The 72,089-nt window shown below is 32.2% G+C and overlaps 1 protein-coding gene across 19 annotated transcripts; it reads left to right on the forward strand.

Annotated features, from left to right (window-relative positions):
- Positions 1-15,741: 15,741 nt before the first annotated feature.
- LOC143237875 (zinc finger CCCH domain-containing protein 15 homolog) lies at positions 15,742-31,747 on the forward strand. 19 transcript variants are annotated; one of them, XR_013020302.1, is made up of 7 exons: positions 15,743-16,350; positions 19,441-20,604; positions 21,501-21,658; positions 28,823-28,900; positions 29,341-29,499; positions 30,303-30,424; positions 31,083-31,747. XR_013020302.1 is itself a non-coding variant. In XM_076477574.1 (7 exons), the coding sequence occupies exons 3-5, from the start codon at positions 20,599-20,601 to the stop codon at positions 29,485-29,487; spliced, it is 177 nt and encodes a 58-aa protein (XP_076333689.1). In that variant the 5' UTR covers positions 16,108-16,350; positions 19,441-19,568; positions 20,467-20,598; the 3' UTR covers positions 29,488-29,499; positions 30,303-30,424; positions 31,083-31,747. The 19 variants fall into 19 exon arrangements, 6 of the variants coding, with proteins under 6 accessions (XP_076333687.1, XP_076333686.1, XP_076333688.1 ...); XR_013020304.1 differs by having other exon boundaries at positions 29,395-29,499; XR_013020300.1 differs by lacking the exon at positions 21,501-21,658 and having other exon boundaries at positions 15,748-16,350; positions 19,441-20,127; positions 20,467-20,604.
- Positions 31,748-72,089: the final 40,342 nt, after the last annotated feature.

A 72,089-nucleotide genomic window follows, 5' to 3' on the forward strand; every position in this document is an offset into this window, starting at 1 on the left:
ATATCTACACATGAATCATGCAACCTTCAGTAGGAAAACATGTGACTGGTAGCTACACTTATAGCATTGATAACAATTCTACAGCAAATATTCATTCTTTTCAAGTCTCTAAGTTCTTTCATCTTGGAACTATATATATATATACACACACACACATATATATATATTAGGGTGCATCAAAAAACAAAAAGTTGTGACACTCAGTCGCTCGCTTATAATTTGATTCCATTTAATGAAAAAAATCAATCCAATACATTAATATTTAGGGGTTGCGCAATGCGCACAAAATAACAACGTGCTTCCGGAACCAAACGAAAAGTTGGCATTAGTGAAAGGCTAGCTTCGGCTTCAAACAGAACCCAGATCAGTGACCGAAAAGCCGCGCAAATTTTGCTTCCTTTTGCAGCTCATATTGGACATAATATCGAGGATCTTGCCATTAGCCCAAGTTCCATCAGGAGGAAACGAATTACTAACCGTACTCTTCCAGCAGCTGAATTGAAGGAAAGTTTTTCTCCAAACGTTCCTTTGACATTACATTGGGATGGTAAGCTGATGCCTGACTTGGTTGGCAGAGAGAAGATCGAACCTTTGGCAATTTTAGTTTCAGGTGAAGGTGCAGAGAAGATTCTTTCAGTGCCCAAGATTGATAGTGGGGATGTAAATTCAGTAGCTTCTGAGATCGGATCAGTTTTAGTAGAATGGAATGTAAAAGACAGAATTAAATCGCTTTGCTTTGACACCACGGCGACCAATACAGGATCCAAATCTGGCGTCTGTCTGAGGATTGAAATGTTACTTGAACGTGAGCTCTTGCACCTTGCCTGCAGACATCACATTTTGGAGATTATTCTGAGCGCTGTATTCTTTACTCTCGTGATAGAGACATCAAAAAGTCCAGATATTACTTTGTTTTTAAACTTTAGAGATTGTTGGCCTAAAATTAATAAAACTAAGTACATAACAGCAGTAGAAGCAATGCCACTCCGAATACATCCTTGGAAGGATGATATTATTCAATTTTGTCAGAATCTCCTTCAATCTCATCAACCACGGGACGATTATAAAGAGCTCTTGGAATTAGCTGTCATTTTTCTTGAATCTCTTCCGCACGGACGTTCTTCAGTTTCTTTCCGTACTTCTGGTGCTGTACATCGTGCACGATGGATGGCTCGAGCAATATATTCTCTAAAAATTTGGATGTTCCAAGAGGAGTTTGGTAGACTGCAACCACGGCCTGCTTCATGTCGTGTTTCATTTGACGCACATTTCTGCAGCAAACTTGGCGATTTGTGTGTCTTTATAACTAAACATTACTTGCTCTCATGGTTTAGAGCTAAGGATGCTTTCGTGGCAGCTCGAAGGGACCTTACACTACTCAAGAAACTTTCATTGCATGAAAATCATATGATTAAGGAAGTTGGTACAAAGGCAATTAATCGGCATTTATTGTATTTATCTGACGTTGCAGTTGGGCTTGCGCTCTTTGATGATGGTGTAACGAATAGCGACAAACTCAAGATGGTCTCAAATATGAATACCGTGAAAGGATCTCCTAGGCCAACTCCACGTTTAACAGTTGATGCTGCAAGCAATGCTGTTTCCAGAAAACTTCCAGATTTTTTTACCTCGGCAAATAAGAAAATTTTCCACCATCTGGATATTAGTAGCGCATTTTTATCATTACCACCGAAAGAGTGGAGCGCCTCCGAAGAGTACAAACAAGGAAAGGACAGAGTAAAGAAACTTTTTGTGACAAATGACGCACCTGAAAGAGGAGTAGCTTTAATTCAACAGTTTACGGCAAAGGGCCGCACCAAGAACGAAGATCAATTTCAGTATATGATTCAGGTGGCAAAAGAACATCGGCGAACATAATGCGAAGGGGGCAGGCAAGATAAAACTTCAATGAAATAAATTTTTCTTTCAAGTTTTTATGTTTTTGCTAATAAATATTAAATAATTTCTTTAAATAATTTAATTACCATTAACAATGTAATGTAGGGTAAATTTAAGGAAAATAGTGAACTTTGCGAGGGATGCGCGACCCCTAATTACTTCGCGATTGAAATGAAACTTTGTCTATGTTCTTTTCTCATGCAGTAGCACAACTGAGCAACTGAGCAAAAAAATGGGACATTTTAATTTTTATCCTTTATCCGCTGACGCACCCTAATATATATATACTCGTATAGTTGTTACTTACACAGACGGGCTCTTTTATTATTGTAGGCATAACAGACATATCAGAGGCGTAGGATGGCGTTTTGATGTATAAAATAATAGAAGCATAATTAAAGTTATACCAATAAAATGGCCTGGTTTAATTATATGGTTGCGTGGTTTGGTTTTGTTCGATCAACAATTCCTTTTTAGTACAAATGGTAGGAAAGGCAGAAGCAAATGAGTTGAAATTAAAATAAATAAATAAACTCCGTATCGCTGTATCTGTTAACTAATGTGAAACTTTTCCAGTAATCTGTATTGACAAACCTATCCTAAAACATTTAATTTTTTCCAGTATTCTATATCTCGGTAAAATACTGATACACCACATTATGTCTTTTAACGTGGTCGATTCAGCCAACAGCAATAAAAATCGTATTCACGTATCATATTTATTGTACTCAGGTGTATAACAATAAGGAGTGTTAAAATATACATTTATGTCTCAATGTTTTAATCACAGCTCACAATTGTAAACACATATAGTTATTTTAAATTGGTGAAATACAAAATACAAGAACAGAAAGACATAAACAATTGACTGCCAAATCCCTTACTGTTCGGTTCGACAAGAGTAGTTTTCTGTAAATGTTGTACTTACTTTAGAGCCGTGGGTGAATTATAATAATGACAGACGTATAACTGACCGATAAAAATACGTATACATGAGAATGATGTTGACTAATAACTGCCTTCCCTCCAGTTTGTCACTGCAAAATTAGAAACAACTTGAGCAAATAGGGTATGCCTAGGTTTGTGTGTTGGCCAAGTGGTTAGGGCACTCAACTTGTAATCTGACGGTCACGGATTCGAATCCGTGTCACACCGAAACTTGCTCACCCTTTCAGTAGTGGAGGGCGTTATAAATTTACGGTTAATCCCACTATTTATTGGTATAAGAATTGCCCAAGAGTTGGCGGTGGATGGTGATGACTAGCTCCCTTTCCTCTATTTTTACACTACAAAATTAGGGACGGCTAGCTCAGATAGCCCTCGAGTAGCTTTGTGCGAAATTCAAACCAAACATAATCGTTGAACATGTAATTATTTGTGGAAAAACAAGCACATGCAGTCTATTTAAATTATAGTTTAACGAATTTATCTGAATAGTGTTTCAACCACTGATTTAAAGTATGAAAGTATTGGAAGCTGAAGCAGTAATGTGTTCTTGTAGAGAAATGTTTCTTTGGTTGGCACCAATGAGATTAATGAAAACATCAGTACACGTGCGGTTGATTGGGATTTCTTCAAATAAGCTGATGCCTTTTTCGGAAGAAACAGTTTCTCATAAAGTTCCGTCATTGTTTACTAAATACATCAAAATATGAGCCAGGGTCGCGCGGAGATCAAATTATGTAGTAAGTCTTCTTTCATTAGTTTTTAGGTTTTTCGTAATTAGTGAATGTTTTTTAGGGACGGTACAAAAGACAAACAATTTTCTTTCTTTAATCTTGCCCAGAAGAGTTCTTATTTTGACAAACCTTATACCTTTATTCCATTATTCATGGAAATATTTCGTTTTCTTAAAGCACCATAACAATGATAAATTCCTTTCACAGAGACACATCGAAATCAAATATCTCGTCTTTACAATTTTAAATTGATTGAATGTGATTAGTTTATGATATCTAGACTCTCGAGAAATTGGTTTATAGATAGTTAGTTTCATCAAAATACAAATTCTAACATTTTCGAAGTAAGTTTATATTAACTTTTAGCTTAACTTGGTTAACATTTATAAATAACTGGCCCGGCATGGCCTGGTGGGTAGGGAGCTCGACTTGTAATTTGAGGGTGGCGGGTTGGAATCCCCGTCACACTAACATGCTCACCCTTTCAGCCATGGGGGCGTTATAATGTTTCGATCAATCCCACTATTTGTTAGTAAAAGGGTAGCCCAAAAGTTGTAGGTGGGTGGTGATGACTAGTTCCCTTCCCTCTTGCTTTACACTGTTAAATTCGGGACGGATAGCACAGATAGCCCTCGTGTAGCTTTGCGTGAAATTCAAACCAAACTAAATTTAGATCGATTGATAAGATTTTCACGTCACGATTTTAAGCATTATAAAATGTAACCAAACTTCAACTGAAACGATACATTTATTTATAAAGTACATTTTATAAAATTCTGTACGTGATGGGTTGAAAACAAAATAAAGGATATTTTCAGATTCGGTATACAGGAATTACTTTTGAACTTGTAGATATTTCAATACAGTAAAACCATTTGAAACTCATTACATCTGTTTCCCCCCCCCTCCTTATAACGTCGAATGAAACGTGCTACATGAAGGAGTCTAAACTATCACTCGACTCTTCAAGTACTTCATTGTGAATATACTAAGTACTACTGCTCTAGATTCCAGTAGACTTTTGCGATATTGTTGTGTAATTTTTGACCAAATTATATTAAACAGAAGTCCTTAATTGTGTTAATATAGTTTTCGATACCTTTCATTCCTTAAATTCTAGGCTAATTTAGGATTTCTAGTTATTGCTATAACTACTTAAAAACGCTACAAGCATTTGTCAAGTTTGTTTGTTTATTTTGAATTTCGCGCAAAGCTACACGAGGGCTATCTGTCCCTAATTCAATAGTGTAAAATTAGACGGAAGACAGATAGTAATCACCACCTTGGGCTACTTTTTTACCAGAGAAAAATGGGATTGACCGATGCATTATAGCGGCTGAAAGGGCGAGCATGTTTGGTGTGATGGGGATTTGAGCCCGAGACCCTCAGATTACGAGTCGAATGCCTTAACCACATGGCCATGCCCGAGCATTGTGAAAAGTTAGATGTATATTAGTGAACATATGTTAAGGTATCCAAAGGTAAAATCATATCCATTATAATAAGAGGTAAGATGCAGTGTTAAGTTTGAGGCAACTAGATATAGTTCAAGTAAACGATAACTTATTGCGGAGGACTCCAGAAACTGGATTTAACTAGTCTGTATAAAAATGGATCTTTAAAGCTTTAAAATTTTACTTTTTATGAAGCATCATTATTATCGTGTTTGTATTCTTCTTGCACTTTAGTTCAAATCGATATTGATGAATTTCGCAGCCCCATCTCGATGTTAAACTGCTTCCAAACAAATATTAAAATATTGGAATTTTAAATGCAAAGGCACCCAAAGATTAAGGACATCTTGTGGAGCCCAGTAATACGACCGAATACTTATAACTCTAATAGTCTGTTATTAATGCTCTTGGTGAGCAGACACAGATAGTCCGTTTTGAAGTTTTCTGATAAAAAAGAACAACAAAAAAACGTAGAGTGAAATTCTCGATAATTGCAGCAACTAAATTAAAATATACATCACGCAATTTATCATTCTCAAAAGTATAGTTGTTAGAACCAACGTTTTTTTATTTCAATTTCTTTTTTAGTTTGATTATTTTTGAAATTCTCAATTTTCTAATAACGCTTGTTAGTAATTGTTTACATTTTGTTCTGTTTAGTACTAGAGAAATATGATACTTTCTACAGAGTTTTTCCCCGAAGTAAAGTTGTAAATATTTCGATATGCATAAGATAAACATTCCCTTCCCTTTTTACTTATTAGAAATCAATTTATAAAGTCAATTAGTTTGCTCAAAATTAGGATATTTCAATAAAAGTGTTGTTCGAAAACGTATTTGAATTGATATCCACTAAATTGATATTGCCCAGTTATCGGTAGTTTCATTGTATTAATTTCCAAGAGGTAATTTCTATATAATGACAACTAACATCAACCTATCCTGATTCTTGTTATTTTTAGAAAGAAACAAAGGCGAATGTTTTTACCAATAAGAAGGACATTCAAAATAGTAATGCTTCAAATAAAATAACAAACAAAATCACGAGTCTTGAAGGATCACATACAAAATATTTTACACCAATACAGCCTCATAAATATCAACTAATTATCTCATATATATCAGAAACTCTGTTAACTGAAAGGAAGGAGGTACCTTCACATTGTAGACGTTACAACAAATTTAAGAAATATAAATCAATGAGACCACCTTACTTCAAAGAACTGCGGGATTTGTTTCACGAAAGGAAATAATCAGAATCAGAGTGTTCCGAGGAATAGAATAGATAGAAAAATTGAGAAACGTAAGCTCCTGACACATATTTAGATCCACAAGAAGGTTTTGACTTGTGTTTAACTAAATTAGAAAACCAGGTGCAAAACACCAATAGAAGAACTTCTATGATCGGACAATTTTCTTCACTAATAAGAGAGAGTGGAGCTCGATTTATGTTTCCTTGTCCCGAATTTTCACAAACTTCACATCAATAAAAGATTTAAAATAAAATCTATGTAAATAGAAAATAAAAAGTTATAGAGTATTTAAAAATTGCCTGTTTTATCGCGTTAAAAATCCATGTTTGTTTCAAAGAAAATGATTATTTATTACAAAAGCTTTATAAATTATAATTTCACTGTAGACACAAAAATTGGGGAAAGAATGATTCCAAATTAGTTATTAATATTTTTTGGATATATACAAAACTGTTTAGTTTAAGAGTTATTATTCAATTTATTTGGTGAGTTAATATTTAATGATTTTAAAAAATCATAGCAAGCGTGTTGAAAGTGATTATTTAAGTTTGGTTGTGTAACATGGCAAACAAACAAACTTACCACGTTATACAATCAAACTTAAATAATCACTTTCAACACTCTTGCTATGGTTTTTTGATAGCCCTCGAATAGCTTTGTGCTAGCCGTCCCTAATTTAGTAGTGTAAGACTACAGGGAAGGCAGCTGGTCATCACCACCCACCGCCAATTCTTGGGCTACTCCTTTACCAACGAATAGTGGGATTGACCGTACATTATAACGCCCCCACGGCTGAAAAGGCGAGCATGTTTGGCGCGACGGAGTACTAATAATACTGTGAGTAAAAGTAAGTACTGTGAGAAAAATAGTTTATATTGTCAATTATATTCTAAAGTAATTGAATCCGCCTAAGTGGATATTTGAAAATAAAGATTAATTATTTAGAGTTTTGGATACAACTGGGATATTTCATGGTGTAAATAATTTTTGTACATACGTTTGTCTCATTTTGAAGAGATTATTATTTAAAACAAAAACTGGTATTTGACTAGAAACAAGAGTCTACCAAAGGTTACATGGGGTTAACAGACAAATGGGTAAAGAAATGTTATATTTGTTATAAAATATGTAACGTTGCGAAAGAATGGAAGTCCATTACTAACAAACAACAGCAGAAATCTCAGTATAAAGCTGCTATAGCAACTTCTATAGATGGTAATGTTAAGAAACTAGAAACGTTGGACTGTCAACATAGATGCTGCTGCCAAAAGAAACAGAATCAATAAAAGACGCCAGATTTACTATGGGAACGAAGTTCCATTTCCATGGTTAATCAGTACACGACTAACAATCGACTTAAGTTAACAAATGGATCAACAGTGCCAATAGGGATTGGAGCATGTTACAGCTATTCAGAAGTACCAAAAAATCACAACATGCTAGTGAGTGAAGAATATGTTGGGGACAAAAGAGTGAAGTGCCTACAAGAAATTGTTTGTAGTAGTGAGAACCAGTCTACTATATTATGACCAAATGAGAGGCAAACTACACACGTGAGTGTGTGTGTGTACTTATTGATGGGACAATGAGAAAGTGTCCCCTAAGAAAATAAAGATAAATGCACTATATTATGTGGGAGACCTGGAGACAACAGTATAAACATCCATATTTGACCAAATTGTTTAAAACATACCAGCTAGTAGAAACTCAGAAACCAGACCGAAAGAAAATTGATGAACTATTGGTGGTCACCACTAGTGGTCAAGAAAAGAAGAGCAAGCAAGACATCAAGACCTTACAAATGTCAAAAAGGGACATCCCGAATGTAGATTTGTAGGAACTGAAGGAATCATGAAAGAAAGTGCCTCCATTGCAGAAACTTTGGGACAATGCCTGGGAGAAAATTTAACAGAAGACAAAGGAGACGGTACCAACAGAATAGAGAAACAAAAGGGAGTGCTATATCAGACCTATCAAAGACTATATGTATGAAAAACATACATATATAAACAAAGAAGCATTGGCAGTCACCAATAGAACTCAAGAAAATAAGAGCAAACATAACACGAAGATCTTACAAAGGTCAAAAGGTGATATCACGAATGTTGGTTTGCAGGAATTGAAGGAAGCGTAAAAGAAACACTTTTCACTGCACAATCTTTGTGACAATATATGGGAAAAAATCGAACAGAAGACAAAGGGGTAAAGCACTTATAGAGCAGAGAATTAGAAGGAATTGCTGTACCAAATCAATCAAACAGAGAAATTATACTGGGGAAGTGTTGCAAATCATAACAACAGAATACAGGACTCAACTGATGAAACAAATTCACGAGTTGACTGTGCAAGGACACCTAAGAGCAAAGAATATAGCAGATAGATCCACTAGTAATGTCCATTGCCCAGGAATCATTAGAGATGTGAGCAGATCTTGATGGCCATGTACTATCTGCCAAAGATCAATACCAGGAGGGAGGGTGGTTGAGGTGTTACTGGGGTAGATTTATTAATTAAAGATTAATTAATAATGTGATTAATATATGGTGAAGTGCAAATTCTTAATCAATATCTAAGTAATACGTTATTTAATTAAATATTAATAAATTAATTAGGTGATGGATATGTATGTGATATGCAAAATTTAATTAATTAATATACAAGTTGGAGTAATAACCAAATTTAATATCAATTTTTGTTTCAAATACTTAATATGAAAACCCATGTTTTTCCAAAAACGAGGATGTTATCAGGCAGCATAATATGATGATGTCACTAATGTCAGAGGGCGAGCTGCTAGAAGTGATGCCATCACTACAAGACGAAGTGTCAACATTGATCTTTTCATATTATAACACTAGATTTATAGTTTTCGCTTTTAGAGTCACTTTAAAAGTATCTTCTGTTTGAAAACAAACAACACACTATGATTTTAGTAAATGTAGTTTTACTCTATCGTAAAATAAGACTTCAGATATATGGCATATTTTACATTTTTAAATACGTTATTTTTTTTACCTATATAAAACTCCACTATGTTTTATGCAGGTATATGTTAATATGTGTCACTTAAACAATGACTCAATGGCTTTCACTTCTGTATTTCTGTGGACTTATAATGCTAGAAAATAAGTTTAGGCAAGCGTGATGGGCAGCCACAGATAGCCCATTGTGTATTTGTGTAGCTAACTTTAAACAAAAATAAATAAACAGTTCTACATTTAATTTGCATGGCATAGTTTTGAATTTATAACGTTATTATAGGTATAGCACTTATCGATAACAAATTAGTTTACATTTCTATAATTAATATATTGTATAACATATATTTGTAATAAACAAAAATAAATCGAAAAAAAAAAATCAAAGACGTTGCACCAATTAAAAGGATCCCCAGGATACAGGCTATAATGAGATATATAAACTGTACTCTAGATTTTGAAGATGACTGATGACGTAGAACCCACATTGTGGTTGGAAACACTGACTGATGACGTAGAAACCACATTGCGATTGGAAACACTGACTGTCAGTTTTAACCTCCACTCGCCAGTCTCACACGAAGAAATTCAAGAGCAATAAAATAATCAAAATCAATTGAAATTAGGAGAGCGAGATGTGGGTGTTCGAGCCCATAACGTCCACATCTATATCAGATAAAAAAATCGCAGGGTGCGGTATCTATTAGATGCAACAATGATTTAGTAATAAATCTAAATCGAAGTGAGTTTGTGACGGTTAGGGTCTTGTTTACTATGATTTCATCTGTTGCTGTATGTGAACAGAGCCAACTACTGAATATTTCTGTCATTATTTTTAAGAAAGTAACTAATAACACTGTTTTGGGTTTGAATTTTATAGCTGGGAATATGGTTTACAATTATTTTTAACAGTGTGGTGTCGACAGTGAAATGTAACAAAACGATTGTTTGTTTGTTTCTTAGGTTAGCAAAAAGCTACATATTTTACTATGTACTTTCTGTCTACAGCGAGAAATCGAATTCCTAACTTTAGTGTCATAAGCCCGCTGAACTATTATTGACGCGACGAAATAAATTTTGTTCTACTTGGATATTTGAACATAAGTACGCAAGAGGTCTCTGTGCTAGCTTTCCCTAATTTTGAACTGATAGACAGATACAAGCAGCATTTACTATCAACTCTGGAATTGCTCTATTCGAATTCTTCAATCTCACTGCTACTATTAAAACTATTGGCGCGCTTTTATTTAGGTGAAACGTGAAATATGGATCTTTAGATGCATTGCCCGAATGTAAATCACTCGGTCAAGCTTAACCCACAAACTATTATATTTTTTGAAACTAAGTTGAATAGACGGTGAAATCTTATATCGAAACGTCTTCCTCTACACTTTTGTTTCTACAATAGTTGTCGTCCATTTAACTTAGATTCAGCCTAATACTCTGTCTATACAGTCTATGAAATAATGTCATATCTTTTCTTTTGTCTTTTACTCTAGGGTGTACATGTCTCGAAAAGAAATAAGCCTTCTTATAGCATAAGTTTATTGTTTCTTCATCCATGCGTGGCCTGACATGGCCAAGTGGGTTGAGGCGTTCGACTCGTAATCTGAGGGTCGCGGGTTCGAAACCCCGTCGCACCAAACATGCTCGCCCTTTTAGCCCTGGGGGCGTTATAATGTAACGGTCAATCCCACTATTTGTTGATAAAAGAGTTGGCGGTGGGTGGTGATGATTAACTGCCTTTTCTCTAATCTTACACTTCTAAATTAGGGACGGCTAGCGCAGATAGCGCTTAAGTAGCTTTGCGCAAAATTAAAAAACAAATCACCCAAAGGACACACATAAAATGTGGTTTGAAACGGTTGAAGTTAAGCACAAAACTGCACAATGAGCTATTCGTACTCTGCCCACCACAGATATCGAAACCTGGTGTCTAACCTTCTAAATCCATAGACATATCGCTTTGGTTTGAATTTTGCGAAAAGGAGGACAAGGGCTATCTCTACTTACTTTTCATAATTTAGCAACCATAAACTAGAGGAAAGATAGCTAAATACCATCCACCACCAACTCTTGGACTATGCTTTCACTCGCAAATTATGGGACTGACCGTCACATATAATGCCCCATGGATGAAAGGGCAAGTATTTTTGGTGACGGAGATTCGAACCCATGACCCTTAAATTGAGAGTCGAGCGCCTTAAACACAAGGTCATACCAAGTATACAACAGCTGTATATAAGTTATCAGAAAAATGTAGTGCAGCGATTCACGACCTCTAACCTTGTACCTGATCTCAAAATGAAAGTTCTTGGGTTCGAAACGTGTGTATTCAGTTTTATAGTGTATTTATAGAAGTGGAATATTTAGAGAGAAGGATTAATGTTAAATTTTAATGTGATTATGATACTAATATTTGGATGTATTTTATTACTTACAATCCCCAACTGTTACAGATTAGAAGTTTGGGAACAATGTATTTAAGACTATAGAGTGATATACGAACACCTGTAACTATTTATTGTAAGAAAACGTAATTTGAGCATATTTTTAATCAGGCAAGTGCTAAGGATCGTAACACACAACAGTATCTATCCAGGAAAATACTAGCGATCAGAACATAGATGATTGTTTATCTAAGCAAATACTAGAGATATGAACATAGGTTACTATTTATCCAGACGAGTACTAGAAATCAGTAAAACGTTCGCATGCCATGAATCACGAGTAGAATTAAGCACTCTCTTGGCTAGAACACAGCATGACATATGAACTATAAAAGCAAGAAATGAAAATACTTGTTTCTTTTAATTTCAGTTTGGAAGTACATCTAGTTCACATGGTGTCATTCGTTACTAAGGTATAGTTAGTTCTTTACCTGGTTTTTTTCTTTAATTTTTGGCTTACTGTGTTTCTCCAAAGAACATTACAAGATGTAGCTTTCAGTAGGTCCCGGGAACTATGAGGGAAGACAGCACCAATAAAGTTATTGAATGGTGAAGAAGGAGACATTACCGTGTTTTGTAGAAAGACCACAAGACAACCTTTAGAATCTTGACCGTAGGAGTTTTTTGTTTTTTTTCTGTCATTAGTGAAAATGTACAGTCTCTTACCTTACTGGACATGTTCATTTTCAGGTCACCACTTTAGTTTCATTGGTCAATTGGACTTTCAGAATGACCAGTACGTTGGAATGATCATATGGAGGTAATGAGAAGATTTGGCACCAAACTAATGACTAACACACTTCTGGTTTCGGTTCATGAAACAACAGTTTATCTGTTTACACGTTTTAAGATTCAAACTGAAAAAAGAACTGTCTGAGCTGGATAACTTGGTTACATAGAGTTAGCCATTAACATTATGACGAGTTGTATGTGTGACTGCAATGCATCCAAGAGAAAAGAACCTAAAACTTTGCACACATAGTAAGGGGATAGTGTGAGTGTGTACTGAGGTACTATGTGTCAGATTTGACTCAAAAATGTTCTTTATCCTAATTATTCTGCTTTGTAAAGGTCTATAGAAAAGTATCATTTTTCTCTCTCTTACTCAGTACAGTATTTTCAACATAAACTTGGGAATTCTAAACATTTGAAGTAAACTAAGTTTTGGAAACAGAAACAGAGAATACAGCAGAATTCGAAAACTGAAAAAGATTCAGATAAAATCACAGTAATAAATTAATCGAATCTGAGAAACTAAAGTAAATCTATTTGTTTTTAAAAAGGGTTGGACAGAATTAAGATTGGAAAATCGTAAAATAAAAATCATTAAAGAATTTGTGCATTGGGGTAGCTATAGAATTAATTAAAATAAAGGCAACACTTAATTGGTATAGTAAGATCTTAGTGGATCCACTCCTAGGTATGTTTTAGTACTGTATATAGAGTCCAGGTTAAATGGGTTGTAACTAAAATATTCCTGGTTGACCAAGTAATAATGAAAAATGTTTCATGACCAATGCTGTCAGTGAACAAAGGTCATGGAGTGACATTATTCACTGGACTAAGAATGTAAGTTGAAATTCTTGATATGAGTATGCTTTCTTTGTACACACTCCCATTAAATGATCAAGAAAAAAGATGTTTAGCATTACAGATATTAATTTTGAGGTAAAGAGGTCTGGAAGGTTAAACACGAACCATCTAGTGGAAGAAGACTATTGTATTGTTTGAAATGGTGAGTTGTACCAATGATGAATATTAGTAGTCTGTTCTCTTTATTATACTTTTAAAATTAAACAATAAGTTATCCTCTTGTAAACACTCTCAAACTCCTATATTTTGTTTTTTCTTTAATTAAATTTTTTTACCTAGTGTTTTCATTACATCATTACAATATGTACCTGATTTGCATGTTTGTTTGTTTTTTATCTTTATCATTTAATACTGAAACTTATGTTAGTGAACTTTCTATTTGTCTTTCCTACAAGAAAACATCTCTTAAATAGCAACTTCTATAACTTTTTAAGAAATAAAAATTCATTCAATGTTTTTAGGTAAAAATAAAATATCTACTATTTCTAAACTACTTGGTTCAGAGACGTCTCAAGAAATGTTTCTAGGAACAGAGGGTTAAAGTTAAGAGCAATAAATCTGCCATTACAGACAAGTGCTTACAATCAGACTTGATCATTTACGATTTGTAATACTCATTTAAGTCATACTGTAGATTTGCAACTATATATACTCCACAATAGTAAATGTTGGTTTGTTCTTTTAGGTTCTTAACCCTGCAGAAGAATTTCACCCTACATGAAACAGCTGCTTTTATAGGTACAGTAATCTGAAATTACATAAAGCTCATTATTTCAATGGCATTTACTGTATATGTGTGCTAAGAACAATACATCTCTGTGGTAATCTGCTGCTGATATTATCAGCAAGCGGCAACAAGTTAATCCCAATCACATTATGTCAGGGCTTACAGAATGTCATCAAGACTGCATAGATTTCTTTGAAGATCTGACTGACAATTGCCATATTTTATATCCAAGAAGCTGCTGTGGTAGTGACATTTTCCAATATTAAGCTACAAGGTAGGTATCTAGAGGTTTTAGGTAAAACTGCTGATAAACGTAGGAATTTTTTATTGGAACTCATAATCAAGTATTCTTTATAAACATAATAAAGGAGAATCAAAATTAATTTAATGCATTACTTCTTAGCTTGCAGTCTGAGCAAATATAATTATTGTCAGAAAACAACAAAATTATAAACCCTGTCATTTTGAAACTCCTTCAAAGGTAATGAGCACATTGTTTTTTTGTAACTTATAAGAGGGTAACAAATTGTAAATAATGGAAAAGTAATTAAAAGTTTTAATGACATTACAAAGCCTAAAATATGATCAAATGTTTATACCCTAATATTTTAGTAGTATTAAAAAGGGTAAACAAGTTCTTGCTTTTATGACCCTGATGTTATGCACAAGAAACACTTTTACAGGGGCATAAAAACTGTTAATGCTGAGTTCCTTTAAATTTTTTCACGAGTAAAAATTGCTGAAGACAGCAATTGTATAGACTTATGAAAAGTTAACAAATGTTTGAAAATATCTAGATATTATTATTTTTGACTAGAATTTTCATGATACCAAAACACTGGATTTGCATCTCAACAGGACAAAAGTCAAATACTATGATTATATAACGCACTAAACTCATACCTCACTAAAAAACAAAATTTACAACATGATAACTTCTGTTATGTTTTACCAGATAGGGATGATCATTAACACATAAAGGCTATAATTACCTTTCTTCAGGAAATTAAATTCACAACATAATCACTAAAGCAATGTAGTTAAACCCCACTATTTAATAAAGCATGTATCACAACTACTCAAAAAACATAGCTGATTATGACCAGAAAACAAAACAAAACATACCAGTACTGTTTGTACACTAAGTCCTGTCTAATTAGATAAAACATTGTACTGTAGCCAGCTGTGTTTTAATGTACAGAAAACCCACAGAATGGCTCTCTATGGAGAGCATACATCAGATTCCACTTGATAAATCCACTACCACTGCTACATAGCCCATGAACACATTAGCAAATTTTTTATATGTGACTCCTAAAAATAACCCTCAAAGTTGATAATGAAAACATAAGGATATGAGCTGTCTTAGATATAATTTTTTTTCAGCTTTAAGAGATTGTAGATTGACCAAATGTTATTATTTTACATGAGTAATAAATATATAAAAAGGTTCAATCATAAAGGAGAGATATTCTGATAAAATATGATAACTTTTAAATAGTTGTATGAAACAAAATAGAGAAAAATTGCAAATAAACTTTCAGAATATAATATAACAAGCTAGAAACTTAAAATCTCCCTCTGAATGCATTAATTAAAATAAAAACTACATGTACTTTGGACTTCAAAGGTTTATTACATGCATTAATAATCTAATGATTTCATTCATATATAATTTCAGTCAGACAATATGGTGAGTGGATGGTAGATAATATTCTAGACATATTAGACGGAATGTGTTTGTTTTGTTATAGCAAAGCAACAACAGGCTATCTGCTGTGTCCACCAAGGGGAATCAAAACCCTGATTTTAGCATTGTAAATTCAAAGAATTACCTCTGTCCTACTAGGGAACAGACAATGAACACTTGTATAACAGCTGTTATGGAGTGAATGCCTTTTCTAAGTTAGCATTCACAAACTTCATATTATAAAAACTGTTGTTACAACAAATTACTTACATCAATAGTATTCCAACCACTACTGTAGTTGTTGTATGCCAGTCAGCCTTATAAGCTATTAAATGCAATGGTAGCCCATAGCACGAGAATTTTCTTGCATATTCGGTTTTACTCTTTGTTCGAAACTGTAGAGGTCGCTTGATAACACATATAGATAGCTTACTAGACAGGAAACTGACAATTTTTATAGTTTTATTTCAGTGAAGTGATGTCTTCAAAGAAAAAAACCAAACGAACCAGGAAAGAAAGTTGATCAGAAGAATGAAATATATCAAAGTAAAACAATTTTAAATTTTATTGTTGTATACATCGGCATCGAAATTCTGAAGTATGGAAATTGTAACCAGTGCAATATTTGTACGTTGAAGTAATATATTGTACCTTGAATTTACCATATCGGCTAAGCCTAATTCCAGTCTGTGAGTGTTAATACAAAAATGAGTTTGTTAGCAACATAATAATTGTTCATGTTAATTATAAGTAGTATCTGCAATATTATTACAAATGTTATGTTCAATGTAAATAGTTTTGGACAACATTTTAAAATGAAATTATTAGTATATAACTCATAAGTAGGGACAACATAAATTGTAAATTTACGACTTTTAAACTTTAAAGGCAATGGTGAAATAAGTGCATGTCCTATCACTTTGAATTGTGGCTCTATCGTAATCAGCATAAAAGGCTTTTCCAGTTGTTGAGTGAGTCCTGCAAATTATTATGGTTTTATTCTTATTGTTACTTGTCCATGTGAAGCAGCTAGTAAATCATCAAGAGTACTTAATAGGACAACTACTTTTCCTTTTAACTTAATTGCTTATGTGACTCTTTATGTGAAAGTTTTAAACTATGAAAAACTATTTTTTATAATATTAAATAGTTTTTCATTAAAACAAATTCAGGTACAAGATCAGAAACAACATGGGTAGATAATTGTACTTTGCTGTCAATCTGGATATTTTGTTTATTGGCTGATGCCTTTACCAAAACCTCATTGGCCAAAAAACACACAACTGTTACACCGTTTGTGAAAACTGTATCTACAGCTGGCCACAAAACAGATATCAACATGCTACAACATTCAGTGATTAAGTGTACTGATCCTCTGTTGATAAAGTAACATTAATACAGGAAAAGAAGAAAGTGGCTTGTAAGTTCAAAGTGACAGTGTAGATGCAATGGTTCAGACTTGGAGGTCAAAATGGCACAAAAAGCAGGTGTAAAAGAGCTGCAAGGTAAATTAAAAGTATGAAGAAAGAGAAAAGGAAGGACTGATTCATCTTTTCCACTGGAGAGTGATGAAGATGAAATGTCTAGCAGTACTTCTGAGGATCCCATAGAGTTTGTGACACTGAATGAATGATGCAGATAATTCAAGAATTAAAGTGTGAAAGCAAGACATTGTTGTGGTATTTCAACATGGCACAGAAGCAATGCCAATTCAATTTGGTATTGAATCCACAACAACATTAAACTTTCCAAATCAAGAAGCTCGATGAAAAGCATCAAGTTTTAGTGCTCTTTAAAAGAACAGTTGATTGCTTGCATTCTGCATGGCAGGATTAAGGATTCTCTGTACTACATTACTTCCAGGAGATTCAGATGATCTTATGAACATGACTGGAAATACAATTAAATCTGCTGATACAAAACTATTCTCATATGCCAATAATATGCAACAAATTTTGCCAGAGAAAGTTATACTTGCACTGATATGCTAGTCAATGATGTTTAAAGAAATGAAAGATAGATTGAAGAACAAACTTTAGAAATAGCTAGGTGAGAATTATCCCACTGATGTGAAGGTCATGGCCTTTGTATCTACTCTGAAAACAAAAGGCAAAAATGAAAGCAAATAGTCAATAACACACCATACACATCTTCCAAGTTTACTACTGTGTACTATGGAAGTCAAAAACTTTCAATAGCATTACTAAATCTGCATATTTTTTTCATAAAACTTTGTGGGAGATTTTTGTTCAACCTGAAAACTCTAAAAGTGAGTTTTAGCTCATTCCAGAAGGATGTTATTTATTAAGGGCAGCCATTCAGCACAAATCCTGGATGTCTGGCTTGTGGAAGCAGTGTTAAAATTTGCAAACAATCTAAAAAAAGTTGATATATTTATATCAACCAATTGTAATTTTAATGTCTTTGAACAGAAACTAAAATAAATGGGTATCTGTATTGATGGTGGCACTATTTTTCTCTCACTTTGGCTATCTGATTTAGATTTACATTGCTCAGCTTTAGGCCAGATCAAAAAATAACTTATTGTTGCAAGATTCGTGGTTAAATTTCAAAATTTCTTAATCAGAATGAAATACAATTGTATACCTATGAGAATTGATTACATCAGTTAGTTTCATGCAAAGTAATCAATTAATTTTATGAAAATAATCAACTTGTGTGTCCAATTATTACTATCTTCAATATTAAGTAATCAAAAATTAATCTTTTTAGAGGCAGTTCACATCTTGCACAGAAAGCTGTCTTCTTTATGTCTGTCTTAGAAATTTCCATGCTACTTGTGAAGTTCTGCTGATTGTGTGAGTGACTAATTTCCCCACACAGGTTGTGTAGTAATGATGGATTATCGTCATGTTGACTAATTGTTTTTTCAATTACATTGTGATGCTTCTTGTTTGGTGATATTGTTTTGTCTGGTGCACATGAGATGGTGTGTAAGGCAAAGATGAGCCTGTTTCTTGTTTCTGTCTTTTTATAGTATTCTTTGGCTAGTGTATCAAATCTGGTTTTGAAATAAAAAAATACTTTGTTGAGGTCAGAAAATGACTGATTTGGGGTATATTCAATGGTGATGCACACCAACACACACACACACACACATCCTAAATAGATCAGATGCATTTAAGTTGGGTCTGGTAAAGGCAAATTCTGGGTTTTATTTATCTCATTTTACTGCTTTAATATCATGCTGAAAAGGTGTGGTCAGTTTTTATAAACTTCATGAGAAGACAGTGCATTAGCATTCAAAATATTAGTCTAACAAGGTATCCAAGACTACCTTATCTTTTACCAGTGTTTGAAACTGCAAAATTTTCTGATGGCCTTTTAACATGTCTTTAACACTTTGTAATTTCATAATTATCATCAACATTGTCTGCAGGAAAGTAGAAAGAAAAACAGTATGAAAGGCTTTGTAAAATGATACTTCAATATAGTAATCTTATAAGAACCGCATTAAAGTCAAATTCATAAAGTGTAGTTTTCATCTTAACAGCTGTCACATTTTCTTTATTTTTAATGAACATATATTAGATAATATGTTTTGAATATTTTAAAACTCTAATTATCTTTGTTATGCATAATTTGTTCACTTAATCAATGAAATAGTATGCCATGTTTATTAAAGTTATTGATACAAAGGTTCAAACAAATTGTTGGTAGTAGAAGAGTAATCACACTCTACTTACATTACCTTAGATCAACAAGTAGGAAGAAAAAGAAGGAAATTGAGGACCTGAACTTTATATTCAAATCTGTAACAACACGTTGGAAAATGGCCAGAACATTAAATAACTCGACACCAGGACTGGAAAGGCCAACTTCAGGTGACTAACGCTGCTGTTTGAACTACCCGTTATTCGTCCTGGCGAGTTGTTATTCCCATTTTGCTGCAAGTCTTTTAAACTTTTATTACTTTACCCTTTGGTACTGGCCATAATGACACATAACCCGGAACCAGGACTGGAAAGACCAACTTCAGGTGACTGACGGTGGTTCTGGTACTTGCCAGTTAGTCTTCCTGGCGGGTTATGATCATTACCATTCTGCTACAGGAAGTCCTTTACAATTTATAGACTGGATGTCAACATTGGTTTTATGCAGTTTTCTGTTTTTAATTGCTGTTTTGTTTTTACCTTCATTTACTTTCACAAATTTCACTACATTTACTTTACTTTTACCTTCTTACTGGACATTTGGCTACTCATTATTACAATTTTGCTATATGTCTTTTAAAACTTCTATTATTTTACATTTTGATAATGGCTGCTATGACACATAACCCAGAACCAGGACTGAAAAGGCCAACTTCAGGTGTCTGACGGTGGTTCTTGAACTTACCTGTTAGTCTTCCTGGTGGGTTATGATCGTTACCATTTTGCTAGAGTAAGTACTTTACAACTTCTTTTACTCTGCTTTCTCTCTTACCATTGTAAACTAGGTGTCAACATTGGTTTTATGCTTTTTCTGTTTTTCAATGATTTTTTGTTTTACCTTCATTTCCTTTTCTGTATTTTACTACATTTAATTTATTTTTACCTTTTTACCAGATGTTTGGCGCAGATAGCCTAGCTGCTTTGTGCCATAAAACACTAAATCAATCAATCAATCAATGTAAATCACACACTACAGCATTGAAGTGTTTTATCTTGTTACTCTCAGCATGGCTACAGTTCAGTTACATTCATCTCTTGCAAAAAGGTGATATAACTATTTTAATTTCAGGAACTGATCCTGAATCTGTACTGTGTGTTTTTTATAAGTAAGGACAGTGTAAGAAAGGTGACAAATGCAAGTTTTCCCACAATGATGTTGAAAGTAAGAGTGAAAAGAAGAGTATTTATGTAGACTTGAGAGATGAAGGTAATGTAGTTTATTTTTTTATCTATGCATCTATTATCTACTAAAAACGTAAAGTATAAAGGTCTTTTAAATCAACTGTACGGTTTTCTGTGTTTGTATTATTAGTGTTAAACTCCTGAAGTGTTTTAAGAGTTTAAATGGCAATCTTCAGTTGTACCTTTTAGAAAATTAATGTAAATAAATCTAATTTTGTTAAGGGTTTATATCTTTCTTTTCAAATATAAAAAATTTAAATTCTATATTTTTTGGTCAAGATGAATTTTTATCTTATAAATAATTTGGATTTCAATCAGTTAATTATTACATACTGCACTTGATAAACCAGAATAAACATATAATGTCATAGAAGAATATTCCTGCAGCTTTCAAATAGTCAAAAATATTTTCAGAAGTAAAACCACAACAACAAAAGAAACAAAATTCCTGTCTTCGGTATTTTTCCTCTTTTCCCTGAGCCTTACATTAAGATCATTTGTTCACATTTATGAGAGCTCTGGGTATCTAATATGTTGACAAACCAAATTACTGCTGCAGTAATATATGATCAGAGTATTGACTATAGAAATTCCCATTATAGCTGAACATGCTACTGGTAAGATTTCCCAGGAATTTAGTTCAAAGTTACATACAGACTTTAATTCTCAGGAAATTAGATTCATGGGTTTGGCCAGTGATTTCTTCTTCTTTTCAGTAAAACAATGTTTCTTCGTCAGAATGTAATCAATGAGAAGACATTTGAACTCTCTTTTTTTCTTTTTCTTTAACACTTTTTATTTTAGTCTGTCATATTCCACACCATTTCAAGAGTTTTAGTTTTCCACTACTTTTCATGCTTCCAAGTTGTTTGCTTTGGGAGAGAATAGCTCTTCTCATACTTTTGTTTCTGTTGATACCAGTTCTACCAGGGGACCGGTACATGTTGATAAACTTTACCATACTTCAAATCTGGTTGATATGCCTGTGGTAGTTGTGACTCAGATGTCATTTGTGTGGCTTTACTCTTATTTACAAATGGGTGAATTGAGTATTTCATGTCATTAATGTATGGATTTTGGTAAGTTAGATATTTATATGTCCTTTATCATCTAAGTTATTTTAAATGAATTATAAATGAGATGTTGATTGTTACTTGTGTTATTACTAGATAAATTTAATCATTTTGCAAGTACATTAATGTGACATGCTTTGTGGTCTCGAAAAATTTCATAGCTTTGTTAGTTCATTATTAGTAATTTAACTAGGTATGTTTAGGCCTAGATTGTTTGTAAGTTACATATTATTACTACTAGTAACATATAATTAATTTATTTTTCAAAATTGTTTATTATGTGCTTAACCATTTTCTCTCCATAATCCACAATTTAATATTCTTCCCCACAGTGTCCACTTCATTGATATTTATTGCTCTAAATCATGTTTTCCATTTTTACTTTTTAATAAACACATTATGATTTTATTAAGTTGCAGTGTTTGTAAACATATTTTTTAATATGTTCACCAAATAAAAAAATAATCAAATTGTACAAGTTTACTATTTAGTGAATATGGTAGAAAATTGCAAAATATTGTGATGTTGCAAATATTTATTAAATGAAAACTGTTAAAAAGATGAAGGCTATCATGTGAAATTAAGGGTAATTTGAAAATTAGTGAAAAAAAACAACCCAGAGTGAAAGAAAAAATTAAAAATGATACTATGTCAGAATAATGCAGTGGTTGAAAAAAAGTTAAGGAGAAAGCATGTGCCTTTTTTGTATGGGTTGTAAAAGGTGTGGTACTAATGGGTTGAGTGTAATTGATCAGTTCAAGGAATCAGTTATTATTTTCCACAAAGTAGGGCACACAATTATTATCTAATGAGATTATTAGGGATTTAGTAACAAAAAAGGGAAGAGGAACATTATTTAATGTTGTCCTTTGTATAGTTTTTGCTTCTTTGACAAGTACTCTCAACTGGTGGTTATAAATACAAACTGTAGATGTTTAAATCCTGATTTGTGCTTAAACAGAACAAATTTACAAAAATTGCAAACTTGTTAAGCATTTTTAAGAAGAAACCCCCCATAAATATAGTAAGTTCAAATACAGAAAATCAGCATTTTCTAACTTGTTTACTATACCACTTGGATGGAAAGTACCTAAGTTATAAAAGATTTCTATTTAATGTTGTTTTTAAGCATTAAACACACAGTAAATACATTTTTGTCACTTAAAAACTTTAACAGACCCTTAAATAAACTTGACAGTCAGACATGTACAGATCATATAAAAATTTGTAACTGTAAAAGGTGATGCATTTGGTTTGTTCTCTCAAAACATCTCAGTGATGTTACACTTAACATGTGGTGAAACTTGTGGTTACCATGAAACACATTCATTTAAAAAACTGATACTGACACTCATAATGTATAAATATTAAAAACAGACTTATTTGTGAGCTTTCTAATATTTTAGTTATTAAACTTTCTATATTCCAGTTGGTAACAAAACATTTTGTTGTATCATAAATTTAATACCTGTTTAGTTTAATAACTGACTGTATTCAAGAAGTATTATCTTCAAAATTGACTTACTAAAAAAGTATCTTATCGTAAAAGACTACTAACTATTATGGTATTATTTTTGAAATAAAAATCCTGTAACCCAAGCACTTTTGAAAGGTTGACCTTTCTTCCTCAGGGACAAAATGGGTGTGGTGGTATAATCAAATATGATTATGAGAGATATGTATGTTTGGTTTTCCAGGAAACATTTATTTTTCTATGAACTATTGTAAGCATTTTATTTCCGGTACAATGTAGCCTTTGGCAAGAGTGTATGTGAAAAGGTGTTATGGATATTTTAGTTTAGAAATGGCTAAATATGTGAATATATATAAAATTGTGCTTAGATGTTTAAGTAAAATAAATATGACACCTGGAGATTGACTGATAAAAATATACTAATCAGTTTATAAAAACAAGTATGAAAAATTATTTAAAAAAATGGTAAGTTTTAGGAAATTTGGTCTTCATAAAACTATTTAATGAATAAAGTTATTTTTCTGATGAAACCAATTAATGTAGATCACTGATTCCAGGATCTATGTTAATTACAAAAGGTTTAACAGTATTTAGATGAGCAATCCCAAGTAATACTAAACTTTCAAATAGAATTTCTCTTGTTATTACCTGTCAGTTTAAACTCAAACATTTATCTTCTACGGCTCAATCATTGTCATAAACAGATATTTCCTGAAGTTCTTGTTGCCTCCTTCCAAAAAAACAGAACCCTAAACGGTATCCTTTTTCACAGAAAAGTGAATAACATCCTACTCAAAAATGAGTGTCGTCCATGCAATAAAGCCTTTTGTCAAACCTGCAAGTTCATAAAAACCACTAACTCATTTTCTGACATGTACAAACAAAGAAACTTTATATAAAGAAATCAGTTGTTAAACAAAAAACGCCATTTTTATTACACAGTGTAAAAAATGCAGTCATCAATATGTAGGACATAAACAACCTTTAGAGAACATTTCAACACCATAAATCTTCTATTAACACTGACAACGATCTCCCAGTTGCTCAACACTTTTACCAACCCATTTGGGTTATAGGATTTACCATTTCACTTCTATCAAGACTTCTTGAACCTAGGTATTTTTCTGTCATGAATGATGTGTTTAAAATGCTTTGTTTCTCAATGACCAACTATTAGAGCTGTAAGGATTATTGTTGATTTCTTGTTGTTCTAATTCTGAATTTTTACTATATGATATGTATAGTAAATATATATATGATAAAAACCTTTTAATTTTTTGAGTGATAATATAATCATTTTTAAACAATCCACTTAACTCTGCATACAGTAGCAATTCTTGTGTGCCTACTCTTGCGTTTTTGCTCATTCCACTAACCTTGAACTATTTCCCACCTAAATCACATATTTTGACATGCATTCCATTAGTACATAACACAGTCATCATGTAGTAATATCCCTTCACCAGTAGAAAGGTCATACATCGTCCGTGCTCATGGGTCCCTACAAGAACTTGCACTTGAAGTTATCTTTGTTCATAATTTAGGCACATTCATTTTTTAATTTTGAAAGATTTTGTGCAATCTTTGTGATTCATTTATTAATCTATTTTTTCAATTTACTATCTTTTTGATAATATCTTATGAATTTCATGAAATTTATAATTGTTTCTTTTTATGGTTTCTGTGCAAGTGAGATCTATTTGTGTGTGGCACCCTTTTCTCTGTCATTTACATTCCCCGTCTTCCATACATGACTTTACGTCTTGCTCCACTCATTTGCCATGAGGTCTTCAAGATGCTCTTCTTTCTTTGGAGTCTTGGGTGCAAGCTTCTTGCCATCATTTTATCATGTCTTTACTCTATCATCTTTACCATTCCTTGACCCATGTACACTTGTTATTTCATAATTTCCTCTTCTCACTTTCTCTGCCTCCTCTGACCATACTCTCCTCCCAGGGGCTTATCCTTTGTCTATTCTACTGGTAGCTACCTCTAACCTTTGAACTTAGTTGACTTTGTTCCTGTTGAATTGCTTTTTTTTTATGTTTTCTACTCACTTCATAACCGACCTTTTCATCACTTTGCTTTCTACCCTTTGTCTATTGTCTCTTCCTCCTATTCCTCTCTCCCTATTGTTTTTCTTCTGTTTTCTGATCCTCAGAACCATTGTCCCAATGACACAATGTCAGAGCTCTTGGTTTCAAATGCCTTACAGAATGTTATTTTTTCCTTTATGGGTTACTGTTCCCACCTCTTTGTTGAACCCTGAATCCTGGAGACTGATATCTTCTCTTTGTACTTCTCTAAACCACTTCTGATGATTCCCTTGTTCTAAATAAAGGAGTTTCACTGTCTTAACAGGTTGTTTTCCCCAACCTTTAAATTAAGGTGGTCCATGTCTTGGATACCTTTCATCACCTTCCAATAATCCTATCATCACAATACACACTGTTTTGAGGTTCTACTTTTTGGCATGACTCTTGCTACTTATGTTTCCAGCCATGTTATGAGGGCTTTAACTTGCTACATTCACAGTCTTGGCCTTTGTTTCTTTTCTATTCTGGACACATGGCTGCATTTTGCTTCTACCTTTTCTACAGGTACATTCATTATTAATTAAGAAACAATTTCTCTGAAAAGGCATGTCTTAATTTTTGGGTTGTCTCTGACTCTTATGTTTGTTTCTTTTCTCTCCACTCCTTATTTGGGCTCATCCATTTTCACTTTGTTTGCAAATTATGGAATATCTGGTTACCTGAGCTCTTTTGATCCAATGGTCACATAACGAACGGTCTGGCTGTATACACCATCTTGCTTGTGCTATTCATTTCTGTATGTGTTCCCTGCCATCTCCCCCCTTTCCCTCCCAGTGTCTTGTTGAAGTTCCGTAACACCCCTTGTCAAGTCCTGTTGATAGCACATTATTGACCAGCTCTTTCTTGGTTTCTCCTTTTCCAACTTTCTTTATTACTCTTTCATCTGGGAATGTTGTCCTTTATTGTTCACATGTGGGATTGTCCATTATTTTTCTCAATGGGCACTTTCTCATGTTGTATTGCCCTTCTTTCATACTGCTTGATTCATCCTTTCACTCTAGGATCCCAAACACAGTTGGTAATGGTCTGTCCAGATGATGAACTCCTTCCTGTACAGGTAGTTCTGGAACTTTGTAATGGTAAGTATGATGGCAAGACACGCTCATTCAGTAACAGAGTAGTTCTCACTACTTAACAGCTTTTTACTTGTATATATTACTGGAAATGGTCCATCTCTATATTATTGTAAGAGCACTTTCCCAATTTCAATGACTGAAGCATCAACCTAAACAGTCAATGGTTTGTTGAAGTCTGGAATGCAACCAGCTGTCGTCATTTCTACTTTACTTTGTTCGATAAGCCTTTCTTTGTCAGGTTAGTCAATGGTGCACCAATTTCAACATAGTTTGGGATGAATTTCCTGTAATATCAAAATAAATCCAGAAAGGATCTGACTTGTTGCTTTTTAGTCAGAGCTAGTGTATCTTGTATTTGGAATACCTTCTTTTCCATGGCTGTCTTTCAGTCCCAGAACATAATATGTGGTGTAGCACTTGGATGGTCTGATGGTGATACATGCTGCTCTCGCATGTTGTAACAGCTTTCTACATTTCTTCATATAGTCTTCCCATTTCACAGTATGTGTCAGGATGGCATCTGCATAGTGCTTGATATTGGTGGTGTTGCACAGCATCCTCCTTATCATGCAGTTGAATGTTTCTGCAGAGTTGACTTGGCACCTGCTGAAATTGGTAACATCCATCTTGTATTAAAAATGCTGTCTTCTCTGTAAATCCTGTCTTCATTAGGATTTGGCAGTATCCTTTACTGAAGTTGATATTTGAAGAGAACCTGACCTGATAGTTTCTAGGTTGTCCATAGATTCAGAGTTGAACTTCATCACAAGATTCAGCTTGTGGAAATTTATTTAGAAACAGTTAACCTATCTTTAATTTTTGTGATTAAAACTGGTAAATGGTAGGCTGAATTTGAAGGCTTAACAATTCCAGCTTCCAACATTGCCTCAGCTTCCTGCTTTGTAAGGTATTTCATTGCATAAGGCATCTGAAAGGGCTTCACTTTAGCTGGATGCCATGTTGTTGTGTATGCACAACAAGGCCTATCTTTCCTGGTCTATCCATGAAGATATCTCTCCTCTTTCCATTCTTTTATCAAAATTTAACATGGTTATATATCATGTAATCTCATTTTCTTCTACCACAACTTACAACTGTGTAATCATGGCTGTGGCTTACCAAATGTTATACACTTACTTAATAGTAATGTAAATTTATAGGTGTGTTGGGCTACGAAATTTTCTACAGTAGGTATCTCTGACTCGTTGGGAGTGAAATTGACAAAAAATGAACAGCATGCACTCCACTTGTTTTTTAAAATAATATATGTTTGAAACAAGTTAAATGTATATACAAAATTATTTACACTATGAAGATAATATTTGTATCTTAGACACTATATAGTTTTCTTTTTATTGTCCAAAGTCCACTTAAGCTAATTCAATTGTTTTAGAATTCAGTTGACAAGTTAACTTTTATTTCTTTTAATCACAGTTGTATCATGATATCACATGAGTTACTACAGTTGTATTCCTTAACTTTCAGTATTATTCTGTTTTTTGTACTTCAAATTATCATCTTTCTTTTGTTGAAGTCCACAAATGTGGGTTCAATTGGCTTAGAACACCCTAACCTACCAACCATTCACTTCCACAACAGTTAACTTTACAAAGTCTAACTTTTCTGTGACAGAAGTTCTCTCTCATGTGACTTTTACTCTTTTTTTTGATTCATCTAGTTATAGTTATTTATACATGTATCACAGTCTTGACATCACTGGATTGCAAACACAGTGTTCAATAGCCTCAACATCAGTGAGTTACAAAGTAAATTAATTAGTAACACTACCTGCACTAAACAGTCTTATATTCAAGTTAGTGTAAAGTTTAGACATAAGTTTTCTCTGAATACTTTGTTATTACATTATTATTGAATAATATCATAAATTTATAAAGTTAATTTCCTGTACATAAATCATTATCTGTATGCATTCATAAAATTACATCTTGCTCAATGTAATTTATAAAATTGTGTTCTTTGTGTACTTTATAATATATTATTGTATTATATCTGATTTTTACAATTGTGTTATTACATTCTGTGTACTTTAAGAGAGTAGCTCTTGGGTCTAACTTGACAAGAATTTCATTTTAAACATTTTTGGCTTGGAAAAAGAAAATGTATTTTATTCTCTGTCTATCCACACTTCAATACAAGTTTACTTATTGAATTTCATATTTTGTACTCTTGTCTTCCTCTTTTTTATGTTTATGAAGGATAGTATACTTTTAAAATATTTTCATAAAAATGTACATAAGTTGGTATCATTGTTTTAAGTTTAGATTTTTTATACACTAGACTTTATTGACTTATAACAATGTAGATCTTTTAATGAAAACGTGTGTAAAGTGTAACAGTTAATATATAAATTTGGGAAATAAGTACATACACATATATATAAGTATAAAAGACGTTGTGTACAAAAATTTTTATTTTTGTCTAATTGCATGTATGTTCAATATTTAATTAAAATATATTTTGTAAGCATAGTATCAACACAAAACAACATTATTTTGCTTTGTAGATAGCAGAGATGAAGGAAAAAGCTCAAGTGGAACAGGACAGGAAAAAAGCAGAGTTTAAAGCTGGTCATCACATAAGAGTAAGTATTGTAAAACTGTGTGGCTGTCATTATATGATGAGTGTTATTAGTAAGTTAAAATTTGTTGACCATCATCGTGGTGTAATTATAATAGATGAACTCTACTGGTCACCCCTTAATTTAAGGAAATATAACTGCATGTTATCATCATAGTGTATCATCTATTGTAAATATTGATATTGTTTGATTGACATAAGAAGTAAGTGATCAACAATTTGTAAAATCATTCTTGAAATTACTGATCATTGCTGTGATATAAATAATAATATATTTATTTTCAACATAGCTTGTACTTTGCTTAAGAAGAGGTAAGCTAACCTTAAAAATAGCAAGATAACTTGATGTAGAATTTTAACATTATATAGTACAAAATGCATTATTAATGAGTGTGGTCATAGAGCATATTTAAACTTGTCAAGTTTATTCTTTTCATTGTTAAGTATGGTTATCTGAAGAGTAAACTAGAATCTTCATAGTTATGAGTCTTCAAACAGCTCAGTGGACGAGAGATGTTTACATTCAACCCAGACTTGGCTGTAGAAGGCTGGATGGGTGAAGATGAGGCAACATATGATCTGTTTCCTTGAGAAGATAGTGAGGTATTGATATTTCATCTATTATCAAAGCATGAGGTCTTGTTTGCATGCTATTTTATCTCTTAAGGATTTTCATGGAAATGTTATTAAGGAATGTTGCTTAATTAAACAGTTTGTGTTTTATCCAGTTCATCAATATCATTTGATATAATAGTTTGTTTCTTCAAAAGAAAAAAAAAGTTGTACAGTGAAACATTAATATATTTTTATTTCTGTCTCCACATTACAGGCTGTGGTATCACAAGGATATTAGAAGAATTCTCTTTATACAAAAAAAGACATAATTATAATCTCTCTCTTTTTTGATTAATACCAGCAAACTTGGTTGTTAGTGTTGACACATTAGTGAACAGTTTTGTCTTTTTGTAGCTGGAAAATTGAAAATTGATTTTAAAAGGCTTTTATAGTTTTGGAGGAAATAAAAATGCACATTTAAACTCAAGCCAAAAGTTTAAAAATACATATATTAATTTATTTAATGTTTTTAACCATCATTTATGAATCAGTCCCAGTTCCAGATTTTTCTTAACTGGAAAGGGGGGCAGTGAGACATATGCTGGGATTAAATCTGAAATTATGGTAAAACTAAATTTATGGATAATAGTAGCTTTGGGGTTGGAGAACTGTTTTAACTCCCTCCCACTAGTGCTAGCTCTGTTAAGAAATATAATTATAGAATTAATATATATAAATATTACTTTTAAATTTTGTCTATGTCAATGCTAACGTGTATGACATATATTTATCATAAAATTTGAGGACATTGGAACATATAAAAATTTGATCTTTGTAAACTTTCTTTGCAGTTGCAGAACTGTGATTCATATCTGGAACTAACAGCTGAGACCCTTATCCTGCAAGTAAACTTAGGATTAACATTGTTACCTAATCTTCATGAAGTGAACAGAAGAAAAGCAAAACCTATATGGTAAGGAGATGTACTCAGTATCAAGTATGTATTACATTAAGAAAGTAACTGTTATAGTTGTGCTTTAAATTTAATTCAAGTGTCTGTTGAAGTAGGAAAGTTATAGTTAAGGTTTAATATGAAGTATCTATTTTAATAAGAGAATTGTTGACTAAATTTTAAAAAGTATATGTTATAATAATATGAAGTTAGAACATAATATAAATTAGCTGTTAAAATAAGATTTGTTAAAAACCATTATTATCAGCTGTAATAATAATTAATTTGTATTTAATGCTTATTAATTTAAAAAAAGATGTTTAGACTTATTTAATGAAACCACAGATATTTCATTTTTAGAAAAAATCATGACATTGAAAATGTTAAAAGAAAGGTCTGTCTGTGAAAGGTAGTTTGCAATTTTTTTTTACAGATACTAAAAAGCCTGAATGAAGCTTACAACTAATAAGAATGATAAATGTATTGATATATGTAAAAATTATATATTTGCTTTGTTAGTTATTGTCAATGTTTCAAAATGTATTGAGGAAAATCAGGACAGATTGTGTTGATTAAATATCATATAGATAATTATATCAGTAATTGTTGGTATCATTGTTAGTGGTATTTTGTACAAACATGGTGTTCATTATGATTGTTTTATTAAATAAATTTGTAGGAGAGGAGGGGAAGCTCCCTGAAGCAGCTGGTTGAGAAGATCATCTTGCTGCTACAGTAGATGGAGAAGCTGTTCCAATCAATGAAAACCTGTTTGATGAAGATCTCCAAGAATTGGATGTGGAATAACCAATGCATAATAAGTAGAAATCCTATAAAGTTACAATGTCTGAAACTTAACTGTAGTGTGTGTAACTGAACATTGACAGTGACTTGTGTCTCCCAGATTCTTCTTAAAGATAATTTCAAGATTGTTTTACAAAGTGCTGATGCCCTACCACAGATATGATCTGTACCACTAGTAGATGTCTGCTCTTCATTTATTTATTACTTACCTACCTGTAGCTGAACATTTTTTGTTAATAGTTAAAAAAAAAAAAAATTCTATTGAACCTAATGTTTTGTTCAAAGCAAGTTATCAAGTTTGGTTTTAGCAATTTATTGATTAATATAGTGTTTCTAGAATTGAAATGGTAAAGTTACCTTAAAAACAAAAATTGTATAAGATTGATAAAATGTTTCAAGTAAAACAAGTTATAACAGGAGTAAATGTGATTTTTAAAGAGCAATAATTTTTCTATCTTTAGGAACATGGTTGTGAAATGTATATTTTTCATTGAATATCTTGTTATAAATATTCATTATTGCAAAATAAATGGTGAAAAATGAAGCAGTGCGAGTTTAATTCATTGATTGGCACATATCAAATAGTTTTTAATTTTTGTAAATGCATAGTTGTATTTATTGAATACAAAAGAATATTTAATCAACTTTCTACAAAAATCACAGAAGGATATAAACAAAAGCAAACATAATGCATTTCTGACAGTTAAATAGAAATAACAAAAAGTAAAAGCAGATGTATTGATATTTAACCCACACAGTGTGTTTGCACTGAATTACTAAGCTCAGATTTAGACCTTGAACATGGACCAAGAAAACAGTGAGAGAGTTTGCAACTGATGAAACTACATATTAATCATAAAAGTAATACAGTCTGAACACTATATTTAGTTACCTATGCTCATAACTAGATGTTTTTATTTCTGATCTATGTAAAAGACTTGCTTTGATCAAAGGTTAATATTAATTCCATGCAAATTTCTTGTGATATCCTGATCAATTTTTAATTTAATTATATTTACGATAACATCAAGTTAATGTATACATATTTTACAGATAATTGAATGTTACTTAAAGTTATTTCTAGTCCGTGTTCAAGGTTTGAAACTGAGCCTAATCCCCAAACTTAGTAATTCAGTTTTTAAATGTACAAATAGTTTTTCTGTATATTTTTATTTTAATTATGGAATTTTAAGCACGATTCTAACAGAGTAAACTGAAACCTGAATACATTTATTTAATGGTTTGTCTTATTTTATTGCAAACAAACAACTACTACATGAAATAGTTTCAAATTTCAAAATTATTTTTATGAATTGTACAACTTGCCCAAATAAAAGTTAACATTTTTATACTGAAACTGTATTTCAGACAGGTATTTGCCTCTTCTCACCTCAAAGCTGTTTCAATCTTGATTTGCTCTCTAAACATTGCAAAAAAAACAAAAACTTTTCACCTAGCTCATCAGTCTTTTAAAACATGTACTGATCATGCAACTACCTTCCAACAATCCTACTGTACCAGCACAGCTAATGCAGTCTATTATTCTAGCATAACTGTCATATTCAAACAAGAAACACTAACAATCATTGAGGAAGGAAGTGGTTGAAGTGAGGCAAGTATATATCAATATACATTGTCAGGATTAGAAAATGTTAACTTATGAAATGGTCTTACTTCTCACCCCACTTTGAAAAAACTAGAGGGGCAGATGAACATGCAAAAACACAAAATCAAGCAGAAAGTTATCACACTGAAAGAACTGGTGTGCAAGATTAAAAACAGAAGTCACATCTGTGTGGTATAGTACTATTTCTCAAATGGGTATGTTCTTTACCCAGTAAAGAACACAGTACCACAAAGAGGGAAGAACAGAATGGGCTAGCACCTACTTGCATTGGGGAAAGACATCCTGTACCAAATCAGTGTAAGTGTTGGAGAACAAGACTTGAATACCATGACAAAGTTGAAATATCTGGTGTGGAAGTGATAGCAACTCATATAAGTGCCAATTGTACATCTTCAGGTTACACTGAATTATGACAAGTGCAATCTATCCAGTTGAAACACCTCATATGAGATACTGTAAGCAACAAGTGCAGCTTATCTAGTCAAAATGCTTTGTGTCAGATACTGTGAGCAATAATTGCAGTCCATCCAGGCTAAACAGCCAGAGAAAATACCTTTGATGTGCAGCTGTGTTATGAGGATACATATAAATATAAATACATATTTTTACGAGTGTGAACAAGAGAACTGTCATAACTGGCTCATTGTTAGCATACATATCCTACTTATGTCACTTATGCAGCAAACCAAAGTACCAAACATAATGACAGTGAAACATATAAAGGTATAAGAGAGGCTAGGACTAAAGGACCATGAAGGGTATATGAAGAGACCAAGTACAATCTGCCCAGGCAGAAAACGTCCAGGAAATACAACAAATAATGGGTAAAAACATCCAGTGGAAGAACTTTACATGAGTTTGCAAGATCAACAAGTGCAGTATGCTCAGGCAGAAAACATCCAGGGAAATTGTCTTCGAGATAAAATATTATGGTCAAGAGTAATCCACCAGGAAAAGCATCTTAGGATATGCTAGATAATGCCAAGTGCAGTCCATCCAGGCAAAAAACATCCAGTGGAAGCACCATGCATGAGAACTATTTGATCAACAAGTGTAGTCTGCCCAGAGAATCACCTTAGATATACAATACTATGGCCAAGTGAGGTCTACAGGGAAAGACATCCATGGAAAGCATCTTAAGATATGTTGGATTATGCCAAGTGCAGTCCATCCAGGCAAAAATCTTTCAGTGGAAGTGCTTTGCATGAGAACTATTTGATGAACAAGAGTGGTCTCCCCTGGTAACACCCAGGAGGTAGCACCTTTGGTATAAATATGATCTGGTCAAGTGCTGGTATAAAACCATGCAGAGGAAGTGTCTTGGGTTAAGACAGAATATGTCAAGTGCAGTCCATCTGAGCAGAAAATATCCTTTGAAAACACCTTTCATCAGAATTTTGTGAGCAACAAGTGCAATCAACCTGAGCAAAAATGTTCAGGGGAAGTGCCTTGGATCATGATTGTTATATTACAGTGTAATCATTGTTCAGTATCACAGTAAGAATAACAATGCTGGCCCTCTTGTTGTTGAGTGGGTACACATAATCTACGAATTCAATTTTAGTTTATTGTACAAAAACTACTCAGGAGGAATCTTCGTTGGTCCACCACTCCAGGAAGTGGAAAGGACTCCTCTACTCCACTAGAAGAAAAGGGAATAGAATACATGTTGGGGAGTCCAGAGAAATGGCACAGCAGATACAGTGCTATGGGTGTCTGCAATTCCCCATATACAAAGACCCTAATTATAGGAGCCATGAGTCAGTAGGGATAAGCAAAAATCCTTATCTGCTTTTCTCCACAGACCACAGTTGTCCAGAAAAATAACAAACCTATAAACTATGAAAATGGACTTAAAACAAAAAATAATAAGCAACACCTAAAGTACAAAACCACTAAATGAATTTAGAAGGAAAAAGATAAATAAACATTAAACTTGTTAGTTCACTCAAAAAATACAAAGAACACAAAAATAAAACCTATCCTGAAGAACATGAGAAGAAACAGGCAACCAGTTAAAAATAATAATTATTTTTAAAACTCAAATCCAATCACAAATTAGACACAACTGGCAGAAAAGAAAAAGCAACTTGCAAACATTAACAGTGAAAGGAAGTACAAATAATGAGCCAACACACCCACAAAAGTGGTCAAAGTTATAATTACCCAAACAGTAATGATCCTGCATAACTTGGACATGTATAAAAAATTAAACAAAAACAAAACAAATTGAAACTAAAGTATGTGAGATGATAAAAGAAGTATAATAATCTAGCTTACCAAATACTGAACATATAAAACATGAAAGAGCAAAATTTATAGAGTGAGCAAATTACACCAATCCAAAAGCTAAAATGACTTGCTAAATGTGGATATACCTACTAGGAGGGAGTAAAACTTACCACAGACCTTCTGGGAAGAATAACAATACAAGGTCTGTTCGTTCGACTGTGTGGGTATTTGGGTATTGATGTTGTTAAATACCCAGGAGGGTCAGGTACATTTGACCTCTTCCTCCCTCCCGAACGATTATAGCGTCTGTCTTAGGGGTTTTTTTTTTTTGTTTTGTTTTTTTTAAAGCTTTGGGCCAGAGTAAAAGTATAACATCATACTCAGGTCCATTTCAGGGCTCAGTCCATGCATGGACGAACAAGAAGTTTTTTTTTTTTTTTTTTTTTTCCATTTAATTTTTTTTTTTTTTTGTATTTTCATATATATATATATATTTTTTTGTATTTTTTCTCCTTTTTCTCGATTGAGAGAATGCTACTACTACTTGTAGTAACACAAACACACAGAAAAGAAAGTAATAATTATTATTATTCAATACTTGAATAATAATTCAAAAAGAGAAGAAAATAAAAATAATAATAATGATTAAAAAAGAAAATAATAATTATAAAATAAAAGAAACAAGGACTAAGTGTCTAGTGCATAGTGGCCAGCTTGTGTTACATTTCTTAAATATATGTTAAAAGGGGAGAGGTATTTAGTACCATTTACATCATGTACGTGATATCTGTCGAGATCACACATTAAGTCATTTTTGTGCCAATTCTTATTGAAATATTTTAGAGAATTATGCAAGAGTCTTTCAGCTATTGTATCAAAGATACAATACGAGGTCTGTTCAAAAAATACGCGGACTGTTTGAATTGCGCGGCTCCAGTTGGTTCCAGGGGAATCCACTTGGTGTCGCTAGGTTCGCACAGATCAGCTGATTACGACGCCATTTCCCGATTGCAGATATCTTCATTTGTGTATTAGCTATGCGGTTTTAAGTGAAGTGCGATTTTTTCGTTTGGCGGATTTCAGAATGAATGACCTGAAGGAGCAACGACTTGCTGTGAAATTTTGTGTTAAACTTGGAAAATCTGCGACTGAAACTTTTGCTATGCTTAACACGGCTTACGATGATGTTGCTATGAAGCGTACGTCATGTTTCAAGTGGCATGAACGTTTTAAGGATGGTCGACAGTCCATTGAAGATGATGAGCGTCCTGGACGTCCTTCCACGTCAACTGACGACCCATACGTCGACAAAATCAACACCCTGGTGCAGGCAAATCGACGTTTGACTGTCAGGGAGCTTGCTGAAGAGTGTGGGATATCAGTTGGATCTTGTTACGAGATTTTGACCGAAAAATTGAAGATGCACCGCGTTGCTGTGAAATTTGTGCCACGCCTGATGACGGACGAACAAAAAGCCCATCGCGTCCAGGTTTGTTAGAAACTGCTTGATCGTTCAGAAGAGGATGAAAACTTCTTGTCAAGGATCATAACAGGTGATGAATCATGGTTTTATGGTTATGACATTGAAATGAAGGTCCAATCGTCCCAGTGGATGGGTGAAACATCCCCCAGACCCAAAAAAGCTCGCCAAGTTCGATCCAAGGTCAAGGTGATGCTGACAGTTTTCTTCATTGCTAAGGGTGTTGTTCACCACGAGTACCTCCCCGAAGGCTCCACAGTGAACCAGACTTACTACATTGAAGTTCTGAAACGTCTGAGGGACGCCATCCATCGCAAAAGGCCAGAAATATGGAGTGGCGACTGGTTTTTCCATCACGACAATGCTCCAGCCCATTCAGCCCTCAGAACTCGTGAGTTTTTGGCCAAACACTCGATCACTGTTCTTCCCCACCCCCCACCCCCCTACTCACCTGACCTTGCTCCTTGCAATTTTTTCTTGTTCCCCAAACTCAAAAGACCCTTGAAAGGAAGAAGATTTGAGACGATTCCCGAGATTAAGCAAATGCGACGAAGGAGCTGGAGGACATTACAAAAGAAGCGTACCATTACTGTTTCAACAAGTGGAAACACTGTTGGGATAAGTGTGTGCGTTGGGGAGGAGAGTACTTTGAAGGGGTCCCAGACCTGTTACTTCTAAATAAAGTACATTTTGTTTTATGACGTCAGTCCGCGTATTTTTTGAACAGACCTCGTACTTTACCCAGGAGATTACATGAAGGTATAAAAAGTAGGAAAGTACAACAGAAAGAAATCTCCACACAGTAGTTAGAACCTTCCTACAAAAAAATCCCCAAAAATCAAAGCCTGTGCTTCCCCAACAGATATCAACCCTGAGAAGTGGAGATTGTGTCAAAACCATGGGTACTATGGATGAAAATTTATCACCTGCCAAAATAAAACTCATATTTATATGAAAAATTAGAATTAGGAAAATGAAATTATTTCTAAAACAAATGAATAGAAACAGCATAAATTAAGGAAGTTAAAACTGATAAAAATTTGTGATTAAGCATAATCCAAATTCTGTAGTCACATGTACAAATTAAAAACACATATCTATACACTACAGGGTGGCCTGTAACTCTCTACCCATCCATGTGTTATTATGTTACATTCAATTACGCATGTATTATAAATTTGTTTCTTGTTTTTTCAGAGAAACATGGCCTATGTAAGCCCATTTACACTTGAAGAGCATATTGTGACAAATATGTGGGTACATGAGTGCAGCGAAAATGAGGGACAGCACACAGATACACTGGATACATGAGATATATGGATGGGTAGGAACTTATGGGCCAGCCTGTAGAATGCTGATCAAGAAAGTGTAAGTTGTGCTAGAATAATAGAGTGAGTTAGCTGTTCTAGCACAGATGGTGCAGTATACTGTACATATGGTATTATACAAAAATCTCCCACAAAGTTTTATGAAAAAAATATGCAGATTTAGTAATGCTATTACAAGTTTTTGACTTTCATATTACAAAGTAGTAAACTTGGAAGATGTATGTTGTGTTATTGACTATTTGCTTTCATTTTTGCCTTTTGTTTTCAGAGTAGATACATAGGCCATGACCTTCACATCAGTGGGATAATTCTCACCTAGCTATTTCAAAAGTTTGTTCTTCAATCTATCTTTCATTTCTTTAAACATCATTGACTAGCATATCAGTGCAAGTATAACTTTCTCTGGCAAAATTTGTTGCATATTATTGGCATATGAGAATAGTTTTGTATCAGCAGATTTAATTGTATTTCCAGTCATGTTCATAAGATCATCTGAATCTCCTGGAAGTAATGTAGTACAAAGCATCCTTAATCCTGCCATGCAGAATGCAAGCAATCAACTGCTCTTTTAAAGAGCACTAAAACTTGATGCTTTTCATCGAACTTCTTGATTTGGAAAGTTTAATGTTGTTGTGGATTCAATACCAAATTGAATTGGCATTGCTTCTGTGTCATGTTGAAATACCACAACAATGTCTTGCTTTCACACTTCAATTCTTGGATTATCTGCATCATTCATTCAGTGTCACAAACTCTATGGGATCCTCAGAAGTACTGCTAGACATTTCATCTTCATCACTCTCCAGTGGAAAAGATGAATCAGTCCTTCCTTTTCTCTTTCTTCATACTTTTAATTTACCTTGCAGCTCTTTCACACCTGCTTTTTGTGCCATTTTGACCTCCAAGTCTGAACCATTGCATCTACACTGTCACTTTGAACTTACAAGCCACTTTCTTCTTTTCCTGTATTAATGTTACTTTATCAACAGAGGATCAGTACACTTAATCACTGAATGTTGTAGCATGTTGATATCTGTTTTGTGGCCAGCTGTAGATACAGTTTTCACAAACGGTGTAACAGTTGTGTGTTTTTTGGCCAATGAGGTTTTGGTAAAGGCATCAGCCAATAAACAAAATATCCAGATTGACAGCAAAGTACAATTATCTACCCATGTTGTTTCTGATCTTGTACCTGAATTTGTTTTAATGAAAAACTATTTAATATTATAAAAAATAGTTTTTCATAGTTTAAAACTTTCACATAAAGAGTCACATAAGCAATTAAGTTAAAAGGAAAAGTAGTTGTCCTATTAAGTACTCTTGATGATTTACTAGCTGCTTCACATGAACAAGTAACAATAAGAATAAAACCATAATAATTTTCTGGACTCACTCAACAACTGGAAAAGCCTTTTTTGCTGATTACGATAGAGCCACAATTCAAAGTGATAGGACATGCACTTATTTCACCATTGCCTTTAAAGTTTAAAAATCGTAAATTTACAATTTATGTTGTCCCTACTTATGAGTTATATACTAATAATTTCATTTTAAAATGTTGTCCAAAACTATTTACATTGAACATAACATTTGTAATAATATTGCAGATACTACTTATAATTAGCATGAACAATTATGTTGCTTACAAACTCATTTTTGTATTAACACTCACAGACTAGAATTAGGCTTAGCCGCTACGGTAAATTCAAGGTACAATATATTACTTCAACGTACAAATATTGCACTGGTTACAATTTCCATACTTCAGAATTTCAATGCCGATGTATACAACAATAAAATTTAAAATTGTTTTACTTTGATATATTTCATTCTTCTGATCAACTTTCTTTCCTGGTTCGTTTGGTTTTTTTCTTTGAAGACATCACTTCACTGAAATAAAACTATAAAAATTGTCAGTTTCCTGCGTAGTAAGCTATCTATATGTGTTATCAAGCGACCTCTACAGTTTCGAACAAAGAGTACAACCGAATCTGCAAGAAAGTTCTCGTGCTATGGGCTACCATTGCATTTAATAGCTTATAAGGCTGACTGGCATACAACAACTACAGTAGTGGTTGGAATACTATTGATGTAAGTAATTTGTTGTAACAACAGTTTTTATAATTTGAAGTTTGTGAATGCTAACTTAGAAAAGGCATTCACTCCATAACAGCTGTTATACAAGTGTTCATTGTCTGTTCCCTAGTAGGACAGAGGTAATTCTTTGAATTTACAATGCTAAAATCAGAGTTTTGATTCCCCTTGGTGAACACAGCAGATAGCCTGTTGTTGCTTTGCTATAACAAAACAAACACATTCCGTCTAATACGTCTAGAATATTATCTACCATCCACTCACCATATTGTCTGACTGAAATTATATATGAATGAAATCATTAGATTATTAATGCATGTAATAAACCTTTGAAGTCCAAAGTACATGTAGTTTTTATTTTAATTAATGCATTCAGAGGAAGATTTTAAGTTTCTAGCTTGTTATATTATATTCTGAAAGTTTATTTGCAATTTTTCTCTATTTTGTTTCATACAACTATTTAAAAGTTATCATATTTTATCAGAATATCTCTCCTTTATGATTGAACCTTTTTATATATTTATTACTCATGTAAAATAATAACATTTGGTCAATCTACAATTTCTTAAAGCTGAAAAAAAATTATATCTAAGACAGCTCATATCCTTATGTTTTCATTATCAACTTTGAGGGTTATTTTTAGGAGTCACATATAAAAAATTTGCTAATGTGTTCATGGGCTATGTAGCAGTGGTAGTGGATTTATCAAGTGGAATCTGATGTATGCTCTCCATAGAGAGCCATTCTGTGGGTTTTCTGTACATTAAAACACAGCTGGCTACAGTACAATGTTTTATCTAATTAGACAGGACTTAGTGTACAAACAGTACTGGTATGTTTTGTTTTGTTTTCTGGTCATAATCAGCTATGTTTTTTGAGTAGTTGTGATACATGCTTTATTAAATAGTGGGGTTTAACTACATTGCTTTAGTGATTATGTTGTGAATTTAATTTCCTGAAGAAAGGTAATTATAGCCTTTAAGTGTTAATGATCATCCCTATCTGGTAAAAAAGTTATCATGTTGTAAATTTTGTTTTTTAGTGAGGTATGAGTTTAGTGTGTTATATAATCATAGTATTTGACTTTTGTCCTGTTGAGATGCAAATCCAGTGTTTTGGTATCATGAAAATTCTAGTCAAAAATAATAATATCTAGATATTTTCAAACATTTGTTAACTTTTCATAAGTCTATACAATTGCTGTCTTCAGCAATTTTTACTCGTGAAAAAATTTAAAGGAACTCAGCATTAACAGTTTTTATGCCCCTGTAAAAGTGTTTCTTGTGCATAACATCAGGGTCATAAAAGCAAGAACTTGTTTACCCTTTTTAATACTACTAAAATATTAGGGTATAAACATTTGATCATATTTTAGGCTTTGTAATGTCATTAAAACTTTTAATTACTTTTCCATTATTTACAATTTGTTACTCTCTTATAAGTTACAAAAAAACAATGTGCTCATTACCTTTGAAGGAGTTTCAAAATGACAGGGTTTATAATTTTGTTGTTTTCTGACAATAATTATATTTGCTCAGACTGCAAGCTAAGAAGTAATGCATTAAATTAATTTTGATTCTCCTTTATTATGTTTATAAAGAATACTTGATTATGAGTTCCAATAAAAAATTCCTACGTTTATCAGCAGTTTTACCTAAAACCTCTAGATACCTACCTTGTAGCTTAATATTGGAAAATGTCACTACCACAGCAGCTTCTTGGATATAAAATATGGCAATTGTCAGGCAGATCTTCAAAGAAATCTATGCAGTCTTGATGACATTCTGTAAGCCCTGACATAATGTGATTGGGATTAACTTGTTGCCGCTTGCTGATAATATCAGCAGCAGATTACCACAGAGATGTATTGTTCTTAGCACACATATACAGTAAATGCCATTGAAATAATGAGCTTTATGTAATTTCAGATTACTGTACCTATAAAAGCAGCTGTTTCATGTAGGGTGAAATTCTTCTGCAGGGTTAAGAACCTAAAAGAACAAACCAACATTTACTATTGTGGAGTATATATAGTTGCAAATCTACAGTATGACTTAAATGAGTATTACAAATCGTAAATGATCAAGTCTGATTGTAAGCACTTGTCTGTAATGGCAGATTTATTGCTCTTAACTTTAACCCTCTGTTCCTAGAAACATTTCTTGAGACGTCTCTGAACCAAGTAGTTTAGAAATAGTAGATATTTTATTTTTACCTAAAAACATTGAATGAATTTTTATTTCTTAAAAAGTTATAGAAGTTGCTATTTAAGAGATGTTTTCTTGTAGGAAAGACAAATAGAAAGTTCACTAACATAAGTTTCAGTATTAAATGATAAAGATAAAAAACAAACAAACATGCAAATCAGGTACATATTGTAATGATGTAATGAAAACACTAGGTAAAAAAAATTAATTAAAGAAAAAACAAAATATAGGAGTTTGAGAGTGTTTACAAGAGGATAACTTATTGTTTAATTTTAAAAGTATAATAAAGAGAACAGACTACTAATATTCATCATTGGTACAACTCACCATTTCAAACAATACAATAGTCTTCTTCTACTAGATGGTTCGTTGGAATAGTTGCAAATCTACAGTATGTTTAAGGGTTAAATATAATATATTGAAACTTTAAGACACTCCCAATAATAATTCGAGAATAAAACTATATCTGTTGTCTAGTTTACATCAAATGTCATATCCTTCAAGTCTATAACATGCCACTTTATGATTACTATATGACATCATCTTTTAAAAGTAAAATGAGACTTGCGAGCTGAAGAGTGATGCATAAACAGGACCTAAAATCGTTCAAATATAAAATGTTCTTTTTCTGTTTTACAGGTCCAACAGGATCTGTAAAAGGTGATAATAATTTTTCCTAGTTACTGAATTACAATTAAAGATCCTTTTCAGGACCATCGAATCTTTAAAAAAAGATGTTACGATTACACATTTAATGTTTTCTATCTGTGATCGACTTAGTTTTCAAGTTAAATTGATGTACGTATATGAGTCGTGATAAATTCAGCAGCTTTTAACATGAAAAGAAATACAGTATTTATTCTAATATATCAAACAAAAGAGATGTGTGAGCTATCTAATTTCTATAAACATTTAACTTTCGTTAAAAGTAAAGGCAGAGGAACTGCATAGTAACGCTATTAATAAAAGTGATGACAAAACTGCCAAGATATTCATTGAAATTAATAAAGATGACATTCTTGATTATGAACACAATTTGAATATTATGCCATAATTTTCTATGGTTTACCTAATATTTGTAAAGAAAGAGTTTCATTACGACCTATTGTTTTCAGCCATACTTTACTGGGCTGTAGTTGAATTTTTAAAATGTTCACTATCATTGAATCTATATAAATAAATGTCAGTATGTGTGTATGTGTCTGTTTCTTATACGTCTCCACGTTTCTTGTTCAATTAACACAAAATTTAGCACAGTGATATAGCTCTATTTGTTATTCGTCTGCAAACCATTAACTAGATAATCAGACCAACGTCTTGCAATTCCATCTTTCACAAATGCTAATAGTTATCTTTAGTGTTTTACACTATATTATTTATACCCAATAGAAAACTAAAGTATCAATCTATCAAGCGATCTGGTTTGTTTTCTTTATGCAGCTTTGTCTATTTTATCATTTGGTTTCAAATTTCTTCTGATGGAAATTACCAATTACATTGGAGAGCTTAGCTTAATTTCTTTAAGGAAACTATCACATAGTTAAAAAGCCAGAAAATTATCTTATTTATAGGACAGTGTTTTCTGTGTATTATTATTCTCTGTTCTCAGTTGTATCATTTAATTACATAAAAGCATTATTGATTGTATCAATACCTTTAGTACATCAAAAAGTGAGCTTAAGTTTCATGACAGTTGACAGCAAAAAAGAGAAGACCCAGGTGAATATCATATTCTTTGTTTTTCATGTTTTATTTATTATTTATATCAGTGAGTAAAATGTAAAAAATAGTAACTTATGGGATAAGGTAAAGTAATTCTTTTTAATATGGTATGTTTGTATGCAGCTCATGGGTTATTTAATTTTTGGGTTTTGGTTCCAGTTTCGGATCTCTGGTGAAAACAATCTTGTGAGGGACGTCAACGTGTTTAATTTGATTATTATTTTTAGGTTTCTGTACAATAAGTTTATGTTCGCTTTGGCAACGTTTCAATTGACACATGGGTGTTAGTTTTGGAGCTCTACCAATAACAAATTTGTTTCGGTTTTCAGTATTTTTTTCAATAACAATAAAAACGTTTCTCTGATGATGTTCTGGTTTACTGCCAAGTCTTACAGTAATAATTTTATCAACATTGTGAACAAGTCTAGTTGAGGGAGGCCTGATGTTGCTTGACACCTCCCTCTGGATACAATCATCGTCTTTTATTTCTTTTGAAGCTGGTGTTTCTGCCTGAAGATGTAAATCATAATTAGTGAGGCAACACTCGTCAATCGAAAAAAATGTTTTAATAACAATAATCAGTTAATAAACATTTTAAAAATATATAATTTATTCTTTATGTAACAATAATTTTATTATAATATGAGTAAACCCAAATAAGTGTTTATATGAAAATTGTAAATTATGAAATTGGTTTAAGATATCTGATAAACTACGAAATATATCTAAAGCATTGTCCCAAATAGTGAGGAAGGTAATATACAGCAGACAATAGCTTTAAATAATGTTTAACATTTATGTTTTGTACGTTCACAAATACTAACTTGCTAAACAAGATAAAACTACTGTTACAAATAAATGTTAGTTGTTCATTTCATTGTTATATAAATTAAACATGAAAAGTTATGTTATCTGAACTACAAATGACTATAAAGAGAAAACTTGGCTGACTATAAAAAACAAACACTGTTGTAAAATGTATCAGGGTGTTATTAACAAGATATGGTAGAATCACTTGTAACAAAATGGTACAAATACACTGGTACTAAACTAAGAATAATAAAATTCACATTTTAAGTAAGTTACCGTGATCTAATGATTCGCCACAATTATGTGATAACTGTTAAAAACAGAATCAGATGTTCGTAGTTACAACAGATCGTTATTTCAGTGTATGTACGGTTAATAAACTCATGAAGTTTGGCAATATTAACAATAAAAGGCAAATTTTAGTTATAGTAAGACACAAAATAACTCACTTTAATATCAGTAGTGGAAGTACGTGTGGTAATGAAAAATCACGAACGGACACTCAGACCTTTATGTTCTTTAGATGTCATTAAGGCTATACATAATAGCAATGGAAGTACCTTTTACACTATCATATATGTTTACATTTGATTCTGACTTTAGCTAAATGGATGATAATTGTCTTCCCACATGTAATAATACTGAAGAAGAGGTAATTGACCAGTTTAACTAGGGTACAGACTTATCAGACCTCAATGGTATCGAACATGTATAGGTCTGTTTTGGAAGAAGAATTACATGTGTTCAAATGACTGTGAACGCATGTTTTTCTGCAGTTGTGGATGTCTTAACAACACTTATTGTAAGCAAGCAACATCGATATCATATTGATCACACAGTTTGACACAGTATACATTACATTAAAGTGAAATGTTTTTAACTCTACCAAATATTAATCGTAAACGTAATATGAATGAGAAATTAATTCAATTTTGAACCAGATACAGATATTCACAGAAATTAAATATGAGAATGGTTATAATTATTTTATAACAATAATTTTGTATTAACATTAATAATGTACTATTAATTCCATTACATTTTAGTTGCTTCTTGCAATATATATATATTGACACTGTTTGGCACGATGGTCTAAGGTTCCGAATGAATGAAATGGAACTACCGCGAGGAATTATTCGCTGGTTATCTAACTTTTTGGAAAATAGAAAATGTAGAGTAAATGTTGAAGGAACTTTTTCTGAATACTTTACTCCACAAGCTGGTGTCCCTCAGGGAGGGGTGGTTAGTCCTATACTCTTCATTATGTATGTAAACAATATGCCACTGAGGGATCCAAATCATGGATTCTCTTCACAGTTCGCAGATGATGTGGCAGTCTGGAAAAGTGCCGCAACACCCACGGTAGCAGCCACGAACATACAACCGCAACTAAATAGAATAAGTGAATACTGTTAAAAATATAGAATAAAAATAAACACAGCAAAAACACAACTCGTAGTCTTTACGAAATCGACAAAACACAAAAAACAACAGCCAGAATTATATATGAATGGCACTCTACTCCAGATTGCCCCATCGGCAAAATTTTTAGGTCTGACCTATGATTCAAAACTAACTTGGATCAATCATGTGAACGAAATTAAAAATAAAGTCCGGCGAAGAACTAACTATGCTAGGAGTCTAACTGGTAAAAACAGTGAAGCATCTACAGATAACATACTAAAAATCTGTAAAACATATATTAAACTTGTAATAGACTATGCAGCTCCAGCATGGATAACTGTAAGCAATAAAATAATTAAAACTAAACTACAAACAATCCAAAACACACTCCTCACAACTGCATACAGAGTTCCAAGAACAATATCATCTCAATTCATTCACAAATACAGTGGAGCGCCATTAAGCCGCGGACCAGTAAACCGTGAAATCGCTTTAGCCGCTGTAGCAAGTCCTGTTCCGAAATTTTTAATGTATTAAATCTACTACCTGGCTTTTTAAAGTTTCTCACACTCTCCTTGTCTTTATAACTTCAAGGGGATATTTAAAAAGGATTTGCTTTAATTTGGGAAATAAATAAATGTATTACAATAGAAATTGACCGTTAATCTACCTTATCCGCTCTCTATGTCAGCTCTATAAAGGCCGCCATTGTTACCGAATCACACCTCTCCATACATTAAAGTTAATCCGCGGTAAATCCGTGAAAAAAGTGATCAAAAATTAAAGTATTATTTTTAATTCGATAATCCGATATTTTTATGGAATTGTATAAATATTGGCCACAAACCCAATAGAAATCACTTCAGTTTCTGAATTAATAGTGAGCATATCATATTGACATGGCGGCCCGCATGTAACGCGGGAAGACGAAATTTTACAGGGAAAAGCGAACTATCGCAATGCATTGGTCGTTTGTGTTAAAACGGCACTTGTCAATTGTATCCGAATAGTCTGTACATTAATATTATAATGATCACGCAATGGCCCGGATGAGGCTCCTCGGCGAAGCTGTTGGCGACTTCGGCTTTTCAGTCACAAAGTATTAAGCCGCGGACCACTTAAGCCGCGGTTAAGCAGGTTGACCCCCAAAATATCGCGGCTTAACGGCGCTCCACTGTACTCGAACATACCAACCACACCAGATAGACTCCTACATTTTACAATAATGTACTTTAATAAGAATTGGATGAAAAACGAATTACTATGCGAACTAGACAGGTACCTCATACACGATGAAGCTAGTCCTAAATATCTCTTCCCAGTTAACTTATATTTTAAATATAAAAAATAAATAAAAAGAAAAAAATATAAAAACTTTAAATAATAATAAAAAATATAAAAACTTTAAATAATAATAAAAAATATATAAACTTTAAATAATGATAAAAATATATATAAACTTAAAATGCCACCAGCAAACTTGACATTATGCTAATAGAATAAAATAATAACTGTATACGAGCCAAAATACATGGACATTGCCCTGAAAAGGACCAAATAATATTCAGTTCACAGATATAAATATCAATCAGCCAAGAATATAAGTACGGGGAGGAGGAAGAGGTCATAGAGAACCTGACCCTCCAGGGTATGAACTTTTAGTATCCAAACACCGACGACATTCATTCAGTTGATTTACACAAGGTTCCAGGACAGGTAAGATTAAACATATGCAATGGCATCTACACGTGGGAACAAAAACATTTACAGAGCTGCGCTGTAGAAACATAAAGAATATGTGAATAAAAACTTTGAATATCAGAAAGTACAAAACAAAACGAAAACAGAGAATTTTGGAAGAACTCATAAATATTCTGAGTCGTAAAATGTGCCGTAAAACAAGTGTTGTTTCTTTTGTCCCAGACAGTGTTTATGCCTGAATAACAAAGGACCTTTCTTAAGAATCAACACACGTCTATTTTTTTCTTTCAGACAACATCATAAGTCTGTACATACAAAGAAAAAATCTACAACACGTGATTTACAAATTTTAAAAAGGAGGCTTTCCTTCAGGGAATGCAAAGAAACCTGTTTTAGAATTATACGTTATTAAGCTGAACTCAGGTTCTAAAGTATTGTGCAATTTTAATGTAATAAAAGATAACGAGATATTTTGTTATTCCAGAACATTCGAGGTTTAGTTTTCTGCTTAATTTTAAACAAACACCTGAAAAAGCAGAAAACTACACAATGGGCTACGTGTGCACTGCCCACCACAAGTATCGAGGCCCGGTTTCTTACGGAGTGAGTACAGACATACCACTGTGCCAATGGGGGCGCTCTTCAGATGTCTTTTGTTTGTTTGTTTGTTTGGAAATTTCGCACAAAGCTACTTGAGGGCTATCTGTGCTAGCCGTCCCTAATTTTGCAGTGTAAGACTAGAGGGAAGGCAGCTAGTCATCACCATCCACCGCCAACTCTTAGACTACTCTTTTACCAACGAATATTGGGATTTACTGTAACATTGTAGCGCCCCCACGGCTGAAAGATCGAGCATGTTTGGTGTGACGGGGATTTGAACCCACCACCCTCGGATTACGAGTCGAGTGCCTTAACCACCTTGTCGTCGAGAGACAACCGTAACAATCAAACAATGTTGTATTTAGTATTGGATCATTCCTCCATGCATTGTTATTTTTTTATTACATTAAATGATAAATTAATATATTTTAGACTAAAATCATTTTCACAAATTTTAATTCAATGAGGGGGAAGGTCGTTGACTTACGTAACTAGACTAATTTGTTTATATTCTAGTTGGTACTAAACAGGATTATATAATTTTGTGAGTTTAATCACTATGTTCTTTTCATAACTATAAAATTTTCTTTTTTGTCACGTTTGCTATTTTCACCCTTTCTATTGGAGAGCATTTCTACCGTCGAATTATTTCGGTTTGAGTAGGAATTTTTCTGGCATTTATTTCAGTAGTCATCAAGATAGTGGGTCTTAAACCGTCAGTTAACTTTATTGTTTGTTAGGCCCAGCTGGTTAAGACACTCCACTCGTAATCTGAGGGTTAAAGGGTCGAATTCCATCACCAAACATGCTTGCCATTTCAGCTGTGTGGGCGTTATAATGTCATGGTCAATCCCACTATTCGTTGGTAAAAACGGCTAGCGCAGATAGCCTTCGTGTAGCTTTGCGCGAAATTCAAAAATAAACATAAACCGTCAGTTAACTTTTTTGCTTGCTTGTTTGTTAAACTTCATTTTTTTGTAGTCTGGACTTCTAAAAGTTTGTTTAATTGAGAATGAACTTAACAGTTTCCTAGTCCGAGAGTCGAATGCATGTTGTGCTGGAGTTTATATCACGAGATTAACATTAGGCTTTGTTTGTTTTTCAGAACGGATTTTTACCTTGAACGTTAAATAGCTTTCAGTAATTATTTTACTTTATTATATGGAAACAAAGCTTATAAAAAAATCCTCCATAACCATAATAAAAACGATGCTAATCAAGTCTGCACTAGCGCCATTGGTATTGACTGTCGGATAAACATTTGTTTGTTTGTTTGTTGAAGTTTACACAAAGATAGTCGAGGGTTACATACGCTAGCCGTCCGTAATTTAGAAGTGACAGACCAGAAGAATGCAGCCAGTCAACTCCTAGGCTCGTATTTTATCAACAAACTGTAGGATTTACCGTTATATTTATAACGCCCTTACGGCTGAAAGGGCGAACGTATTATGTAACAGGACTCGAATCTATCAGTCACAGCTTGCGAGTCGATGGTCCTAACCACCATACTACATCAGACCATCACCTGGATTAGTACTAAATAAAGTTCAAGATATAATGAGTTGCTGCTTCCACTTTCTTGTTATTACAATGCGGTACATTAAAACACGTTGACCCGTTTCACCTGGGTGTACATGGCTGTATTTCAAAGGAACCCCTATTATAAAACAAGATAAACATTTCCTACATATATTAATTCTATGATGCTTCAAATGTTAATTAAAACCTTCCGCATTGTTTTTTTATTTTTTTAATTAGAATCGTAATGAAATATATCAAATGGTGTAATTGTAATAAGCTTCCAGTGGCTCCGCGGCAACTTTGAAAGTTTATAACATGAAAAACGAGAGATAAATAAATACACGCGGTTGTCACAGCATAGGCAGCTTTCTGTTTAACTACAAACAAACAATTTATTATTATATGAGCTATAATTTGTTTTAGCAAGTAATTAGAATTTCAAAATTCCAATTTCCTTGTCCAAGAGACCGTGGATAGATTAATGTTACTCTAGGTTTTATAAAAATATACTGACGACGCAGTTAGACAATTGTAAAACCTCACGTTACGTCACTAACGCATATAATCTGTTAATTCTAATGATGTATTTTTTTTATTTTGAACTAAATTACAATGAAATCTAAGACATGCTTGTGTCGATACAAGTTTTAAAAAATGTTTGTATCAATAAATTCTACAATTTGATTTATAGTTTGTTTTTTTTTAATGAAAGATGTGTAATAATATAATCGATTTCATTTCACAATAAAACTCACTCCGGGTTCTGCTCAGTGGACTCAGAAGATAGCCCGATTTAACTTTGTTATACGGTAAAATGCAAACACATATTATGTTTTTGTACAGCACTCCCCTCTTTCCATACATACACACACATATAGAGAGAGGGGCGATGGCAGAAGAAATCAACAGCTCACTTATTCTTATGAATTTTAGACCTTATCATTCCACAACGTACAGCACGAAGTCTTCATCTTAAACTTTCATTCACAATTTAAACAACATTCACAAAGTTTTAAAATTGAAAAAAAGTAAAACACGTTAAAATACGTGAACGACTTTGAATAATTTATATTTGTTCAAAACACGAAGATGAAGCTAACATTAATGCCCGAAACAACTATTATGTTAAACTGAGTTTATTTATTCAAAATACGATAAAAACATGTATATTGTAAAAGTTTCTGTTAATTTTTAATTAATCATTCAGCTCTGAATGTTCCTCATCAAACATGAGTTTATTCTTTTCAAACTCCCCGCTAGTACAGCGGTATGTCTCTGGATTTATAAAGCTGCAATCAGGGGGGTCGTTTCGCCTCGGTGAGCTGAGAAGATAGCCCGATGTGGCTTTACAATACGAAAAACAAACACACTATTCTTTTTAACAACATAAAGACAAAATATATTATTATATCAGGAGTGTTATTATTTTTATTTGCATTCAACGAAATACTAATATCGTAATTTTATCGTGCCCAAGTTATACGTAACAACTGGTTTGACAGTAAAATAATAGTATTAACTAATGCTTACCGCAGAGTTTATATACGAGTGACAGAACATCGTAAACGGTGGGCACTTGGTGTGTTCGTATCTCTGTTGTTAGGATGGTTAGATAAGCTAAAAAACACAATTGGTTTCATTGTTCTCGACCATCACCACCAGAACAGACAGCACGAGACCCCAGCACTAACCATCCAGTGACTCTGTCGACACTTTGAAGAACACGTCATTGACGACGTCACAAGTTCTTCCACTGATCACTGATCGACGACACACGTAATTTATCGTTAATGAGTTTTCTCTTTACGTCTTTTTCCTACCTTTATAATAGGTTTTTCTTCATAGAATTGTTCTCCCCGTAACATAACGGTTAGCATGAAGGCTTATAACGCTAAAAAGTTGTTTGTTATACCCGTGGTGGGCCTACTGTGTGGCTCTTTCCGTTTTAATAATACAATTAATATATAATGAACAAGTTATGTATAAATTATATATATATATAACAATTTTGTCTTGTCTTTGGTTTTTATTTGATTGTGCTCTTTTACATATATCTATTCTAAACAATATCGTGGATACAATTAACTACACAAATACGTTCCGTAGCTACAAGAGAACACAAGCATATACAATCTGTGACATTCGATTTTACATACCACACTTTTTAAAGAAAAGCACGTGACAATGATATTACTCAAATAGATAAGAAACTGAGGTAAAAGCGTAAAAGTGAAACTACATTTTTAAAGTAAGTGTGTCTTGAAATATTTCAACAGACTCGGTAATTGTATTCCCAAGATGGCTGGTATGGGTATTAAAACATTTTTATTTGAAGTGAGTTTCTCGTCATCACGAAAGACTTAGTAATTGTATGTCTACAGTACTTATTAATTTTAGTGAAGTCAAAATAGGAAGTTGTAGCTCTAGAAAATAATGTACACACTATTTCCAGCCTAGTCTGTTTACTTTTTTAGAGTCCCTAGTTTTATTATCCATATTTCTTGCTTTGAATTAATATTTTTTTAATTATCTTGTATGAAGAACAAATGTCACAATAAAGATTATGCCATATAAATTAAAAGATAAAATGGCCTAAACGTTATATATAATGCTAAATTTATTAGGATGGATATATTGTTTTTCAGATTTCTTTTCCACGATTCTCTAGAGGAAATTGCAGATTTTCCACATCTACACACGCACGCATGTAGCATTTTGAAAAATCAGCTTTTCTTTATAAGTTAATCTTAGTTAACTGAATATAGAGGGTGCTGTTATTGTTTTGTTTCGAAGTAAGCACAAAGCAACACACTGGTCTATCTGTGCTCTACTCCCCACGGGTATCGAAAGCGGGATTTCAGCGTTGTAAGTCTGCAGACATACCGCTGAGCCACTGGGGGAGACGTTACAGAGGGTGATAAACAGTTCAAACACTGGTGTTACAAAAGTCAGACATTGCAACTTGCCGGTAGACAATAAATGTTGCATTTTTTTCTTGTATGCGACTATTTTACCACGATAATAATAGATATATATTAACTATTTTGGTTGTTTTAATTTAATTTGATGAATTATACCTTTTAATGACCAAAAAGTTTCAATTTGCGTGACTTACAAACGAAAACATTCGTAAATTATATCGCGCCATCTAGTGAAACATATAAGAATGACAGTATAATTTTGAAATGATATATTAATACATAACATACATAATTAGCAAGTATTCGCATCTGGCGCGGAATTTATTTTATTAACTTTGCAAGGACGATGGAATGGTGTATATGAATGACGCACACAACTTTCGTAGGTTAAAATAAACCTGAGGGAAATGTTAGAACATGCTTAATGCTCGTGTCATTGCTAAGATTAAACCGTTTGTTTGATTACTTATCTATTGAATTTTGTCTTTAGAAGCTTTACCAACTTCCTCCACCAAGTTTCACTGAAACTATTTCAATAAGCTGCTTACAACATCTCGTGACGTAAAGAGAGAGATAAAATTAGCTTCAATTCTATTCACTTAACAGAATTAAAACGTTAATTAAAAAACAAACAAACAAACTCCATATAAATACCAGACGATGCTTTTGTTTCTAAGATTTTCTTTCTAACCCTAAAATCGAGAATGAATTACACAGAAATAGCTTTTTCTTTGTAGAAACTTTGAAGAAGAGAAAATGTAATAGACTAATTTCTCATATAAATCTTACATAAATTTAATTCAGTCATATGTTTCAGAAATCCCAGTAACATGCTGTATTTCATTATTTAACTGGCATAAGGCTACGATGTAAACACAGACGATAAGTTTTCTTATCATTCTCAGAGGTTGTTTTAATTTTTTTTTTTGCATACTAATTATTTAAGAAGTCCCTCCTCACAAATATTTACAGTGAACAATATTAATGATGCAGGAGATCTGCACCTCTGCTTATGCAATGTATTTCTGAATTGTGTTAAATGTTTTTTTTTACTTATTTTAGATTAAAAGTTAATAAATTTTTTTGCTTCAAAAAAATTTCAACTTTGGAACATAGCATAACTCGAGCAATTTTTTAAACTTTAACTGTACATTCCATAGGAACTATTTGATTCAGGTGGTATCGCTCATGATCTCCATAGCACTTTATCGAATTGATCTAATCGGCATAAATCACCATTTTCTTGTGTTAGAAACTGGAGAGCTTGTTGCCATATTTAAATTGGTGTTGGGTCGTGGTTGACCAGATTTTGTTTCATATATATACATATATTTTTACCTAGGTTTTCAAAAGTTTATCACAAATGTTTCAAAGGCTTTAAATAAGATTTGCTTAGAATTTTAGGAGAGTTTCATGTCTATGCTTGCCAGTTTTTGCAACTCTGGCAAGTTTCATTGATATATTATTTAGCGAGAGTACTCGCGATGAAATTTAGTTGAATCGACGGCAACTGCCTGTCGTAGAAATACACGTAAGCGGATGACGTTTCGAAATTCTCAGAAGACTATCGTTATCGTTCGTTTATTCAAATTTCGTCATTTCCTCAAGTTACTTAACAGTTAAATGGTGGCCATCATAAATTGTTGCTGCTATCTTCAATATTCTTGCTGTTTAAGGGTTAAAGACAGTTTATTAAGATTACTGAGAACTCTTAACATTCTTGTCTGCCTTTCTGGTAACAAAATTAATGTATTATTTTTGCAAAATTTTACTTTTTGAGAATGTTCCTCTAGATAGCGAAGCAGATTGTTAGATTGATGAACAGAGCTGAAATCGAGTGCACTTGTTTTTACCGTTATGTGTGTTCTATTCCTGCAGGTGGATACTTTAAAAACTAATTACCACTTCATAATTTCCCAGAGTGTAACTTGTACTTCGGGGCTATTTAGTTTTACTCCTTTATGCTTTTTAAAATTGATTACACATAGATTGAATAAGCTTCGTTATATTTGGTACTATGAGTTTTCAATTTGCAATATGTCAAATTTAGTATTTAATCTACCATTTCTCATGCCATATTTTATGGCTAGTTGAAGTAGGCCTAATTTGGAACAGAAAAGAACTGTTTGGCGTTTTAAACTTTCAATGTTTGTTCGCTTTGGCTAAAATTGTATTCAAGGTGTAACAGTTTAGAATGTGCAGGTTTCATCTTTAGTGTATAGGAATTAATATCTAAAAATTCAGCAAGTGTTAATAAACCTTTGAACCAAGAAACTACAATCGTTTAACTTTGCTTAGGCCTAAACATAAAGTTAATTTCAAATTCACGTTGACAATAATGCAGTTGGACTTTTCTTTGTTTAACTTATTTGAAGTTTAAAGTTTTGTTGAAAAGCGTGGTTTAAATTTAAAAGTAAAACAGCCGTTATGGTGAATACTTTTTATTTATTTGCTTGTCCTAATTTAATTTGAGCAAATACTACATTTAGTAGAAGGACGTAGTTTGTGTGATAACAATAATGTAGAGAAAGATTCATTTTGATGACAGTTGCTAATCATAATGACATTTCTTGCTTTTAAGTTTTAATTATAAAGGAATTTTAAATAAATGTAGTTTCTTTCTTTTTTTTAAATCTACATTATTTCCAGGCTACAATGTACAATAAGCAAAAAATGTATGCAAATAAAAACTGAATAATTTATCACGCTACAGAATGCAATTATTTAAGTATTTGTACATCAGGAAGCATAGTCTTTATCATAATTAGCAACATTTTATTTATTTTGTGAGTAAACATTTTAATTAGATATGGAAGTTTATATTAATATAATTTATCACGATTTATACACTATTTATGTAATCATGTTTTCAAATTAAAATAATAGAACACAACTGTATTATAAATAGTATATGTTCAACGTACTGGTTTGTTTGTTTGTTTTGAATTTCGCACAAAGTTGCTCGAGGGCTATCTGTGCTGGCCGTCTCTAATTTAGCAGTGTGTGACTAGAGGGAAGGCAGCTAGTCATCACCACAAATTTTAGGGCTACTCTTTTACCAATGAATAGTGGGATTGACCGTCGCACTATAACACCCCTATGGCTGAAAGGGCAAGCATGTTTGGTGCGACAGGGATTCACACCCGTAACCTACAGATTACGAGTCACACGCCTCAACACGCTTGGCCATGTCGGGCCCAATGTACTGGTATAAAAGTTATATTTCATATGTTAAGGGCTTGGCATGGCCAGGTGGTTAAGGCACTCAACTCTTAATCCGAGGATTGTGGGTTCGAATCCCTGTCACACCAAATATGCTCGATATTTCAGCCGTGGTGGCATTATAATGTAACGGTAAATCTCACTATTCGTTGGTAAAAGAGTTGCCCAAGAGTTGATGGTTGGTGGTAATGACTAGCTGCTTTTCTTCTAGTCTTACACTGCTAAGATAGGGTCGGCTAGCGCAGATAGCCCTCGTGTAATTTTGCACAAAATTCAAAATAAATTCGTATGTTAATAGGATAATATACCATTTGGAGGAAAAGGTTGGGGTTCCAGTTTAGTTTTACTGGGAAAACATTATACCTACTCCTACCTCTGCACTACTGGGGATAGACAAACCAGCTGCTGTTCAATGTGGGACATTCTTTCTTTTCTCAGAATGAAACGTTTATTAATTACAGGACATTGGGGGATGAGAAACAATGTATACTCAAAAGTTCATTAATTACAAGATATTAATAAATATTGAAAAGTTTATTAATTACAGGACATTGGTGTATATTGAAAAGTTCACTAATAATAGTACACTAGGAATGACGAACTGTGCGTATTGAAAAGTTTATTAGTTTAAGAACTTTAAGAGTTCGGAACAATGTATGTGGAAAAGTATCTTTAGTACAGGACATATAGCATGAGGAACAGTATATTTTGAGATGTTTATTTTTTAAAGGACGTTGAGAAGGGAGGATGAGTGTATATTCGAAAGCTGATAAATTACAGGAGTGCGAGAGTGAGGAGTAATGTATACTGAAAAGTTTTTGAGTTATGAGACATTGAGAGTGATTAATAGTATATTTTGATAAGCTTATACGTTGCAGGACATTTTGAGTGGGGAACAGTGTGTATTGAAAGTTTATTAATTATAGGACATTGGCAATGAAGAACTGTGTGTTTTTGTAACTTTGTTAATCACGTAAGAACGGTAATTAGTAACAGTGTATATTGAAATATTTCTTAATATAATGACATTGAGAGCGAGGAAAAGTGTACATTGGAAGGTTGCTAATTATTGGACATTGGAATTGAGGAAGAGTGTATATTGTAAACTTTATTAGTAAGATAACATTGGGAGTGACTAACAGTATATATTGAAAAGTTTCTTTAATTACAGGACATTGAGAGTGAGCAATGGAATATATTGAAGAGTTTATTAGTTAAAGGATGCTGAGAGTGTGGAACATTGTGTATTGGGAAGTTTATCAATTACAAGAGTTTGAGAGTGAGGAAAGGTGTATATTGATGAGTTTATTAGTTAAAGGATACTGAGAGTGTTGAACAGTGTGTATTCAAAGGTTTATTAATTACAGGAGTATAAGAGTGAGGAATAGTGTATACTGAAAGATTTATTTTTTTTAGAACACTTCAAGTGACTAACTGTGTATATATTAAAAGCTTATTAATTTCAAGACATTGATATTGGGGAGTAGTGAATTTTTAAAATTTTTTAAATTATAATACTTTGAGAGTGATTAACAATGTATATTAAAAAGCTCATTAATTACAAGACATTTTGAGATAGGAAAAGTGTATCTTGAAAACTTTAATAATTACACGACATGAAGAGACAGAAACAGTGTATATTGAAAAGTATTAATTATAGGATATTGGGAATGAAGAACTGCGTTTTTTTGTAACTTTATCAATTACGCTAGAATGGGAATAAGGAACAGTGTATATTGAAATATTTCTTAATATAATTAGATTGAGAGCGAGGAAAGGTGTACAGTGGAATGTTTGTTAATTATTGGACTTTGGAATTGAGAAAGAGTGGATATTGAAAACTTTATTAGTAAGACAACATTGGGAGTGACTAACAGTGTATATTGAAAAGCTCATTAATTACAAGACATTTTAAGATAGGAAAAGTGTATCTTGAAAACTTTAATAATTACACGGCATGAAAAGACAGGAACAGTGTATATTGAAAAGTTTATTAGTATCAGAACATTAAGCGTTAGGAACAATGTATGAGGAAAAGTATATTTAGTACGGGGCATTTAGTATGATGATCCGTATATATTGAGATGTTTATTTCTTAAAGGACGTTGAGAAGGGAGGATGAGTGTATACTGGAATGTTTATAAATTACAGGAGTGGGAGAGTGAGGAATAATGTATACTGAAAATATTTTAGGTAGAAGACATTGACAGTGATTAATAGTATATTTTGATAAGCTTATATGTTACAGGTCATTTTGAATGAGAAATGGTGTGTTTTGAAAGATTCTCGAGAACAGAACTTTCAGAGAGAAAAACAGTTTTATTGAAAAGTTTATTAATTATAGGACATTGGCAATGAAGAACTGTGTGTTTTTGTAACTTTGTTAATCATGTAAGATTGATAATTAGGAACAGTGTATATTGAAATATTTTTTAATATAATGACGTTGAGAGCGAGGAAAAGTGTACACTGGAAGGTTGCTAATTATTGGACCTTGGATTTGAGGAAGAGTGTATATTGTAAATTTATTAGTAAGGCAACATTGGGAGTGACTAACAGTTTATATTGAAATTTTCTTTAATTACAGGACATTGAGAGTGAGCAATGGTATATATTAAAGAGTTTGTTAGTTAAAGGATGCTGAGAGTGTGGAATATTGTGTATTGGGAAGTTTATCAATTACAAGAGTTTGAGAGTGAGGAACGGAGTATATTGATGAGTTTATTAGTTAAAGGATACTGAGAGTGTTGAACAGTGTGTATTCAAAGGTTTTTTAATTACAGGAGTTTAAGAGTGAGGAATAGTGTATACTGAAAGATTTATTTATTTTAGGACACTTAAAGTGACTTACTGTGTATATATTAAAAGCTTATTAATTACAAGACATTCATAATGAGGAGTAGTGAATTTCAAAAGTTTCTTTAGTATAAGACATTGAGAGTGACTTACAGTGTATATTGAAAAGGTTAATAGTTTAAGAACATTAAGAGTTAGGAACAATGTATGAGGAAAAGTATATTTAGTACAGTGCATTTAGTATGAGGAACCGTATATATTGAGATATTTATTTTTTAAAGGATGTTGAGAAGGGAGGGTGAGTGTATATTCGAAAGTTGATAAATTACAGGAGTGGGAGAGTGAGGAATAATGTATACTGAAAAGATTTTAGGTAGAAGACATTGAGAGTGATTAATAGAATATTCTGATAAACTTATATGTTACAGGTCATTTTGAATGAGGAATAATGTGTTTTGAAAGTTTCTCAATAACAGAACTTTCAGAGAGAAAAACAGTGTGTATTGAAAGTATTAATTGTAGGACATTGGCAATGAAGAACTGTGTGTTTTTGTAACTTTGTTAATCACGTAAGATTGGTAATTAGGAACAGGGTATATTGAAATATTTTTTAATATAATGACATTGAGAGCGAGGAAAAGTGTACATTGAAAGGTTGCTAATTGTTGGATATTGGGATTGAGGAAGAGTGTATATTGAAAACTTTATTAGTAAGATAACATTGGGAGTGACTAAGAGTATATATTGAAAAGTTTCTTTAATTACAGGAAATTGATAGTGAGGAACGGTGTATATTGAAGAGTTTATTAGTTAAAGGATACTGAGAGTGTTGAACAGTGTATTCAAAGGTTTATTAATTACAGGTCATTTTGAATGAGGAATAGTGTGTTTGAAAGTTTATTGTTAACAGAACTTTTAGAGAGAGAAACAGTGTGTATTGAAACGTTTATTAATTATAGGACATTGGCAATGAAGAACTGTGTGTTTTTGTAACTTTGTTAAAGGATACTGAGAGTGTTGAACAGTGTGTATTCAAAGGATTATTAATTACAAGAGTATAAGAGTGAGGAATGGTGTATACTGAAAGATTTATTTTTTTTAGAATACTTCAAGTGACTAACTGTGTATATATTAAAAGCTTATTAATTTCAAGACATTGATATTGGGGAGTAGTGAATTTTTAAAATTTTTTAAATTATAATACTTTGAGAGTGATTGACAGTGTATATTAAAAAGCTCATTAATTACAAGACATTTTGAGATAGGAAAAGTGTATCTTGAAAACTTTAATAATTACACAACATGAAGAGACAAGAACAGTGTATATTGAAAAGTATTAATTATAGCATATTGGGAATGAAGAACTGCGTTTTTTTGTAACTTTATCAATTACGCTAGAATGGGAATAAGGAACAGTGTATATTGAAATATTTTTTAATATAATGACATTGAGAACGAGGAAAAGTGTACATTGAAAGGTTGCTAATTGTTGGATATTGGGATTGAGGAAGAGTGTATATTGAAAACTTTATTAGTAAGGCAACATTGGGAATGATTAACAGTATATATTGAAAACTTTTTTTACTTACAGGATTTTGATAGTGAGGAACGGTGTATATTGAAGAGTTTATTAGTTAAAGGATATGGAGAGTGTTGAACATTGTGTATTGAAGAGTTTGTTAATTAGAGGAGTTTGAGAGTGAGGAATGGTGTATACTGAAAGATTTATTTTTTTTAGGACACTTAAAGTGACTAACTGTGTATATATTAAAAGCTTATTAATTACAAGACATTGATAATGGGGAGTAGTGAATTTTTAAAATTTTCTAAATTACAATACTTTGAGAGTTATTAACAATGTGTTTTGATAAGCTAATTAATTTCAAGACATTTTTAAATAGGAAAAGTGTATGTTGAAAACTTTAATAATTACTCGACATGAAGAGACAGGATCAGTGTATATTTAAAAGTTTATTAATTATAGGTCATTGGGAATGAAGACCTGTGTTTTTTTGTAACTTTATTAATTATGCTAGAATGGGAATTAGGAACAGCTTATATTGAAATATTTCTTAATATAATGAGATTGAGAGCAAAAAAAGGTGTACACTGGAAGGTTTGTTAATTATTGGACTTTGGGATTGAGGAAGAGTGTATATTGAAAACTTTATTAGTAAGACAACATTGGGAGTGATTAACAGTATATATTAAAAACTTTTTTTACTTAGAGGATATTGATAGTGAGGAACGGTGTATATTGAAGAGTTTATTAGTTAAAGGATATGGAGAGTGTTGAACAGTGTGTATTCAAAGGTTCTTTAATTACAGTTTAAAAGTGAGGATTAGTGTATAGTGAAAGATTTATTTTTTTTAGGACACTTAAAGTGACTAACTGTGTATATATTAAAAACTTATTAATTACAAGACATTCATAATGAGGAGTAGTGAATTTCAAAAGTTTCTTTATTATAAGACATTGAGAGTTATTAACAGTGTATATTGAAAAGTTTAATAGTTTAAGAACATTAAGAGTTAGGAACAATGTATGAGGAAAAGTATATTTAGTACAGTGCATTTAGGATGAGGAACCGTATATATTGAGATGTTTATTTTTAAAGGACGTTGAGAAGGGAGGATGAGTGTATATTCGAAAGTTGATAACTTACAGGAGTGGGAGAGTGAGGAATAATGTATACTGAAAAGAGTTTAGGTAGAAGACATTGAGAGTGATTAATAGTATATTCTGATAAGCTTATATGTTACAGGACACTTTGAACGACGAATAGTGTGTTTTGAAAGTTTATTGCTTACAGAATCTTGAGAGATAGAAACAGTGTATATTGAAAAGTTTATAAATTATACGACATTGGGAATGAAGGACTGTGTGTTTTTATAACTTTATTAGTTACATAAGATTAGGAATTAAGAACAGTGGATATTGAGATATTTCTTAATATAATGAGATTGAGAGCGAGGAAAAGTGTATACTGGAAGGTTTTTTCATTACTGGACATTGGGATTGAGGAAGAATGTGTATTGAAAACTTTATTAGTAAGCAACATTGGGAGCGACTAACAGTATATATTGAAATGTTTCGTTAATTACAGGACGTTGATAGTGAGAAACGGTGTATATTGAAGAGTTTATTAGTTAAAGGATACTGAGAGTGTTGAACAGTGTGTATTGAAAAGTTTACTAATTACAGGAGTTTGAGAGTGAGGAACAGTGTATACTTAAAGATTTATTTATTTTAGGACACGTAAAGTGACTAACTGTGTATATATTAAATGCTTATTAATTACAAGACATTGATATTGGGGAGTAGTGAATTTTTAAAATTTTCTAAATTATAATACTTTAAGAGTGATTAACAATGAATATTAAAAAGCTCATTATTACAAGATATTTTGAGATTGGATAAGTGTATATTGAAAACTTTAATAATTACTCGACATGAAGGGAGAGGAACAGTGTATATTGAAAAGTTTATTAGTTTCAGAACATTAAGAGTTAGGAACAATGTATATGGAAAAGTATCTTTAGTATAGGACATTTAGTATGAGGAACAGTATATTTTGAGATGTTTATTTTTTAAAGGATATTGAGAAGGGAGGATGAGTGTATATTCGAAAGTTGATAAATTACAGAAGTAGTAGAGTGAGGAATAATGTAGATTGAAAAGATTTTAGGTAGAAGACATTGAGAGTGATTAATAGTATATTTTGATAAGCTTATATGTTACAGGTCATTTTGAATGAGAAATGGTGTGTTTTGAAAGTTTCTTGAGAACAGAACTTTCAGAGAGAAAAACAGTTTGTATTGAAAAGTTTATTAATTATAGGACATTGGCAATGAAGAACTGTGTGTTTTTGTAACTTTGTTAATCATGTAAGATTGATAATTAGGAACAGTGTATATTGAAATATTTTTTAATATAATGACGTTGAGAGCGAGGAAAAGTGCACACTGGAAGGTTGCTAATTATTGGACCTTGGGTTTGAGGAAGAGTGTATATTGTAAATTTTATTAGTAAGGCAACATTGGGAGTGACTAACAGTATATATTGAAAATTTCTTTAATTACAGGACATTGAGAGTGAGCAATGGTATATATTAAAGAGTTTGTTAGTTAAAGGATGCTGAGAGTGTGGAATATTGTGTATTGGGAAGTTTATCAATTACAAAAGTTTGAGAATGAGGAACGGTGTATATTGATGAGTTTATTAGTTAAAGGATACTGAGAGTGTTGAACAGTGTGTATTGAAAGGTTTATTAATTACAGGAGTTTAAGAGTTAGGAATAGTGTACACTGAAAGATTTATTTGTTTTAGGACACTTAATGTGACTAACTGTGTATATATTAAAAGCTTATTAATTACAAGACATTGATAATGGGGAGTAGTGAATTTTTAAAATTTTCTAAATTACAATACTTTGAGAGTGATTAAAAATGTATGTTAAAAAGCTCATTAATTACCAGACATTGTGAGATAGGAAAAGTGTATCTTGAAAACTTTAATAATAACACGACATGAAGAGACAGAACAGTGTATATTGAAAAGTATTAATTATAGGATATTGGGAATGAAGAAATGTGTTTTCTTGTAACTTTTTTAATTACGCTAGAATGGGAATAAGGAACAATGTATATTGAAATATTTCTTAATATAATGAGATTGAGAGCGAGGAAAGGTGTACAGTGGAATGTTTGTTAATTATTGGACTTTGGAATTGAGAAAGAGTGGATATTGAAAACTTTATTAGTAAGACAACATTGGGGGTGACTATCAGTGTATATTGAAAAGTTTCTTTAATTACAGGACGTTGATAGTGAGGAACAGTGTATATTGAAAAGTTTCTTTAATTACAGGACGTTGATAGTGAGGAATGGTGTATATTGAAAAGTTTATTAGTTAAAGGATACTGAGAGTGTTGAACAGTGTGTATTCAAAGGCTTATTAATTACAGGAGTTTAAAAGTGAGGAATAGTGTATAGTGAAAGATTTATTTTTTTTAGGACACTTGAAGTGACTAACTGTGTATATATTAAAATCTTATTAATTACAAGACATTGATAATGGAGAGTAGTGAATTTTTAAAATTTTCTAAATTACAGTACTTTGAGAGTTATTAACAATGTATATTGAAAAGCTCATTAATTTCAAGACATTTTTAAATAGGAAAAGTGTATGTTGAAAACTTTAATAATTGCTCGACATGAAGTGACAGGGACAGTGTATATTGAAAAGTTTATTAGTTTCAGAACATTAAGAGTTAGGAACAATGTATGAGGAAAAGTATATTTAGTACAGGGCATTTAGTGTGAGGAACCGTATATATTGAGATGTTTATTTTCAAAGGACTTTGAGAAGGGAGGATGAGTGTATACTGGAATGTTTATAAATTACAGCAGTAATAGAGTGAGGAATAATGTATACTGAAAAGTTTTTGAGTTATAAGACTTTGAGAGTGATTAATAGTATATTTTGATAAGCTTATATGTTATGTTTTGAAAGTTTCAGGACACTTTGACTGGGAAACAGTGTGTATTGAAAGTTTTTAATTATAGGACATTGGCAATGAAGAACTGTGTGTTTTTGTAACTTTGTTAATCACGTAAGAATGGTAATTAGGAACAGTGTATATTGAAATATTTCTTAATATAATGAGATTGAGAGCCAGGAAAGGTGTACACTGGAAGGTTTGTTAATTATTGGACTTTGGATTGAGGAAGAGTGTATATTGAAAACTTTTTATTTAAGAGGATATGGAGAGTGTTGAACAGTGTGTATTGAAGGGTTTATTAATTACAGGAGTTTAAGAGTGAGGAATAGTGTATACTGAAAGATTTATTTATTTTAGGACACTTAAAGTGACTTACTGTGTATATATTAAAAGCTTATTAATTACAAGACATTCATAATGAGGAGTAGTGAATTTCAAAAGATTCTTTATTATAAGACATTGAGAGTGACTTACAGTGTATATTGAAAAGTTTAATAGTTTAAGAACATTAAGAGTTAGGAACAATGTATGAGGAAAAGTATATTTAGTACAGTGCATTTAGTATGAGGAACAGTATATATTGATATGTTTATTTTTTAAGGACGTTGAGAAGGAAGGATGAGTGTATATTCGAAAGTTGATAACTTACAGGAGTGGGAGAGTGAGGAATAATGTATACTGAAAAGAGTTTAGGTAGAAGACATTGAGAGTGATTAATAGTATATTCTGATAAGCTTATATTACAGGTCATTTTGAATGAGGAATAGTGTGTTTGAAAGTTTATTGTTTACAGAACCTTTAGAGAGAGAAACAGTGTGTATTGAAACGTTTATTAATTATAGGACATTGGAATGAAGAACTGTGTGTTTTTTGTAACTTTGTTAATCACGTAAGATTGGTAATTAGGAACAGTGTATATTGAAATATTTTTTAATATAATGACATTGAGAGCGAGGAAAAGTGTACACTGGAAGGTTGCTAATTATTGGACATTGGGTTTGAGGAAGAGTGTATATTGTAAACTTTATTAGTAAGGCAACATTGGGAGTGACTAACAGTATATATTGAAAATTTCTTTAATTACAGGACATTGAGAGTGAGCAATGGTATATATTGAAGAGTTTATTAGTTAAAGGATGCTGAGAGTGTGGAACATTGTGTATTGGGAAGTTTATCAATTACAAGAGTTTGAGAGTGAGGAACGGTGTATATTGATGAGTTTATTAGTTAAAGGATACTGAGAGTGTTGAACAGTGTGTATTGAAAGGTTTATTAATTACAGGAGTTTAAGAGTTAGGAATAGTGTACACTGAAAGATTTATTTGTTTTAGGACACTTAATGTGACTAACTGTGTATATACTAAAATCTTATTAATTACAAGACATTGATAATGGAGAGTAGTGAATTTTTAAAATTTTCTAAATTACAATACTTTGAGAGTGATTAAAATGTATGTTAAAAAGCTCATTAATTACCAGACATTGTGAGATAGGAAAAGTGTATCTTGAAACCTTTAATAATAACACGACATGAAGAGACAGGAACAGTGTATATTGAAAAGTTTATTAGTTAAAGGATACTGAGAGTGTTGAACAGTGTATTCAAAGGTTTTTTAATTACAGGAGTTTAAGAGTGAGTAATAGTGTATACTGAAAGATTTATTTTTTTTAGGACATTTGAAGTGACTAACTGTGTATATACTAAAATCTTATTAATTACAAGACATTGATAATGGAGAGTAGTGAATTTTTAAAATTTTCTAAATTACAGTACTTTGAGAGTTATTAACAATGTATATTGAAAAGCTCATTAATTTCAAGACATTTTTAAATAGGAAAAGTGTATGTTGAAAACTTTAATAATTGCTCGACATGAAGTGACAGGAACAGTGTATATTGAAAAGTTTATTAGTTTCAGAACATTAAGAGTTAGGAACAATGTATGAGGAAAAGTATATTTAGTACAGGGCATTTAGTGTGAGGAACCGTATATATTGAGATGTTTATTTTCAAAGGACGTTGAGAAGGGAGGATGAGTGTATATTCGAAAGTTGATAACTTACAGGAGTTGGAGAGTGAGGAATAATGTATACTGAAAAGAGTTTAGGTAGAAGACATTGAGAGTGATTAATAGTATATTTTGATAAGCTTATATGTTACAGGTCATTTTGAATGAGAAATGGTGTGTTTTGAAAGTTTCTCGATAACAGAACTTTCAGAGAGAAAAACAGTTTGTATTGAAAAGTTTATTAATTATAGGACATTGGTAATGAAGAACTGGGTGTTTTTGTAACTTTGTTAATCACGTAAGATTGGTAATTAGGAACAGTGTATATTGAAATATTTTTTAATATAATGACATTGAGAGCGAGGAAAAGTGTACATTGAAAGGTTGCTAATTGTTGGATATTGGGATTGAGAAAGAGTGTATATTGAAAACTTTATTAGTAAGATAACATTGGGAGTGACTAAGAGTATATATTGAAAAGTTTCTTTAATTACAGGAAATTGATAGTGAGGAACGGTGTATATTGAAGAGTTTATTAGTTAAAGGATACTGAGAGTGTTGAACAGTGTGTATTCAAAGGTTTATTAATTACAGGTTATTTTGAATGAGGAATAGTGTGTTTGAAAGTTTATTGTTTACAGAACCTTTAGAGAGAGAAACAGTGTGTATTGAAACGTTTATTAATTATATGACATTGGAATGAAGAACTGTGTGTTTTTGTAACTTTGTTAATCATGTAAGATTGATAATTAGGAACAGTGTATATTGAAATATTTTTTAATATAATGACGTTGAGAGCGAGGAAAAGTGTACACTGGAAGGTTGCTAATTATTGGACATTGGGTTTGAGGAAGAGTGTATATTGTAAACTTTATTAGTATGGCAACATTGGGAGTGACTAACAGTATATATTGAAAATTTCTTTAATTACAGGACATTGAGAGTGAGCAATGGTATATATTGAAGAGTTTATTAGTTAAAGGATGCTGAGAGTGTGGAACATTGTGTATTGGGAAGTTTATCAATTACAAGAGTTTGAGAGTGAGGAACGGTGCATATTGATGAGTTTATTAGTTAAAGGATACTGAGAGTGTTGAACAGTGTGTATTGAAAGGTTTATTAATTACAGGAGTTTAAGAGTTAGAAATAGTGTACACTGAAAGATTTATTTGTTTTAGGACACTTAATGTGACTAACTGTGTATATACTAAAATCTTATTAATTACAAGACATTGATAATGGAGAGTAGTGAATTTTTAAAATTTTCTAAATTACAATACTTTAAGAGTGATTAAAAATGTATGTTAAAAAGCTCATTAATTACCAGACATTGTGAGATAGGAAAAGTGTATCTTGAAACCTTTAATAATAACACGACATGAAGAGACAGGAACAGTGTATATTGAAAAGTTTATTAGTTAAAGGATACTAAGAGTGTTGAACAGTGTATTCAAAGGTTTTTTAATTACAGGAGTTTAAAAGTGAGGAATTGTGTATACTGAAAGATTTATTTTTTTTAGGACACTTGAAGTGACTAACTGTGTATATACTAAAATCTTATTAATTACAAGACATTGATAATGGAGAGTAGTGAATTTTTAAAATTTTCTAAATTACAGTACTTTGAGAGTTATTAACAATGTATATTGAAAAGCTCATTAATTTCAAGACATTTTTAAATAGGAAAAGTGTATGTTGAAAACTTTAATAATTGCTCGACATGAAGTGACAGGAACAGTGTATATTGAAAAGTTTATTAGTTTCAGAACATTAAGAGTTAGGAACAATGTATGAGGAAAAGTATATTTAGTACAGGGCATTTAGTGTGAGGAACCGTGATATATTGAGATGTTTATTTTCAAAGGACTTTGAGAAGGGAGGATGAGTGTATACTGGAATGTTTATAAATTACAGGAGTAATAGAGTGAGGAATAATGTATACTGAAAAGTTTTGAGTTATAAGACTTTGAGAGTGATTAATAGTATATTTTGATAAACTTATCGTTGCAGGACATTTTGACTGGGAAACTGTGTGTATTGAAAGTATTAATTGTAGGACATTGGCAATGAAGAACTGTGTGTTTTTGTAACTTTGTTAATCTGTAAGATTGATAATTAGGAACAGTGTATATTGAAATATTTTTTAATATAATGACGTTGAGAGCGAGGAAAAGTGTACACTGGAAGGTTGCTAATTATTGGACATTGGGTTTGAGGAAGAGTGTATATTGTAAACTTTATTAGTATGGCAACATTGGGAGTGACTAACAGTATATATTGAAAATTTCTTTAATTACAGGACATTGAGAGTGAGCAATGGTATATATTGAAGAGTTTATTAGTTAAAGGATGCTGAGAGTGTGGAACATTGTGTATTGGGAAGTTTATCAATTACAAGAGTTTGAGAGTGAGGAACGGTGCATATTGATGAGTTTATTAGTTAAAGGATACTGAGAGTGTTGAACAGTGTGTATTGAAAGGTTTATTAATTACAGGAGTTTAAGAGTTAGAAATAGTGTACACTGAAAGATTTATTTGTTTTAGGACACTTAATGTGACTAACTGTGTATATACCAAAATCTTATTAATTACAAGACATTGATAATGGAGAGTAGTGAATTTTTAAAATTTTCCAAATTACAATACTTTGAGAGTGATTAAAAATGTATGTTAAAAAGCTCATTAATTACCAGACATTGTGAGATAGGAAAAGTGTATCTTGAAACCTTTAATAATAACACGACATGAAGAGACAGGAACAGTGTATATTGAAAAGTTTATTAGTTAAAGGATACTAAGAGTGTTGAACAGTGTATTCAAAGGTTTTTTAATTACAGGAGTTTAAAAGTGAGGAATTGTGTATACTGAAAGATTTATTTTTTTTAGGACACTTGAAGTGACCAACTGTGTATATACTAAAATCTTATTAATTACAAGACATTGTTAATGGAGAGTAGTGAATTTTTAAAATTTTCTAAATTACAGTACTTTGAGAGTTATTAACAATGTATATTGAAAAGCTCATTAATTTCAAGACATTTTTAAATAGGAAAAGTGTATGTTGAAAACTTTAATAATTGCTCGACATGAAGTGACAGGAACAGTGTATATTGAAAAGTTTATTAGTTTCAGAACATTAAGAGTTAGGAACAATGTATGAGGAAAAGTATATTTAGTACAGTGCAATTAGTATGAGGAACCGTATATATTGATATGTTTATTTTTTAAAGGACGTTGAGAAGGGAGGATCAGTGTATATTCCGAAAGTTGATAACTTACAGGAGTGGGAGAGTGAGGAATAATGTATACTGAAAAGAGTTTAGGTAGAAGACATTGAGAGTGATTAATAGTATATTCTTATAAGCTTATATTACAGGTCATTTTGAATGAGGAATAGTGTGTTTTGAAAGTTTATTGTTTACAGAACCTTTAGAGAGAGAAACAGTGTGTATTGAAACGTTTATTAATTATATGACATTGGCAATGAAGAACTGTGTGTTTTTGTAACTTTGTTAATCATGTAAGATTGATAATTAGGAACAGTGTATATTGAAATATTTTTTAATATAATGACGTTGAGAGCGAGGAAAAGTGAACACTGGAAGGTTGCTAATTATTGGACATTGGGTTTGAGGAAGAGTGTATATTGTAAACTTTATTAGTAAGGCAACATTGGGAGTGACTAACAGTATATATTGAAAATTTCTTTAATTACAGGACATTGAGAGTGAGCAATGGTATATATTGAAGAGTTTATTAGTTAAAGGATGCTGAGAGTGTGGAACATTGTGTATTGGGAAGTTTATCAATTACAAGAGTTTGAGAGTGAGGAACGGTGTATATTGATGAGTTTATTAGTTAAAGGATACTGAGAGTGTTGAACAGTGTGTATTGAAAGGTTTATTAATTACAGGAGTTTAAGAGTTAGGAATAGTGTACACTGAAAGATTTATTTGTTTTAGGACACTTAATGTGACTAACTGTGTATATACCAAAATCTTATTAATTACAAGACATTGATAATGGAGAGTAGTGAATTTTTAAAATTTTCCAAATTACAATACTTTGAGAGTGATTAAAAATGTATGTTAAAAAGCTCATTAATTACCAGACATTGTGAGATAGGAAAAGTGTATCTTGAAACCTTTAATAATAACACGACATGAAGAGACAGGAACAGTGTATATTGAAAAGTTTATTAGTTAAAGGATACTGAGAGTGTTGAACAGTGTATTCAAAGGTTTTTTAATTACAGGAGTTTAAGAGTGAGTAATAGTGTATACTGAAAGATTTATTTTTTTAGGACACTTGAAGTGACTAACTGTGTATATACTAAAATCTTATTAATTACAAGACATTGATAATGGAGAGTAGTGAATTTTTAAAATTTTCTAAATTACAGTACTTTGAGAGTTATTAACAATGTATATTGAAAAGCTCATTAATTTCAAGACATTTTAAATAGGAAAAGTGTATGTTGAAAACTTTAATAATTACCTTCGACATGAAGGGAGAGGAACAGTGTATATTGAAAAGTTTATTAGTTTAAGAACATTATGAGTCAGGAACAATGTATGTGGAAAAGTATCTTTAGTATAGGACATTTAGTATGAGGAACAGTTTATTTTGAGATGTTTATTTTTTAAAGGATGTTGAGAAGGGAGGATGAGTGCATATATTCGAAAGTTGATAAATTACAGAAGTAGTAGAGTGAGGAATAATGTAGACTGAAAAGATTTTAGGTAGAAGACATTGAGAGTGATTAATAGTATATTTTGATAAGCTTATATGTTACAGGTCATTTTGAATGAGGAATGGTGTGTTTTGAAAGTTTCTCGACAACAGAACTTTCAGAGAGAAAAACAGTTTGTATTGAAAAGTTTATTAATTATAGGACATTGGTAATGAAGAACTGGGTGTTTTTGTAACTTTGTTAATCAGGGTAAGATTGGTAATTAGGAACAGTGTATATTGAAATATTTTTTAATATAATGACATTGAGAGCGAGGAAAAGTGTACATTGAAAGGTTGCTAATTGTTGGATATTGGGATTGAGAAAGAGTGTATATTGAAAACTTTATTAGTAAGATAACATTGGGAGTGACTAAGAGTATATATTGAAAAGTTTCTTTAATTACAGGAAATTGATAGTGAGGAATGGTGTATATTGAAGAGTTTATTAGTTAAAGGATACTGAGAGTGTTGAACAGTGTGTATTCAAAGGTTTATTAATTACAGGTTATTTTGAATGAGGAATAGTGTGTTTGAAAGTTTATTGTTTACAGAACCTTTAGAGAGAGAAACAGTGTGTATTGAAACGTTTATTAATTATATGACATTGGAATGAAGAACTGTGTGTTTTGTAACTTTGTTAATCATGTAAGATTGATAATTAGGAACAGTGTATATTGAAATATTTTTTAATATAATGACGTTGAGAGCGAGGAAAAGTGTACACTGGAAGGTTGCTAATTATTGGACATTGGGTTTGAGGAAGAGTGTATATTGTAAACTTTATTAGTATGGCAACATTGGGAGTGACTAACAGTATATATTGAAAATTTCTTTAATTACAGGACATTGAGAGTGAGCAATGGTATATATTGAAGAGTTTATTAGTTAAAGGATGCTGAGAGTGTGGAACATTGTGTATTGGGAAGTTTATCAATTACAAGAGTTTGAGAGTGAGGAACGGTGTATATTGA

The sequence above is a fragment of the Tachypleus tridentatus genome, chromosome 13, assembly GCF_004210375.1.
Source record: "Tachypleus tridentatus isolate NWPU-2018 chromosome 13, ASM421037v1, whole genome shotgun sequence".
NCBI classification, from domain to species: Eukaryota; Metazoa; Arthropoda; class Merostomata; order Xiphosura; family Limulidae; genus Tachypleus; species Tachypleus tridentatus.

Bases quoted from the DNA above. Each gene is read 5' to 3' on its own strand.
- LOC143237875 (XM_076477572.1), top strand. From the start codon at position 16,324: ATGGAAATTGTAACCAGTGCAATATTT. The intron at 16,351-28,822 runs GTACGTTGAAGT...TTTGCTTTGTAG, and splicing joins TTGTAACCAGTGCAATATTT to ATAGCAGAGATGAAGGAAAA. The intron at 28,901-29,394 runs GTAAGTATTGTA...GTCTTCAAACAG, and splicing joins AAGCTGGTCATCACATAAGA to CTCAGTGGACGAGAGATGTT.